We start from the raw sequence: 51,731 nt of genomic DNA, 5'->3' as shown, positions 1-51,731 counted from the left end.
TAGGTAGCTCCACAGGTGCAAGGTGCCAGGGCTAAATGCTGATTTGTCGCCTCCCTCTAGTGGCCGAAGCTGGACCAGCACACAGACCAACCCTTACAACTTTTTGTTTTTGAGTGCATCGTTGTTTCCTTATTTCTCACTAATCACACACACGTCTTTAAAACATGGAAAGGTAAAGTCATAAAGGTAAAGTGCAGTGTGGAAAACTCTTAGCAGCTCTCCCATGAGCCAACAACTGGTTTCTATAACAATTTAAAGTTGCAGAGGTACAAATACCACACAGTAAATATTATGTTTAAATGTTGTTTTGAAATATATTTTTCATTGTTTTTCTCCTGATCACATTAAATTAAAATGTACTGATCACATCCAGAGCACTGTTTACATTAGTGTGTGTTTACATGTGGTGAGGTTTCTCTTCTGTTGGTTGGGCCTTGTTTTTGAATCATGCTTTAGTTCTTTTAGTTTAATCGTTGATTTTATTTTAATATTTCATACACTAAGTTCACTTTTGATTTGTTGGTATTTTAATAATGAACGTGTATGAGATGTTTCCCATTAACAACATTACTTTTGTCTCATTTAATGTCCAGGTCATGACTCTGACCTCTAGTGGACAAACACATGCTCTACACTCCTTCAGTATATGAACATGAATGGTACCACTTCAGAATAAGGCGACATTTATAAATGCTTTAAAATCTGTTTATTAATGGATATTTATAAAGTTGTAAACACATTAAAGTTCATTTATAATATTTTATAACACATAAATAGTAAGGGTAACGGTGACCTGTTATTTGCCAAATAGTAAAACCATATCCATCTACACTGTTACACCTAGGATCTCGCAGAATACTGACCTCACTTCATCTTCTCCTTCAGTCGACAATAAACCTGTCAGCTTCAGCACGTTTGTTAATATGTTTAACAATACTTCCTCCTGAAGCTGAAATAATTGTATTCAGAGCGGAGGAGGAGGAGGAGGAGGAAAATGCTGAATGAAATAAAGGATTTTTTAATGATGAAGTCAAGCACTAAAGTCACTTCATGTTCTGTTTTATTTTATACTGTTATGCCACAAGATTAAAAAAACTCACAGGTGAAGTGAACAACACTGATGAAGCCCTGTTGGAGGGCTGGAGTATATCAGGTGGTGTGTTACTCACGTCATCTGCAAGTGGTTTTACTGTTGTGGCTGATGCATGTAGTGCTTCGGTGAAGTGACATTTCTCCATGTAGTTGTCACTGTTCTTTCTGTGTGCAGTGTGTGGATTGAGGACTGTGAGGCGGTGTCAGGTTACACTCGTCCACACACTTCTCAGTGTAGTAATGATCTCTAATGGATGTGTTGTAGTACCTAAGAGCGGCTGTAGGAGGCAGTAGAGTCTGAGGTATAGCGATAGCACTTTCCCTTGTTTGGTCTCATGTTGCTCCAACGCTTGACCCTGTATAATTCGCCTTGTTACACTGAGTCTCTAGTTTTTGTTTTGAACATAGTATGGGCATGTAACAACAATTAACTAAAAGATATGTCCCTAATGAGACAATAACAGAAGGACATTCTGCAGTTCAGCAGCCAATTATTGTCCTTGTGGGCGGAGTTTGGGTTCCAGAAGTGAGTGGACAGCCCCCTCTACTGGTCAGAGGTTAAACAGATTTATAGTGAGAGGAGAACAATGTGAAATGAATATTGTTCTACCTTTATTCAGAGAGTAGAATGATGAGATTGTGTGCTGTGATATTTATCATAAAACACTGTCTGAGGTTTATTACTGCATAATATTAGATGTGTCTACTGTAAAAGGTAAGCATTGTGTTTGAAGGGAGATACTGAATCAGTATAAAGCAGACCCCTTTATTATTGTTACAACAAATATTACTCTTAATTCCACAGATGTAAGTTTCATACGGATAAAACAACAATTGTGTTGATAAATAATACATTTAATTTGTGTGCTTTCCTTTTACAAATGGATTTAAATGTATGGGACTTGAATGAAATATTGCCAGTGCTTACCTTTCTAATATACTATATATATTATATATTGAGCATTTATCTGTCCACTGTCATAAACAGGTTGGCAAACTACTGACTGTAGACCACTGCTGGTCCACCATCGGACCACTCAGATTACTGTCCTGTGAACAGACTTTTATTCTGGAAACAAACTAATACAAATATTACCAACAAATCTGAGAGATATAATAATGAGTATAAGCCTGATATAAAATGATGCTGAAAATGTTGAATATGGCGTAGATTAAAATGATTTATGAATCTAATTTATAAAGAATATCAAAAGAATCTAATGAATGTATAATTGCTAAATTGGATTGTGAATGGAAAAGTTTTCAAATGTGGCATTTTGTCTAAAATTCTGTTTAATCACAGGTGGTCCGCCCAGAAAACTGTGTGCAAAACATCAGTGGACCTCCATCTTTGCCCTCATTGGACCAATCGTGGTCTGCCGTCCCCTATCAGGGGAGTAAATCAGACACAAAACACAATCACACTTCATATTTATCCAACTGTGGAATAAAATAAAGTCATTACTGGAGAAATATCATAAAATATAAAAATGCTATGAATACAAATGTTTCTTAATCTGGACCTCGTCAAAGAATTTTAACACTGAGAATGTTAAATAATTACCTTAACTGTGCTAATTTAACACTAATAGTGTTGATTTAACACTGGCGAATTTGCTGTGTAATTATTAAAAGCTCCAGGGGCCTGGAGGTGCTGCAAGGTGTATTCCCCGCCTAGCGCCCAATGATTCCAGGTAGGCTCTGGACCCACCGCGACCCTGAATTGGATAAGCGGTTACAGATAATGAATGAATGAATCATTAATCTGTAGTGACGACCCTGGTATTTATCATTGTTACAATACTGAAATTCTCAGTTTCATAACAATATTTGAAAATATCAAATCATATCTGAGACTTTCAGTAAGAAAGAAGAATCAGAGATCAGATATTTGCTTTTTATTGTTTTATAAAAGCCCTTTGAAGGACTGGTGCCCCCTCCAGGGTGTATTCCCGCCTTGCGCCCAATGATTCCATGTAGGCTCTGGACCCACCGTGACCCTGAACTGGATAAGCGGTTACAGATAATGAATGAATAATGAATGAATGTTTTATTAAACAAACACACATAATTAAAATATGTTTTGTGGCCAAGTTATGATACATGTATTAAAAAGTATTACATTCATTTATTTACACAACCAGAAAGTAGAAATACATTTGAAAAAGAAGACTAAAATCTCATGGCTTAGTCTGAGATCTGATCAGATCTGAGGTTAGTAAAAAACAGCTGTGTCCATATCTCAACTAAAGGTATAGACAAGTGGCAGAATGTCTTTAACTGACCAAGTTGTCCCCAAACTGATAAAAGCAAATGGTGCACTGAACATTTCATGGCTTCATTCAGGAGCTGAAACTCCTGGAGCCGAAATAACTGGCACATACACCGGTACTAGTCAATACTAGTCAATAATATGCTGTTGGAAACGAGTTACAAGAATAAATGATACTCTTTATAAACTCCTTTACTTTGTCTGAAGCAGTTATCTCACTCAGAGCTCAGACAGTGGTGAATAATCACCCATTAATTTTTATTTCACATGAATAATTATTAATGTAACTTAAAAGTATATTTCTTGCACAGATATGTATGCGTTTGTAATGATTTATTTGCACTGAACACATTAATGGTCTATTATAATACAGATTAAAGTAAATTAGCCATGTACTGTATATGAGAGCAGGTATAATTTGGGTGTTTTATCATTCTCAGCACTGCAGTGTCACTGATGTTCTGAGTGGATCAGACACAGAAGTTCTGCTGGGGTGTTTAAACACTGCAAATTCACAGACCTCTCCTATAGAAACACCTACTTAATTTAGTTAATCTAGTAGCTGTAAAGTCAGAGACCATTCATATGTTGCTGCACAGTGATAATGAAGAGTTTAAAACTCCAACAGAACTGCTGTTTCTGATCCACTCCCAGCACTGCAACATACACAAACACTTCCCCACCACTTCAGGGTCACAGCAGAGCTCAGACTGACCCAACACTGAAATAATATTTGTTCTCCGGTGGTTCTTTGAGTGTCTTGACTATCGAAGGGTGAAAGGAAGCTAACAAAGTATACAGAGCAACAGATGGTTTAATACAGTCTGTAAATGTACAACTACAGTGTGCACCTATATTAATGGAGCTATTAACAATAGGCAGAAACTGGTATGTAATTATATATATAATTACCTACCTGTTTGTCCACAGTCGTAAACATTAGCCCACATTAGTAAAAAAGAATCTATGTGTAGTGCATTAATACCCAATAAAACACTGGAATATGAGAATGTTTTTTCATGTGGGACTGCACATCTATGTAAAATATGGTTCATTATTGTTGGTTCATAAATGTTTTCATTGCTCTACAGCAGTAAAATAATCAACATATAAAGTGCTATCCTCATTATTTACCCCATATCTACAGCTCTGTCGTTTTACTGGCTTTTACAACATTGTGTGAGATTGTGAAACACTGCGTCTGGGGAGCAATGATGCAGTCAGTTCACTACAGAACAATCCCCCTGAGAGCTTCACTGTTGTTCTTGATTTCAGACTCAAACATCTGAGGAACATTCTTCTAGATTTGCACCATGTTTCCACACAAGCAAGAACAATAGAACACACTTGATTATAAATCCACTTCAACTGTCAGGTCACATCCTGCAGCGCCGTTCTTCACATACCAACCACGGCTGAAGTGAGCACAAGTGAACAAACAGCCACAACATCCATCAAATTGTGGCCGGAAAGAGCAGTTCCAGCACTGCAGGTCTGTTTTAGCTGCACTGGCTGGAACATGTTTAAGGTGCTGCTGTATGTGAGTATTACACACACTTAGAGAAAGGTGCGTTATCTGTCATTCATCAACAAGTGGGTAGATGATGTAGTGGCCACTGAAACTTACCACACAGTCACAGGCCCTGGCTGAGTTCTAAAGTATATTTCTTGCTCAAAGTGCATAATGCCTCTTTTAGATCTGGTGAGGACATGGCGCTTGGAAACAAAGAACAAACTCACTGTTGAAATGATGAAAATGGAGGCTGTCTAGGCATTAAAATGACATGAAAATTCAGAAACACTGATCCAAACGCTCACAGAATACAAAAAGTAATCTTATACACATCAATAACTCTACCTTTCCAAATACTTTAAACACCTTCTATTCTCATTATGAGACACCTGTCACAGAGGCAGTGGGCTCACACCTCTCCAGGTGATGAAGCAGTGTCTGTGACTGGGGCTGATGTGATTAGAGCCCTCCTGAAGTTGAATGAGAAGTTAAACATGTAAAAAAGACTGTTATAATCTTATTACAGCAGACTTGGGGTGAAAGTGAGTAGGAGGCATTACCACTCTCTGTGTACTCTTCTTATGCTCTTCAGTGATAAAGGCAAATCAGAACTTTAGACGGACAAATAACCACTGTCCTTCCACAAAAAATAGAAAAAGAAAAACTAAATGATGAAAACCTAAACACATTATAAGACTAAACTCAATAACAACAACTGCAAGACTTCTCAGACGAACCAGAGACATGAAAGACATTCAGCTGAAGTGTGATGTAATGGACACCTTGAGGCCACTAAGGAGGGGTCAGTTTGGGAGGGGATGCAGCACTAATCAGATAAGACCTTAGTGTACTTTCTGCATGTTCTATACTTAAATATATTTATTTTTCATGCAACAAAATGAAGCATTGACCAATCCAGTTTAAACTGAAACTGAAGGGTTAAAAGCCTCTTTAATAAATTTTAATTAATTTGCTCAGATTGGATTTGTCTATCTTGATGGTTCACAATCATAAATGTGAGTGACATGTATCTGTGTGCAATGTGAACAAATCTGACATTTAACACCAGAAAGACTGATATTTTGGGATCCTGAGGACTACCCCTCCTTCTTGCAGCCCATTAGTGGACTATTAGCTACACATTCTGTAAATGAGGCATAGCAGAGAAGCACTCTCCAAAGGACACGGGTTCTCAGAGAGAGAAAGAGAGATATACAGCTACATGCGCTTTTTTCACAAATTGTTAGTTTTTATATTCTTTTACATTTTGGATCTAGGTTCATTGGTTAATTTCTCTGTCCTACTTTGGTGCAGATCTTTCTTTTCTTATCGCACCACACATTTACACTTTTACACATACATATCAGAGATAGACAGATAGGTAAGGAGGGGCCGTTTGAAAGGGGATGTAGCACTCAGTGGACGAGTTCTCTTTGTACTTTCTGCATGTTCTTTGAATACTTACATTTGTTGCAAAATGAAGTATTTATCAATCCAGTTTAAACTTAAAACAAAGGGTTACTTGTTCTCTTGTTGCTAATGGTTTACAATTATAAATGTGAGTGACATGTATCTGTCTGCAATGTGAACCACTGTGAACAAGTCTGACCCTTAAATGGCTTAAATTGGTGCGTGTATTTGCTCTGTCCAAAATAGTGCAGATGTGTAGTGCAGGATGTAAGTGCTTATATAACCGCGTCTACACCAATGTCTTGCACAGCTGCATTAAACACATGAAATCCGATCTGTTTACATTCATGCATCTGATATGTATCCGATCTAACATATGAAAATCGGATTTGTCCACACAGTCCTGGACAAAAAGTCAGATTGGAGTCACTTCAGTCTAGAAATGTGAACTTAGCCTTAGTCCTGTGGCTAATATTCAGCATCCACTCTTCATCAGCTCTGAACAACGTGGTGTGACCTCACAGGTTACACACTGGATAAAATATTTTATGGGATACAGTGTCTAAATAATTATGGGGATGAGGCTGATTCCAGACCAGACCTCATCACATGAAGATTGCCCTTTTATTTTACTAAAGAATAGAGGATTGCTTTCAGTTAGGGCCTACATTTATTTTTTCCCACAAGAGGCTTTATCCAATTGAACTTGAGCATGAGTCTAATGTGTAAAATGGTAATTCATATATCGATGTAAAAGTGCTCTTTAGATTTCTTTTCCTGTATCTCTCTCTCTCTCTCTCTCTCTCTCTCTCTCTCTCTCTCTCTCTCTCTCTCTCTCTCTCTCTCTCTCTCTCTCTCTCTCTCTCTCTCTCTCTCTCCCTCTCTCTCTCTCTCTCTCTCTGTGTGTGTGTTTAAGAGCAGAGGAAGTGGTGTTGAACACAGTCCATTTCTCAGACTCATCTGGAGCAGTATGGAGTTCAGTCGTCTCTGTGTGATGCTCTGTGAGTAGTAAAAGTTAATATTTTCATTAGAGTGAGTGCTGCTGTATGAAGCTGTTCATTAAAAACATCTTTTCTGTGAATTTAGAGTCAGAGAGTTTCAGATGCAGGGTTTCTGGATCCTTTACAGCAGAGGAGAGAATTTAGCACAAGTGAAGACAGAATATAAATCACTCTATATTTTCAGCAACTCTTTGTGAACTATTCCACTTAAACGTTAGGGCTATGGTTAGAGTTTAAAGAAGAACAAAGAATAACAGGGGCTTTAGTGTCATTTAGTAGAAAAAAACTCTCAAATTTATTGTTTATAATAACACCATTCTCCAGCTACTGAGGCTCATTCCACAGAACAACAATGTTGTAAAATGATTGCTTGGTCTTTTTTAGGGAATAAACTAGAATTAAATTGTTACATTTACTTAGACTTTAGACAACATTAAGATCAAACTAATTAGAAACCCGTTCTGTAATAAAGCCGGCATAATTTCTCTAAGACAAGGACATGTCTCTGAATAAACAGCAGTGTTTAATGTCCACACATTGTACCTCCATAAAGACTTTACAAACACACAACACAAAGACTTTACTCCAATCGATACAGTAACAAACCAGAATGATATAATGTCAGTGTATGTTTGTTCAGTATCATATAAGACCACACTGTAACACAGACACGTAGAATGTGAGTAAAAGTAAACGTTGTGTCGGACACTGTAGAGGGAGTTTCTGACTTGTTTTATTGGGTAAATCTGTGTAAAACCAAACCAAGAGTTCAGGTCGTGATCCGACATGGTGTAAGGAGTGGTTTAAAGAGGTGAGAGAGCCGTAACCCCAAAGAATGCTATTGTTTTATGACAGTGGTTCTCTAACTGTGGGAGGAGTATCACTGGTGGCACGTGGAGCAGTAAGAGGTGGTACACCATCTGACCTCCAATAATTTACTACTTAATTAAGGAGTTTATTAATAACTGAAAATCGAATGTTTTCATGTTCTCATTCATTAATGTTTCACAATTTTTTTAATAATTAAGCTTTAATAAAATTCATTTGTGTTAAAATCAACGGCAACATGGGCCATGCTTACACCTGAAGATAAAAATGTTTCTTTGGACCGTTCTCAAAGTATTTAAAATTTACCAACTAATGAGAAAATAACAGAAAGGTCCAAAATACACTCTCCCTCTTCGGGGGAGGCATGTCCGTTACGAGAGAGTCGCAGACACCAGTCGAGTGAAGTTCAAAGCAAATCAAAGTATTTATTTACCAAAATACTGGATCCAGGAGAATTCACACATTGAGAACAGTCTAATACCCCTCCCAAGTGAAAATTCTGACCTCCCATCATCTGACTCAAAAAGTTATACCCATGATGACGTATAGCCTGGTGGTGAGGCGTTTCTGGCTGATTAGCGTATATTAATATGCATGATTTCACGTGTTAGTACTCAGCTCTTCACGTGCAATATTCAGGTGCCTGTTGTGACCCTGAAGACATTCATTATCTGGTCAGGCTTACAATGGGCCTCTCTTCTCAGCACTTTTTTTTCCCTAGAGACTAAAATTTAGGGAGTTAGAAATACACTTCAAGGCCACAAGAAGAAGCTACAGATCAGCGCCTCCATGCCCAACACTATGATGTCAGTGTGTTACAATTCTGGAGTGCACATCTGTTCAAGGTTAGACGTTAAGAATTAAAACTGTGTGTAAATATCAAGTTATCATGCCATATAGTGAAGTTAGCTTATAATATGTTTTGAGGAGTAATTATCATATGAGTTAGTAGTGCAGAATCAAGCAAAAATGTTTAACTACATGTGTAAGTAATTAATAATGTAAATACTGGTTAGTCATTCATATACATGCATATAGGGTACAGGATTTCACACCATGAGTATGCTAATTTAACTAATCATCATTTAAGGATATTTGTCAACAAACACAAAGTAATAAAATTGTTTTCTACAACACACCGTAGTTAATAATGTTTCTGAGGGAAATAACCTGCTTTTTTTCAGAGAGGGAATGCAGACCCCCAGTTTTTGTGAAATCCATGTAAAAAAAAGCCCAGTTTCAGCTGCTTACTGCACAATAGCATCTCTGTTCACACATGGGCTCACTCTGTCTATGTATTTGGGGGCTGCCAGCACACTTAAAATGTATGGTTCTACAAGGCCCTTTATTAAAAGAAATGGTTCTATGTAGAACCCTAAACACCTGAAGAATGTTTGGCACGATTAAAGGAGTTCTTCAGATTTATGCTGAATGTGTATATGGTTCTATATAACACCTTTTAGAGAAGGGTTTTATATGGCACCAAACGGGTTTTCTGTTGTTACGATGTCAAGTTTGTTACAATAAAAGAACCATTATTGGTGCCAAATAGAACCCTTCTGTAAAAGGTGCTCTTTAGAACCAGTTACAGCACATTCTCCATCAATCTGAAGAACTCCATAATCATGTAAAGAACCCTTTAATCATGCACAAGGTTCTTCAAATGTTGAGGGTTCTATCTAGAGGCGGCACGGTGTCTTTGTGGTTAGTGTGTCCTCCTCTCAGCGCTGGGGTCTAGGGTTCAAGCCCTTTCTAGGTGGTGTTTCCATGTTCTCCCTGTGTCTTGAGTGAATTGAACTAGCTTCTCTAATAACTGTCCTGGTGTGTGAGTGATTGAGTGTGTAAGTGAATAAATGTCTGTATATGTGTGAGTGAGTGCGTGTGTCACGCCCTCATCCTGTCGTGTCTGTTTTCCCTGCCATGTGCTCTCTCAGCACATGGCTCTGTTTTGTTATTGTCCATGTCTCCGCCCATGTCCCGCCTACTTGTCCGTATTCCTCGTTATCTGTTTCAGGTGTGTCTCGTTTGTATGTAGTATTTAAGTTCCCTTGTGTCATTTCCTGGTATCGATCATTCGTTTTGTTTCTTTCCCACTCCAAGTCATGTCGTTTCATTTCTCTAAGTCTTTATTTTTTCGCCTCCAGTGTTTCCGTGTCTTGTTCCTTAGTTCGGTCTGTCTGTCTCTGTCGTTTTCCTCGTTTCAGTTCCTTTGTCTTGTTGTTTCCATAGTTGACTGTCTTTGTTTTGTTGTATCTCTTGTTTAATTAAAAAGTACTGTGTTTTAGTGTTTGCGTCTGTCTCTGTCAGTCCGCCCTCCGCTAATCGTGACAGTGTGTATGCTCAGATGCAGAATAGCGCTCTGTCCTGGGTGAGTCCTTAGTGTCAGATGCAGTCCTCCAGGTCATTTCTGGTTGTGAGTATGCTGTGTACATCTGATTGCTGCTTGTCACCTGTGTGTGTGTGGACTGAATGTTAAATGGAAAACTGATCTCTGCAGGGTTTGACTGTAAAGCGTCCTTGGGCGCCTAGAAAGGCACTATATAAATGATAAAACGATAAATAAATAAATAAATAAATAAAGAACCCTTGTAGATCATCATTTTTAAGAGTGAGGACAAAGTCCAGATAAAGTCCAGTACACATTTTACTGACATTTGTGTTCACACATACTGCTCTTCAGGGTAAAATCTGATGTATTTCTGGATTACCGTGTTTGTGTGAAAGGGGCTTATGTCGCCATGAATATGGGGTCTTATTCTTTACACGTCAAAGAGCAAAAATGCAGGAAAACAAAAGGACAGTCCATATACAGCAAGCTCTAAGAACTGCCTGGCATTTTCAAAAGGAATAAACAACATAACAATTGTCCCCTTTTATTTCAAGAGGGCATTTTTATTTGTATTTTATATACATTTTATAATATTTTTCGAATTTTCTTTTTAAATACCGAGCCCAATAGGACATTGATTAGCCCAAAGGCTTCTTTAGGGGAGCTTCTAGAGCTGAGTGCCTGCTCTCCGCGTAGAGACCCCGGCTGGTTGCAGCTGATACACACTAGAATCTTACAGTAGTTCTACAATTAGTCTGAAGTTCATCTGCATATTTTGCTAGAATATTTCCCCACTGTTCTTCAATGATCAGGACCACCACAGAGCAGGGGGTATATCTGTATCAGATACAGGGGTTGGACAATGAAACTGAAACACCTGGTTTTAGACCACAATAATTTATTAGTATGGTGTAGGGCCTGCTTTTGCGGCCAATACAGCGTCATTTCATCTTGGGAATGACATATACAAGTCCTGCACAGTGGTTAGAGGGATTTTAAGCTATTCTTCTTGCAGGATAGTGGCCAGGTCACTATGTGATGCTGGTGGAGGAAAACGTTTCCTGACTCGCTCCTCCAAAACACCCCAAAGTGGCTCAATAATATTTAGATCTGGTGACTGTGCAGGCCATGGGAGATGTTCAACTTCACTTTCATGTTCATCCAACCAATCTTTCACCAGTCTTGCTGTGTGTATTGGTGCATTGTTAAACACTGAAGCCACTTCATTTCCACTCTTTATACACATGTTTCAGCACTCTGATAACCCTCTATTACTCTATCTTGTATAAAGCTTTTCTCCCTGAAACTATTACTCACCAAATTGAGAGATTCAAGTTTCATAACTATTCTGAAATGTTATTTAAAAATAACAGTTTTTCAGGCATACAATTCTACACATTCATTTGTTAATTTATTTCTTATATCACCCCTCAATAAAACAAGGAAATCCTCAGGATTAATCATGATTATCATAGAATGTTGTTGTGATTTAATTTTTTTAATTTAAATTCAATCTATTTTAAATTATGATCACAGCCACGACAATAACCCACAACCAGTGAAAAATGCTTAGTGAGAAGAAACTTTTCAGTAATTATTTACACCATTTGATTGACTTCTGACACTTCAAAAGCTTAACTTGGGGAATGTGTGTCAGACTGCAGTAGGTTCAGAAAACGATGCTGCTGTGGGAATATGATGATGATGATGATGATTAAACAGCACATTTTACAGAAAACCTGTGTTCCACTGTGACCCATGTTTCGTCAAACACTGTTCTCCACTAAACTGGTTCAAGATCAGAAAGGATATTTTAGTGAACTTCCAGTTAAACTAAAAGCAGGCCAGTGGCTTTAGCTGATGATTTTCAGACCTTTAAGGCCTCTGGAAACTTAATCTGAGTTTTCTTTTTAATGAAGTTAATCTGGCTCCTCGGGGCCCACAGTGTAAATGTAGAAAAAATGTATTTTCTGTGTTTTGCAGTTGCTCTTTTAGATACTTTTGCCTTGGTTTTCTGACTGCCTTTTGGTTTTTTGACACATTGATTTTTCCCTGTTTTAATTAACTCTTTAATGAGTTTCAAACTCATTGTTATACAGATTCAACCAATTATACACATTTCCCATTCTAAACAGTAATATTACATTGTCCAGATCTGAGGGAGGTACCCAGTCACTGGAAGAGGGTTCCGGCTCATTCTGGCCCATGTCCATCCTCACAGTGTGTTTGGAAACATGAACTGTGGAGAGGATCTGAGGAACTAAAGAGAAACAAAATCTTAACCATACTTCAGTGCAGTTTCATCACAGCAATATTAATGAACCCTCCTTAAATATGAACCCAATAAAACCTGCATTAAATAAAAAACTGTTGTGACCAACAAAAATCGCTCAATTTCTAGCAAAAGCAATGTGTCGCTCAAACTCTAGTCTGTGTCCAGACGAACAGAGAGACAGGGACACGTCCTGTCTTACGGAGGTGGACCCACATTTTGCTGAATCTTTGTTGACGTCAGTAAAAAGGAAAACAAAATCTGACCAAGATTGAGGGGTTGTGAAAGAGAGATATAAAAGCTCTGTCTGGATGCAGTAAGGGCCTGTGCTCAGAATAGAGCCTCACCCAGACCCTCGAACCATGGAACACTGTTATACCAATGTCCTCCTTCAGACTTTCCTCCGCTGTTGTTAAATGTGAGCAGTCGTGATGTATGAATGTCATTGTAGTGTAGTAAGGTACACCACAAATACATATACATATAATTTTATAATTTGTTTTATAGCCTTGACTTTATTCAAACTCCTCCAACCTCTGATATTTGACTTAATGAAATTAATTAAGATTTATAATTGGTTTAAGCAATTAAAACATTAATAATTAGTTTGAGAATGAATAATAATCATGCTAAATGAGTTCTTCAGGATTTTCAGAAATTCTAATGAACAAACTGTACACACTGTGATTTCAAATAATGAGAGTTTTATTAATAAAGAGAAGTATTTAATTAACATAGCACAACCTTGTAATCTCACTGTGTCCGGCAGGGGGAACTGATTCAAGCTTAAAGGTGAGCTAGGCGTTTTTAATTTGTGACTGAAGTTACTAGCTAAGGTTTAATTAATACAAAATTTATCAAGAACTTAATTCGGTTTCAGCTCTGGAAATGCATAAGTTTAGCTTACTTTTTCGTCGATTTTCACCACTCGTTTGGATGCAGAGGCTCTTTGAAGTCCTGGGAATGGAGGCGTCTCACTTAGTCTCGCGGTTCTTACCGCCGAAGTATCCAGGCTGGTTTAGCGTGGAGGTCTTTCTTCGTTGATTGAGTTGTCTCGGGCGTACCCGGAGTGTGATGACGCAGGCGGCAGGATCCTCTCTTCGGCCTTCGGTCCGGAGTGGGAGAGTCCAAAATATGGACGTTTTGGACGAGCGGTTCGCTAGTTATGGCAGCTCCAGAACTGAAACCGCTTCAATAAACTCACTTATTCTAAGACTTCTGGTGTATCGGCAGTGTTTCCTTACTCTGGCCACGAATAAGTTCACCTGCTTCGATCAGTTGTGAGATTAAACTTAGATTGGGTTATAAGACATAAACACGATTAAAAGAAAAGAAAGATATTCAAATTACTCGACGTATTAGTAAAACTTCATACTCTTCGCTAATTTCGAGACGTCTCTCGTAAGCTTTTTCTGAAGTCTGAGAGGTTTTTCTTTGTTTGTTGTCGGCGTGGAGACGAGAGCGTTTCTTTGTTGTTTCAAAGTTTCTCGGATCTCCTCGTGGTTGTTGTCGTCGGCGTCCTCTCTTTTTCAGTGGTCCGTTACTTCTGTAGAGTCCTCGCAACTCTTCAAAACTTCGAACTGGATGTGAGCAGTCGAGCTGCTATTTTCAAGGCTGGCGCGGTCACGCCCTAATGGGAGGCGTCCTCTTTCTGATTGGACGCGAGTTCAGTCTCACGTGACTCTCGCTAGGGGGAGAGAGTCGAAGGGAGTTTGAATCATTGATTCTCACATAAAGAATATGAATTTCTCATATCAAAATTCTTATACCCGCTATCAACATATAACAATGAGTACATTGGACTATTAACATCAGACAGTTACATAAGGTTTCATCTTTACGTCCCATTTATGATGCTATGCTGGGAAAGTATATTAGTTCGTTTAATCCTATTCAGAGGTAGGATTTCTCTTCATGATAGAAAACAGTCCACAATATACACATTTCATTAGGAGGTAGGCATTCATCTGAGGGTACAGAAAGTGACATCAATACATAGGTTTAATACACAAATAATCAGAGTTTGATTATTTTCCGCTATTGTTTTACAGCGACTCCGAGCGAGGCGTAGTTTCGCCAGTGTCCATTTAGTGTCGCTGTTGATCCATGCTTCGGTTGGTGATTCACGGGGGTTCACTCGAGGTCACTTTTGGTTTAAACATTTGTTGGCCCTGTTTAGTGGGCTCGAGATAAGGAGTAGACATTTAGGTGCCATTGTCATAAAAACGGGCCGTAAAAGCTCTCTTTTTTTGTTCTGTGTTCCTGTTAGTTAAAAGAGAGAAGGGGGGTGTTGGGGCCATGTGTTACTTAAAAGGGTTCTTTGATGCTCTTAGCTTATGAGTGTGCGTGTGTGTGGGGCTTTGCACTCCCGCGGGCACAGACAGTCCTCTGGAATGTGACTTGGTCGCAGAGGAAAGGTTCTATTCAGACTGGAGAAGTTTTAATTCAAAACTCTTCATTTCTTCATTTCAATCTGTCCAAATCTGGTCTGTACTCCACTACATCATCGTTGGGGCTGAAGTTGGGTACAGTGCCTATAAACTCTGGAGCTTCTGTTCGCTAATGCTAGAGAGAGATGGCCTAATGTAAACATTGTATTCACCGTTCTTTTCCCCAGTGTTGGCCAGTCATTATTTCATTATATTTTCTGCACCTATTTTATTTTATTTTATTTTATTTATTTATTTTTTACAGTTTTTCAACACTTTTTTGTGTGTATATTGAGTACCACTTTAGAGTAAGACAACACTTTTCAAGGTTTGTATGGTTGAAAATCTGTTTATCAATGTTATAAATTATGTGGCAAATACATTAAAAGTAATTAATAATCATTTATAAGACATAGGAAGGGCAACAATGACCTGCTGTTTGCCAAATAGTGAACCCACATCCATCTCCAAGGTTAAATCTCAGACCTCTGGACACTTACCTTACGTTGTCTTCTCCATCAGTCGACATTAACCCTGTCAGCTCCAGCACATATTTCTTAACAAATTTAACCAATTATTATGTTATTAACAAATAAGTTTATAAATAAATGTAATACACCTTGATTAATGTATTATCTACCAACAGAGTGCATTTTTAGACATTAAGATGAGAATTAGAAATGGCTATTAATGCCAATGCTTAACACCATTTCACAAGGAAAAATTTTTCAGGTGCCCCCCCCCCCCCCACTTCAAGAAATGGTCAACCTTCTCTAACAGTTACTGAAAAATCAGCCCAGGGTTTAAAGGGTTAAAATGCATATGGATCCCTCTCAAGTTTCTGGGGCCTCATTGTTACACAGCTCCTTTCCCTGCACTGGGGAGAGTCTCACAACAGTCAGAAGCACAGATTCCCACTGTCTCTTTGCATTAAAGGCATAAAATGCCAGTGCAGCATAATGAATAGAAAAGGATTAAAATCTGTTAGCCACATTAGCATTTTCACCATAGGATCTATTGGAATACCGTTAGCACATCAGTCTCTAATGTGTTTCTCTGCTCTTATGTCTGAATCTGATTGAGTTATTTATACACAGATCATACACAAGCTTCAGTAATCATCTTATTTCTTTCGTGTGTGTTTTGATGTGTAAGAGACTAAAGACACAAGCCAGATTTTCCTTTGTCTCTGTTTCATTCATTTTGCCTTGTTTACAAGGTAAATAATCTGATCATGCTCTCCCTGTGATCTGAATGAGACTAGAAGTGTACACAGAAACAATAAAACAATTGAGATATCACAGATTTTATTTAAGTTGTGTGTTTGAGTAATGAGTAGGTCCCCAATATGACCGCTACATCAGCTGTAACCCTTGGATAGAATATAAAGACCACATCCACACTTCTCAGACAGGTCTGATGAGAGTGCTCTGGAGACTTTGGAGGAGTGTGTATGCTGAATCCTTCACATAACACCCACATTTATTATTTTAAAAAAATAATATATCAAGATGTGTTCCCAGGGCCTTTAAACACTATTTATTGATATTTTATGTTTTTTGCTACATCTACAATGATTTTATTTTCCACTTGATTCATGTGCTCATAAATAGTGTATTTTTACTTAATGATAATAGCACCAGCTCTTTCAGATTGATTCTTCCTGTGTTACCTGCTGATGTTTCACACTAATACGTCATGTCCTCTGTTTCTCTCTCTGCTGCAGTGCTGGTTCTGCTCTTCCACCGCGGACAAACTCAAGGTGAATCATTACATGCATATACTGAACTGTCTCATTATCATTCACATACACAGAGTATTACAGAGTATTCTTCACATTGTAATAGCCATATGAAGACACAGAAGTCTGGGGATTTTGGTTCAGAAAGTTTGTTTTTTTCTTCAGTAAATCATTAGTTGGGAAATGTAATGTGGACCCAGCGCTGTGGTAAAGTTTTGAGGGAGTGTTATCTACAATATGAATATGTTTTAATTCTATGACTAAATAATCAACAAGTGTGTATACCCCACCCAGACTGACTGTAACTCAGTATCACTGTAAGCCAGTGCAGTGATTTAAATGGAGGGTTTATATAAGAATATGTTGCAATATAAACCCTATAATCATTTCTTGTAACATGATTTAAATCTACATTTGATGTGTACATTCTACATGTTGGATGTACAGCAGCAGCAGACACTGTGGTCAGAAACAGAACCTCAAACAGCTTTATTCTTGCACAATGATCAGAAATAGTACAGTAATAACCCCTGCTATTGAAATATCTCTAGTGCAAAACTGCTAGAAATATCACCAAAAATGTAATATAAAAAAGACAGGAATTATTATAACGCTTATTTTGAGTTGTGAAATCTGAGAGCTCATAGTTCAAACCTAAAATGATTCATCTTCAGCTGTGTGAATGTGGGAAAATGAACAGTCACTGTGTTATCACTGAGTTATCTGCAAAATAAATTTGAACATATTTTTGAGTTTTTTGGGCTGTGGCTAAATTTATTTTAAAGTGGATGAAGACTGTGGCAGTTTGGCAGCCATTGGATCAGAAATGTTGCATCAAACATCTTAATTTTGACTTTTTCTATGATCTTTGTGTTTGTCGAGATCATGCAGAAGTTTGGATTCACACATAGAAAGCTGTGTTATTAATTCAGTGTCAGCGGACACACCATGAGGAAATGTGATCAAAAAATAAACAATAACAACAAATAAGAGCTTCAGTTTCTCAGAGTTAACGTCTGTGACCTCATTTCAACAAGATCAGATTTTTGATGGATTTTTCACACTAGAGAATCAGAAACTTCCAATTTGCTCTTGGTCATGAACGCAACACAGTGTATAAATAAGATTTCAAAAGATCTAGATTGGTGGCACGGTGGTGCAGCAGGTAGTGTCACAGTCACACAGCTCCAGGGATCTGGAGGTTGTGTGCTCAGGTCCTGCTCCAGGTGACTGTCTGTGAGGAGTTTGCTCTCCCTGTGTCCGTGTGGGTTTCCTCGGGGGGGCTCTGGTTTCCTGGTTTACATCACACAATATAACTTCAACAAAATGTTATGTGAAATCATCCTGTCCAGTTAGGAAACAACAATGATTTACATTTACATTTATGCATTTGGCAGATGCTTTTATCCAAAGAAAGAAAGACTTTCAGTGCAAAAGATACTCTCGGAAGAGCTGGGTTTTCAAGGAATTCTTGAATGCGGAGAGGGTTCCTGTTGCTCTGATAGTGTTTGGAAGCTCGTTCCACCAGCGTGGTACCAGAGATGAGAATAGCCTCAACTGACCTGTACGGGTGGTTGGTCGTGTTAGTTGGTGCTCCTTTAAGGAACAGAGAGGGTGGGCGCTAACATATGTGTTTAAGAGTCTATTGAGGTAGATGGGAGCAGAACCAGTCAATACTCTGAAGGCCATCATTAGTGATTTAAGAAGTCAGCAAATGCGTCAGCAGTGAGGTTGGTTGCAAGGGGTGGAGGTGGAGGGTTCAGCAGAGACTTGAAGGTTGAAAACAGCTTCTGGGTGTCAGTAGCGTTGTTGATTTTGTCTTGGTGATTGTGAATCAATTTCACCTGCTGTTGTGCAAATGGAACAGACAACAGATAGAAATGAGAGACAATTAGTAAGACAGTGCAGGTGGTGACCATGGACCAGTTCTCTGTTCTTGTCTTTTCTGGCTGATATTTTGGTCACTTTTGCACTTTATCAGTGCTCTCACCCCTAGAGGAAGCATGAGGCGGTGTCTACAACCCACAGAAGTTGCTCAGGTAGTGCAGCTCATCCAGGATGGCATGTCAATGCGAGCTGTGGCAAGAAGGTTTGCTGTGTCAGTTAGCACAGTGTCCAGAGCATGGAGGAGATATGGAGGAGGAAACAGGCCAGGACACCAGGAGATGTGGAGGGGGCTGTAGGAGGGCAACAACCCAGCAGCAGGACCACAACCTCCTCCTTTGTGCAAGGAGAAACAGGAGGAGCAGTGCAAGAGCCCTGTAATATAACCTCCAGCAGGCCACTAATATCCATGTTTCTCCGCAAACTGTCAGAAACAGACTCCATAAAGATGGTATGAGGGCCCGACATCCATAAGTGGGGTTTGTGCTTACAGCCCAACTCCGTGCAGGGCGATTGCTAGATTCACCATTGGTGCCCTGTGCCCTTCATGGATGAGAGCAGGTTCACACTGAGCACATGTGACAGACATGACAGAGTTTGGATACACCATGGAGAACGTTCTGCTGCCTGCAACATCCTCCAGCATGATCGGTTTTGCAGTAGGTCAGTAATGGTGTGGGGAGGCATTTTTTTTGGAGGGCCTCCATGTGCTAGCCAGAGGTACCCTGACTGCCATTAGGTACTGGGTTGAGATCCTCAGACCCATTGTGAGACCATAAGCTGGTGCAGTGGGCCTTGGGTTCCTTCTGATGCATGACAATGCTAAGCCTCATGTGGCTGAAGTGTGTCAGCAGTTCCTGCATGATGAAGGCACTGATGCTATGGACTGGCCTGCCCCTTCCCCAGAACTGAATCCAATCTAGCACATCTGGGACCTCATGTCTCGTTCCATCCACCGACAGTTGCACCACAGACTGTTCAGGAGTTGACTGATGCTTTAATCCAGGTCTGGAAGGAGGTCCCTCAGGGAAACATCCATCGCCTCATCAGGAGCATGCCCAGACGTTATAGGGAGGTCATACGGCACGTGGAGGCCACACACACTACTGAGCCTCATTTGAACTTCTTTTAAGGAATTTCCACTGAGGTTGGATCAACCTGTAATTTGATTTCCATTTTTTATTTTGAGTATGATTCCAAATCCAGACCCCGATAGGATGATAATTTTGATTTACATTGATCATTTTTATGTTATTTTGTTCTCAATGCATTCCACTATGTGATGAATAAAAATTTTCAACTGGAATATTTAATTCATTGAGATGTTATTTTAGTATTCCTTTTATTAGTAGCAATGTTTTTTTTATTTTATAATGATTTTAATAGTCAAGTAAATCTATTAATCTTTCTTATTGGCCCTAATCAGAAAACACATGACGTGAGTTAGTAATTTGAAGGCACAGCTTCACTGCTTTATTCTGGGAACTGTAGTTTTGATTATTAACAGAGTGTGTTTGAAGACAGGTAACAAGATTTGAAAGAGTGACAGATGCATAGATTCATCATAGCAGCCATCAGCCAGTGTTTAAGAAAGAGTTTATAAACACAGTCAATGAATGAAGGCTGCAAGGGACAGCAGCCAAAAACTATGTCACCAAGTTGATCAGGGTCAGCTCTGTGTTGTTAAACTTCCTCAACATCGATTACACTTTTTTACATTTTAGCAAAAAATAACTGTTTATGCCCAAGATGTAAATGATTGATTTTTAAAAATATTTCTATTGGAGATTTTTCTCCTCCAGTTACAATACTTTTATAATTTTAATAAATTATTTATTTGTATGTAGCATTTTTCTACAAAAAGTTACTGAAGCCTGCACTAATCAACTGATTGCTCTATTTTCAGTTTTGTTGGTGTTGCATTTAACTTATTAGTAGTTCAGGGATGGCTCTGCACATGTTGAACGCAACGCACAATATATGAACGCTAATATTATTAGACTATGAACACTAACAAACTGCTTAGTCTGAGTTTACAGCAGGTGAAAAAAATATTGAGCACGTCACCAGTTTTTTAAGTAAATATATTTCTAAAGGTGCTGTTGCCGTGAAATTCTCACCAGATGTCCGTAAAAACCCGTCCAATCCACACATGCAAAGAAATCAAACCATAAATGTCCATAAATTGTGCAATATTGAGAAATGACCCAGGGACAAGTATTGAACACATGGAGAAAGAGAGGTGCAAAGAGCCAAACTGCCCTGAATGACAGTTCTAACCTTACCTTACTTTAATAACCCATCAAAGAGAAATTTAGCAGTTAGTTACCAGAAACTGTCTTACAAATCATCATTTTGACAAGCACAATTAATTACCCAGTGCCATGTGTTTTAAAAACTCAATATAATGTTTGTGAGTGTAAAAATGATAAACCATATTTGTTATAATGATTTGCACATATTCATCCATCTTGTATGTTCATTCATTCATTATCTGTAAACTCTTGCCCAGTTCATGGTCGCGATGCGTCCGGAATCATGTGGTGCAAGGCAGGAACACATCCTGCAGGGGGCGCCAGTCCATCACAGGGCAACACACACTCACACATTCACTCACACCTACGAACTCCTTTGAGTCGCCAATCCACCTTCTAACATGTGTTTTTGGAAGGTGGGAGGAAACCAGAGCACCTGGAGGAAACCCACGCGGACACAGGGAGAACACACCAAACTCCTCACAGACAGTCACCCAGAGGAAACCCACGCAGACACAAGGAGAACACACCAAACTCCTCACAGACAGTATCATTTAGGACAAATGCATGGTACTGCAGTTTTTAATTAATGCAGCAAAAATGCCCTGTGTTCTTCTATGTTTTTGTTGACATCATCATTAGATACGTACTCACATATTAAAGTAATCTCATAGTAAATTTACATGTGCAGCCAACATATTAATTTTTACAGTTTTAGTAGAATTGTACTGTTAAAGCAAAGCCCCTCATAGTATGATTTCTTGTAAAAAGCAACCGCGTCAACTTCTGCGCAGAGATACAGGGTTTTGTTCCTACTGTGACGATACATTACAATACATTACACAAGGTACTTGTGATCTTTGAACAGAGGAAGCAACAGCTGCAGTGAAAGTCCTGGCAGCTGAGAGTGGAGTTTTCAGAGACAGATTCTCTCTGATGTTTCATAGAAACTGTCATCCTTAGAAACTGAATCCTTTAAAATTGATAACTCTGTTAATACATTTTTATTAATAGTGAATTAAATGTATCCCAGACAAAACCAGAATAAAATCATCACTTGATTAGTACAGGCTTGGGGTTGTGATTTTGAGCCCCACCTCAGGTCACTGTCTGTGAGGTGTTTAGTGTGTTCTCCCTGTGTCTGTGTGGGCTTCCTCCAGGTGCTCTGCTTTCCTCCCACAGTCCAGAAACACATGTTGGTAGATTGAATGTGTGAGTGTGTGTTGCCCTGTGATGGACTGGGCACAAGGTTGGAACAAACCCTGGACAGTTTAGGATTGCGGTTACAAACAATAAATTAATGAACGAAGGAATGAATGAATCAATAAATTATTTAATAACACAAGATTCAGTATGTGTCTTTTTTAAACAAATAAGTACAATTATGTAATTAATTATAATTATTAAAATGGTTGTATACTGGAGGAGAAAAATCAGCTGTTTTGTTAAAAATATGGAACACACTACAGAGAAAAACTAAGTATCACATGTTACTATATTTATGTTAAAACAAACACATGTCCAATGTTTTACATCTGACAAATAACTAGTTACTTTCCACTAAAATATAATAATAATTATATTATTATTATTAATAATGTTATGTTTGATCAGGGGACAAAGTTTGAAGAAAACTGTACATTGTAATTCATCATTTCATATCAACAGAATATAAACCCAAACTGAAAGTGCAGCCTCAGGACGCAGTCTTTACCGGAGACACAGTTACTCTGAGCTGTGAGCCGCCAGATTACACTGGATGGGAGTTTTACTGGTATAAAAACTCTCAGAATTTACAACCTCTTCTGATTCCTGAAAATAGACACAACAACAGAGTCAGTGTAACAGTGTCTACTCCAGGAGAAACAAAGTTCCAGTGTGGAGTGCGCCGGCCAGGTGACAGTCGTTCTTACTCCAGTGACACCGTCCAGGTTACAGTCAGAGGTATGTATTGACTGCTACTGATTTCTTTTTTACTAAACACCTGAGTTCAGAACTGTGTGTGGTATAAGGACGACATCATCCTCAGTGAATCTCCACAGTGGAAATCTCTGAAATGAATCTGTATGAAGTGTGTGATGTCTGTATTACATTGTTTATGTTATGGTTTATTAATTTAGAAGTACGTTATAAATATCAAAAATCTATTCTTTGCCTCTGTTATAGAATCAGACCCTTTCAGAACCATAGCTCACAGCAGAAAAATTGATTGTTTTCAGGAATTTAGATGAAAGCTTGTTTATCTGATGGAGACAGTTTTGGTGGTTTATTAGTAGTTCAGTAGTTTATATAAGCTTTTCGGTAATACTTTACCATACGGGTGCACAAATAAGCATATATTAATATGTCATGAATGATCTCCTCATAGTATATTAATACATACATTAATGCTTAATATATAAGGAAAGAACAAAGAATATACATTAATGACCACATTACTCATACATAAATCGCCATTAGCAAGGGTAAACATTAAGTATCAACATCTTGTTAATTCAATCTCTTAATTAACACTATGACTTGCCTTATTAATTAACACCTTTGTGGGTTAATTTAATTATTTAATTAATTATTGTGGCCAATAAAAACCCTAAAGTCAAGTGACTTTATATAAGTAATTACAAAACTCGTAATAAACTCATAATAATCACTTAATCACTGCTTATGTCCCTGCCTATAATTTTGCCTACATCAATGCACAAAGATATGTAACACACAGTATCCATATAGATCCAATATGTAAAGGGTGTTAATTAATAAGGCAAGTCATAGTGTTAATTAAGAGATTGAATTAACAAGATGTTGATACTTAATGTTTACCCTTGCTAATGGCGATTTATGTATGAGTAATGTGGTCATTAATGTATATTCTTTGTTTGTTCCTGATATATTAAGCATTAATGTATGTATTAATATACTATGAGGAGATCATTCATGACATATTAATATATGCTTATTTGTGCACCCGTAATGTAAAGTGTTACCAGCTTTTCTATTATTATTTAAATGTTTCACTATTTTCCACAGTTTCATTACAGCTGCTTCATGAGCAAAATATACACTGATCCACTGAAGTAAAGCTTAGTATGAGTTTATCCACAGCCACAAAGTGGAAGATAAACTACATTCAGGGTCTTCTGTAGTTGAAGTGATGCATAAAACAGATGAAGATTAATGTTGTAAATGAGCTCATATTTTCATTCATAGAACACAGTCTAAATCAGCTCATGTTTCTTTACATTTTGTAAATTACAGTAATAAAAGAATGCTCAGAATAATAAAGGTAGTGACACATGCGTCTGAGAGTGTAGTGACTTTGAGAGCGGTGTGTAAAACTTACAATTGTTTTTTGACAAATTTTCTATAAAGATATAAAGGTCCAGTTTTATAAATAAAACAAACCTAAATGGCTCTGTCTCCCCTTTAAATAACTGGATAAACCTTTACACACAATGAATGAATGTTTGTTCTGACACTGTGTGAATAAATAAAACAACATTCGGTGTCCTCTGTAGACGAGCTGCTCTGTAAAACAGATCAATATTTATGTTTAATTGTAAATTTCAGTAAGAAAATGTTTATACGTAAAGTAATTACTGATCTTTTATCTTTTATTTAGTACATGCTGAGGTCATGTATGTTTAATTCATCTGATGATATCAATATTTTTAGCAATTTATTGTGGTGTTATGGTCTTTCCAGCTGAGTTTATCATCAGTGAAATGTAGTCCAGTGGACAGGGGACATACTGGTGTTAGACTGTTCACTGATGGTAGGGTATTAAGTCCATTTTTGTTTCTTGGAGCAAAGAGCCTCTAAGAGCTTTTCTCAATGTTCACCGTTTATTGATTTTAAAGCAGATATTGACATTAGTTAATTGTGTACTAATAGATAATACAGGTTCTGGTAATGACTTGGCCATTATCCTATTTGAATTCGGTGGATGGACTACAATGATTTCCATTAGATATGTGTTCATTAATTAAGAATCATAAACAATAATGTTTCATGTGATTTGTGGGTGACATTTTGGATTATAACAATTCTTTTAAGAAGAATTTCTCTCACAGCAAAAGTGCATTTTGTTTTTCCAGATTCAGTCACAAATGGAAAAATACAAAAAATGGAGATACACTGTTTTTTTCTGTTGTGATAAACATTTAAAACGTGTTTGTGATCTTTAAACAGAGCGATTAACACCTACAGTGAGGGTCAAACCAGCTCAGAGTGTTTACATCAGAGAGAGAGTCACTCTGACATGTGACATACGAAGTGGAGATGACTGGAAGTATGAGTGGAAAAAGAAAGATGGTGCTTTGCACAGTTCTCAGAGGCAGGGCAAGGAATATACAATCCCTTCTGTTGATACGTCTGATGAAGGTGATTATACCTGTAAAAGAAAAGGATCTTCAGACCGAATATACACACACACCAGCGCCCCTTTAACACTGACTGTATCAGGTGAGTGTGACTCCATTGTTACATTATTTCTGTTCTAAGAGATATTAGTTTATGAATACATTATAAATATTTAAATTCATTATTTTCTTCTGTTATAGCTTCAGGAGTTTTTTCAGGAGATTATTGAGCTGTTTTCCACTCCTCCAAAGTTCAATTTTACATGTTATTTCCATTCTCTGCTTCTCAAAGATCCAAATAAATCCAATCACATTCAGTGATGTTGAGGTCTGGACTCTGGGGGTGGATTTATTATTGTCATTTACACGTCCTTCCAGACCCATAGCTCACAGGAGGAGAATGGATGTTTTCAGGAGTGTAGATGAAAGCTTTAAGTGTTGTTTGTCTGAAAGAGACAGTTTTGAAGGTTTATCAGGTCCAGCACATTTTAGACATTTTTCTTTTATTATTTAAATGTGTTTGACTCTTTCACAGAACTGTAGCTCGTCTCACAACAGCTGCTTCTTGAGCAAAAAATAAACTGGTCCTCTGAAGTAAAGCTTAGTCTGAGATTATCCTCAGCCACAAAGTGGAAGATAAAACAACATTGAGGGTCTTCTGTAGTTGAGCTGATACATAAAACAGATGAAGAATGATGTTTAAATGCTGTAAACCTAACTAAGAACATTAAAAAATATATATATATTAAGTAATTATTGGCCTTTTATATTTTATTTATTAATCACAATGCATTAGAATATCGGAGCACAGAAGGAAAATATACAATAAACAACAAAATAGTGCAACTACAAAAAAGCTCAAAGGACTTGTTCTAGGCACTTTCCCACTTTAGTGAAACTTACATCAGATAAACTCTGTTTAGACAAAGAGAAGAAATAGAAGCAGAAGAAATACAGAATAAAATTGGAGTACTAAAGATATGGTTGGTGTAGCGTTGGTTCAGAACACAGTTTGTTTTATGTGTGGAAAGAAATTAAATATATATTTTTTTGAAGAAGATGAAGTTCTTTTGAATAGATAGTGTGGCATGGTGGCACAGTCACACAGCTCCAGGGACCTGGAGGTTGTGGGTTCGAGTCCCACTCCAGGTGACTGTGAGGAGTTTGGTGTGTTCTCCCCATGTCTGCAGGGGTTTCCTCCCACGGTCCAAAAATACACATTGATAGGTGGATTGACTACTCAAAAGTGTCCATAGGTGTGAGTGTGTGAGTGAATGTATGAGTGTGTGTCGCCCTGCGAAGGACTGGTGCCCCCTGCAGGGTGTGTCTCTGCCTTGCGCCCAGTGACTCCAGGTACGCTCCAGACCCTCCGCAGTCCTGAACTGGATAAGCGCTTTTAGACAATTAATTGAATAGATGGATGGATGGATGAATGGATGAATAGATGGACAGATAAATTGTAAATCAGTTGTTACTGAAGTGCAGTAAACAGAAAATATGAGAACACAGTTACAAACACAGTGACAGATGCACAGATGAAGTAGTAGATAAAAAATAAAATGAAATATCACAGTAAAATGTATTGCAATAAGTTAATAACATGCTCAGGGAGTCTGTGAGGTTCCGAGCACAGTAATAAAGTCCCAACACAATGGAGAGGAGTGTAATCGCTGTTGGAAGAAACAATCTCGTGTTCTGTTCATTACTAAAGCGATGCTGAATGAGTTGCTGAAGGTGTTCCTCTGTGTGACCAGTAGATCATGGAGGGGGTATGAGGTGTTTATCCAGAATGAGCTTGTTCAGAGTTCTCCTTCCCACCACCACCTCAAAGCCATCAACAGAGCAGCCCAAGACCGAGCCAGCCTTCCTGATCAGCTTGTTGAGTTTGCCTCCCAGCAGACAGCAGCAAAGAAGACTGCACTTGCAACAACTATCTGATAGAACATTGCCAACATGTCTCTGCACACGTTAAAGGATCTGAGGTCCTCAAAAAACAGTCTGCTCTTCCCCTTCCTTTACACAGCCTCTGTGTTGTCTCTCCAGTCCAGTTTGTTGTAGAGGAGGACACCCAGGTGTTTGTATGTGTCAAACACTCAACCTCCTGACACATGATGATAACAGGTCTGATTGTGGTCCCCTTCTTCCTGAAGCCCACCACCATCTCCTAGGTGTAAAAGTAAATTCAGGAGAAAGAATCATATTTCTACATTCAGCAGATGTTAACTTAAATTATTTTACCCCAAGTAACTCCAAGCAGATGCAGTCTCACAGCTCCAGGGTCCTGAGGTTGTGGGTTCAGTTCCCACCTCAGGGTCACTGATCCACTGAAATAAAGCTTAGTCTGAGTTTATCCACAGCCATAGAGTGAAAGATAAAACAACATTCAGGGTCCTCTGTAGAGGAGCTGGTGCATAAAGAAGCTTTCCACAAATAGACCACAACCTAAATTAGCTCATGTTTTTCCACACTTTGTAAATTACAGTATTAAAGAGAGTGCTCAGAATAATAAAGGTAGCGACATGTGTCTGAGAGTGTGTAGTGATTCTGAGACTCTGAGAGCGGTGTGTAGAATTCTCAGTTGTTTTGTCAGTTTTTGTATAAAGATGGTTGTTTCCCTAAACATTAATCCAACATGAAAGTCCAGTTTTATAAATAACACAACTAAATGGCTCTGTCTCCCCTTTAAACAACTGGATAAACGTTTACAGACAATGAATAAACCATTGTTCTGATACTGTGTGAATAAATAAGACAACATTCAGGGTCCTCTGTAGACGAGCTGCTCCGTGAAACAGATGAATATTTATGTTTAATTGTTTTAAACTTAACTAAGAAAATTGTCACAAGTTTATGCTTTAAGTATTTGTTGATCTTTTATCTGTTATTTATTAAGCACAATACATTAGAATATTGGAGCATAGAAGGAAATTATACAATAAACAACAAAATAGTGCAGAGAAACTACAAAAAAACTCAAAGGTTTTGTACTAGGCTCTTTCCTACTTCAGTGAAACTCATATTAGATAAAGTGTGTGTTTAGATAAAGAGAAGAAATAGAACAATAGGAGAAGATATATAGTAAAAACAGGACTTCAAAGAGATGGTTGGTGTAGCATTGATTCAAGAAACAGATGTGTGACAAGAAATGTATTTTTTTTTTTCAGACCGTTACTAGTTCTCAGGTGTTGAACATTTCCAGATACAAGCTCCTCTGTGTGAAACTGGGAATGTCTTAATGAGGTTCTGTAGAAGGCAGGATGTAGGTGGTCAGAGGCTCTAGGAGAGAACTGATGGATTTCAGAGTTCTATTGAAGTATGTTTTGGAAACAGTCAGGAAGCAGGTTTTACTTGAATAAGAAAATAAACTGACAGCTTTGAATGAGGTTAATGTGAGATACATTTAGAAACTTTAAGTTAAAAACAGAGGGTGAGAACAAGTGTAATATGAAGAGGAGGAGATCATTCTGACACATCACTGTTGTAGAATGTGTGACCTGTGAGATTACTTTAGAAAGTGCCAGTCCAGATAATGTTACAGTGTGACAGATGTGGATAGATCACTGTATAATACAGAGTGAGAAGTACATGCTGAGGTCATGTATGTTTAATTATTCTGATGAGACTAATATTTTAAATATTTTTTTCATGATGTTATGGTCTTTCCAGCTGAGTTTATCATCAATAAGTACAGTTTAGTCAGTAGTTTGTCATTTTTCATGTGATTTGTGGGTGAACTTTGTTTAAGTGTTGTTTATCTGATGGAGACAGTTTTGATGGTTTATCAGGTTCAGTAGATTATATAAGCTCTTCTTTTACTTTGTAAATGTTTCTCTCATTTTCACAGCACTGCAGCTCGTCTAATAACAGCTGCCTCATGAACAAAAAATACACTGATCCACTGAAATAAAGCTCAGTCTAAGTTTATCCTCAGCCACAAAGTGGGAGATCTAAGATCAAAAAGGGTCTTCTGTAGACGAGCCGATGCTTAAAAAAGATGAAGATTGATGTTTAACTGTTGTAACATTTGTAAATTACAGCATTTTTAAAATAACAAATTAATTCCATTAACTGAACTTTGTCCTTTATCAACAAAAATACCTAAACCTACAATCACTTCAAGCTCTAAAGGAGCTGCACTGACAGGAAACACAGTGACTCTGTACTGTACACTGGGTCAGTCTGATGGATGGACGTTCTACTGGTTCAAACGCGTACACATCCCTCAGATCACAACCAGCTCCTACACCATCGACTCAGTTAGTGTCTCTGAAAGAGGTCAGTACTGGTGCAGAGCTCAGAGAGGAAGCCCACACTACTACACAGACTACTACACAGACAGTGATGGATTCTACTTATCCATCACTGGTGAGTAAGAGACTTTCACTAAGTGATGATATTTATTGTCATTAGGACAGAACATGTAATGATTTATATTTACATCACATAGGTTTCTCCTAGATTTAAAGATTTACTGCAGCAGCTCTGATATAATTTATTTGACTGTTAAGTGTAAGTAATTTTCAGTTGTTTTTGTTTGACTTTAAATAAAGCTTCTTGTGTTTCCTTAAGCTTTAATCCAACAGGAAAGTCTAATTTTATAAATAAACTAAAACTAATGGCTCTGCCTCTCACCGTAAACAAAACATTTACTACAGTTTCTCTCTTAAATATAAAGGTGGAAAATTGGGCTTTAAAGAGAAGTTCAACAGTTGGCCAGTTTATGATTCACATTTAATACCAGCTCTACATGATTATAAATACAAACAATTATTTTACGTGGCATCACTGCCCTCTGTAAAATTGTGTCAAATGGACTGAATTTAATACTTTTCAAAATTATGTCACTCATTTGACCTTGGTAAACAGGACTTCTGCAGATATTTACAGGTTCACCGCTTATTTATGGAAAAATGTTAAAGCCACTGATCCAAATTTCTATTTACGCATCTGAGGGCGAAGGGAATAAAGGGGTTATTGTCAAACTGTACAAATGTATTTGTTTAATGAATAAAAATTCTACTAATTACATAAGATATTGCTGCAGGTGGAGATTTCAGAGGACATGTGGTCACAAGTATGGGAAACCCAGTGTTCGTATAATAAGTCATAGACCTGGAGGGACTTCTGTTGGAAGAGTCTAATCAGATTTGTTATTACTTCCAAACTTAATTCAGGTTAACCAGATCTCACTTTCCCTGTTGGAGGGAGTGCGGGGCAATAGCTGTAGATCATGCCCATACAGTTTGGAGCTGTCCAACAATTCAGCACTTTTGGGGATGAGAAGGGGAGATTCTATCTATCTATTGTTACACTTATATAGCACATTTCTAGACACCCAAGGACGCTTTACAATCCACACTGCTCAGAACACTCAATCCACACACACTGGCGAGAAGCGGCAGCCAAACGCGCACAGCATACTCTCGACCAGGAACGACCGTCCACCTGGAGGACTGCATCGGGCACTAGGATTTCACCAAGGACAGAGTGCCAATCGATATCTGGGCGCACACACATTCACTCACACATACAGACATTCATTCACTCACACACCAGGACAGTTATTAGACAGAAGCCAATTCATTCATCAAGAGATTAGTTTCCAATATGATGGGTCTTAATGTGGAGGTGTCATTCAGGTGTTGTTCTGTGTATCTTGGAACAGCCCCTGAAGGTCTATCTCTCAAGAGTAGATCTTTTAATTTCAAAATTGTTATTTATATACATTCTATGGAAATGCTGACCTATTCCATACATCTTCCATACAAAAGAGACAGGGGGAATGAATGTGAAGAAATGGGACTTTTACTCAAGTTTCACTCAAGAAAATGGTTTTTATGCTTGATGTGCCTGTCACCCTCAGACTTAAACTTGACCTCATGAGTCTGTTCTTTTTTAGGTCTTTATAGCAGTGTTGTCACTGTACTTTTTTAGTTGTTTACTTCTTGTTTTAGGATTTGATGTATACTTGGAAGAAAAATAAAATAAAATATGTTTAAGATAATATAATCAGTTAAATCATGTATTATTACAACTTTATAGCACAACATTTAACACTAATTACAACTTTTGTTTTTTTTAATACAGTGAGTCCTAAACCTGTGTTGTTCATAGCGCCCGATCAACATGTGTTTTAAGGAGACTCTGTTGCTCTGACATGTGTCGTACAGGCAGGAGGAGACACTGAGTGGAATTACATCTGGTTTAAAGATAATAATGAACTAAAGCAGTTCAGTAGATCACAGGAGATTACAGTCCGCTCTGTTACAGAGTCTAACAGCGGTAAATACACCTGCAGAGGGGAGAGGAAAAGTGACTCTCAGAAGTCAGAGATCAGTGCTGCTGTTACACTGACTGTGTCTGGTGAGTCTGTGGGTTTGAGGTGTATTTTTTTTCTAATTATGATGTATGTAATAACAGTGTAAATATATTTATTTATTTGGAAAATGCATTAACATCATTTGCAGGAAGCAGACTTAAACATGATATTTTATCTTGTCATGTTGCTCAGGCCACAGTGTTGTGTTGTTAAAAAGTAATAAGTAACTTTTAATAAAAAGTAACTTTAAATAAAATGTGTGTAAGTTTTCTGTAGAACTCTGTCTCCAGTCTGTTCATCATCAACACCAATGAAATTCTCCCTGACTAAAGAGCTCCCAAAGCTTTGTATTTCTAGCTTTTCAGAATGCTATTGATAATTATAAGTTTGGCCATTTTTGGTTTGTTTCTTTAGAAATTCTTTCACAGAAAAATCACAGCAGATATTTTCAGATACAGTCAGAAATTGAGAAGCATCAAAAATGGAGATAGAAAATTTTGTGACAATAAACATTTGTGATCTTTGAACAGTGAGACCAAGGCCTACAGTGAAGGTCCAGCCAAATCAGAGTGTGTTCATCAGAGAGAGAGTCACTCTGACATGTGACATACAAAGTGGAGGTGACTGGAGTTATGTGTGGTACAAGAATAAAAGTCCTCTTCCCAGTTCTCAGAAGGAATACATCATCAGTTCTGTTGCTCAGTCTCATGGTGGTGTTTATACCTGTAAAGGAACACGAGCATCAGGCCGAATATACACACACACCAGTGACTCTGTTCCACTGACTGTATCAGGTGAGTGTGTCACCTTTATTACATTATTTCTATTATAAGTGTTATTAATTTAGAAATTCACTATAAATCTATTCATGTTTCTGTTATAGCTGAAGGAGATTATTGTGGATTCAGTGATGAGGGGAGGGGGCTGATTCTTAAATGTACACTTCCTTTCAGACCCATAGTTCACAGCAGAAGAATGGATTTTTAACACTTCCAGTAAAACTGTATTCATAATGCATTATATACAGTATCTTATAATGACTGTTATACTCTTGTGTAATGATCATAAACAGAAGTGTGTGACTTCAAAAAGGCAGGTGTAATAATGTAATATAATCTCCATTTATAAGAACATTGTACACAATGTAGCAGCAGGGCCTCTCATGTTCGTAGCTTTAGGGGTTGTTTTGGGGTTATGTGTCATTGTGTGTTATGTGAGTGGGGGATGTAGTTTTGTGTGTGTGTGTGTCTGGTGTATGACAGTTGACCGGGGCATGCTCATACCTTGTAAGGTGCTATGAATGTAGGTATTTATATTTAATAAGTAATTATACAGTGATTATATATGCCATATAGCACATTATAAATGCAGGATTTATAGGTAAGGTAAGGTTTTACCTGATTTAATTAAGGAGTGTAGATAAAGTATTAAGTGTTGTTTATCTGATGGGGACAGTTTTGGTGGTTTATCGGGTACAACACATTTTAAGAAGTTTAGATTTTATTATTTAAATATTTACTCTGACTGTGAGCTGCCACATTTGAGTGGATGGGAGATTTACTGGAGGGAAGATTAACTGAGAGGACAGTGAGCTTATATTCACACACAGAAAACAGTCTAAATGTTCTCATGTTTATATACACTTTGTAAACTACAGTGTTTAAAAAATGCTAAAAATAATAAAGGTAGCAACATTTGCATCATTTGTAATGCTTCTGAGACTCACTACAGTGTGTAAAGTCTGCTATGTGTTTTACTCTTAAACTTTAAACCAACGAGAGAGAGTAATTTCCAAATAAAAAGACATTAATTCAAATATCACACTATTTTTTGTTATAGCAGTAAAAGCTCCACCTACACTCACTTCAAGCCCTAAAAGACATGTACTGACAGGAAAGACAGTGACTCTGTACTGTACACTGGGTCAGTCTGCTGGATGGATGTTCTACTGGGTTATACCCCCACAGAGCTCTGAGATCAGAACCAGCTCCTCCATCTACACCATCAGCTCAGTTAATGACTCTAATGGAGGTCAGTACAGGTGCAGAGCTGGCAGAGGAGACCCAGTCTACTACACACACTACAGTGATGCACTCTGGGTAAATGTCACTGGTGAGTAAGAGACTTTCACTAAGTGATGATATTTATTGCTATTAGGACTGAACATGTAATGATTTATATTTACATCACTACACACACAAATAGTCAACATTATTCAGAATTCATAACACATCTTCCTTCCACAGCGTCACATATTTATCTGTGAAGTTCAGGGAGTGGGGTGATATATGTTTGTGAGATGAAACAAATGAACATATTTAAGAAACAGACAGACACAATACAGAAAGAAAAACATCTGGGAACTGGTACTGTGCAATATGCTTTTAGTAAAACCAGGGATGTGAAATAACAAGGAAGAAAGAATAAATAATATTTCATATTGACTCAAGAATTTACTCTTTTTTTTATTTATTTAACTGTAACATATAACAAAATTTCAGTTGTTTTTAGTCAGCTTTTCAGTCAATCTAATTGTCTTTTCCTAAACATTAATTAATATGTTCATAAAAAACATAATCTGCTTCCCACCAAAAACAAAGTATTCATTTACCGTATTTTCCGCACTATAAGGCGCACCTAAAAAACTCAAATTATCTCAAAAGCCGACAGTGCGCCTTATAATCCGGTGCGCCTTATATATGGACCAATATTGAGCCAGGTCTCGCAACTACGGTAAGCAGCCGCCTACTTCATTTTCTTCCGCGCGCGGTGCATGCTGGATATATACCGGTATATATTTCATTTCCATTTGTTTTTTATGTAAAGACCCCAAAATGGCTCCTATTAAGAGACACGCATATGACGCAGAGTTTAAACTCAAGGCGATCAGTCACGCAGAAGAACACGGGAATAGAGGAATAACTTAGTAAAGTGAGCTTTACGTGTTTATTTTGTGTGTTGTGTGATTTTAACGTTTGAGCAACGTTGAGTTATTGATATATTGTTATCGCTTTGCACTATTTCGAGTGTTACTATATTGTGATTATTATTATTATTGAATCGAGGAAAAGTTACCTCCCCCCACTATGTGGGGTATATTAACATTGCACTACATGTTTTACCTTAAACTACGCTGGGTTGTAATCTATTAATAAAGTTGAACTGACCTATCTGACTGTTTTGTTGACATTCCCTTTAGCGCAGCTCCATCTAATTGATGCATAACGTAACCCCCAGCCTCTACTGTAGCGTCTATTGTATGCGCCTTATAATCCGGTGCGCCTTATATATGGACAAAGTTTTAAAATAGGTCATTCAATGAAGGTGCGCCTTATAATCCGGTGCGCCTTATAGTGCGGAAAATACACTGAAGTCAAGCCAGCCCCCACTTGGAAAAGCTTGGTCAAGCCAGCCCCCACTTAGATTTGGTGGAACGTCGTATTCTGAACATTACGGTAATAGCGTGCAGAGGAACAAATTTCCAGATAAAAGCCAAGAGTCAATGACAGGAAATGTATGTAATAAATAAATAATTTTCTAAACAAATAATAAATGGATAAACAACAAATATTTGCTATTTTGTGGAAATGATGAAGATTTTAGGACATGACTCTCAAGTCACTCTGATGTGCCATTTAAAAAAAAGGCCCTTTGTGTAGTCCTATGTCTGTAAATTTAATTTCTAAATTTATATAATTATTAAAAGAAAACCTTTAGTTTGCACAGAACAATTTCACTTCATAATCATAGTACCACATCTGATTATGTCACTCACTGAATATCAAGTCATTCTGATGTGTCATTTCAAAATAAAAGCCCTTTGAATTGTCACATTTCTGTAAATTTATTTTCCGAATTTAAATAATTTTTAAAAGTGAACTATTAGTTTGCACAGAACAATTTCACTTCATAATCATAGTACCACATCTGATTATGTCACTCACTTAATATGAAGTCATTCTGATGTGTCATTTCAAAATAAAAGCCCTTTGAATTGTCACATTTCTGTAAATTTATTTCCAAATTTACATAATTATTAAAAGTGAACTATTAGTTTGCACAGAACAATTTCACTTCATAATCATAGTACCACATCTGATTATGTCACTCACTGAATATCAAGTCATTCTGATGTGTCATTTCAAAATAAAAGCCCTTTGAATTGTCACATTTCTGTAAATTTATTTCGAAATTTAAATAATTATTAAAAAGAAACCTTTAGTTTGCACAGAACAATTTCACTTCATAATCATAGTACAACACCTGATTATGTCACTCACTTAATATCAAGTCATTCTGATGTGTCATTTCAAAATAAAAGCCCTTTGAATTGTCACATTTCTGTAAATTTATTTCCAAATTTACATAATTATTAAAAGTGAACTATTAGTTTGCACATAACAATTTCACTTCATAATCATAGTACAACACCTGATTATGTCACTCACTTAATATGAAGTCATTCTGATGTGTCATTTCAAAATAAAAGCCCTTTGAATTGTCCCATTTCTGTGAATTTAATTTCAAATTTACATAATTATTAAAAGAAAACCTTTAGTTTGCACAGATTAATTTCACTTCATAATCATAGTACCACATCTGATTATGTCACTCACTTAATATGAAGTCATTCTGATGTGTCATTTCAAAATAAAAGCCCTTTGAATTGTCCCATTTCTGTAAATTTATTTCCAAATTTACATAATTATTAAAAGTGAACTATTAGTTTGCACAAAACAATTTCACTTCATAATCATAGTACAACACCTGATTATGTCACTCACTTAATATGAAGTCATTCTGATGTGTCATTTCAAAATAAAAGCCCTTTGAATTGTCCCATTTCTGTAAATTTAATTTCAAATTTACATAATTATTAAAAAGAAACCTTTAGTTTGCACATAACAATTTCACTTCATAATCATAGTACAACACCTGATTATGTCACTCACTTAATATGAAGTCATTTTGATGTGTCATTTCAAAATAAAAGCCCTTTGAATTGTCCCATTTCTGTGAATTTAATTTCAAATTTACATAATTATTAAAAGAAAACCTTTAGTTTGCACAGATTAATTTCACTTCATAATCATAGTACCACATCTGATTATGTCACTCACTTAATATGAAGTCATTCTGATGTGTCATTTCAAAATAAAAGCCCTTTGAATTGTCCCATTTCTGTAAATTTATTTCCAAATTTACATAATTATTAAAAGTGAACTATTAGTTTGCACAAAACAATTTCACTTCATAATCATAGTACCACATCTGATTATGTCACTCACTGAATATCAAGTCATTCTGATGTGTCATTTCAAAATAAAAGCCCTTTGAATTGTCACATTTCTGTAAATTTAATTAAAAGTTTACATAATTATTAAAAGGAAACCTTTAGTTTGCACAGAATAATTTCACTTCATAATCATAGTACCACACCTGATTATGTCACTCATTAAATATTAAGTCATTCTGATGTGTCATTTCAAAATAAAGGCCCTTTGAATTGTCCTATGTCTGTAAATTTATTTTCAAATTTACATAATTATTAAAAGTGAACTATTAGTTTGCACAGAATATTTTCACTTCATAATCATAGTAGTCATGTTCCTATTTTACCTTAGTGAAATGATTGTACACTATTAAAAATAAAGCTGCTGTCAGAGGTTCACTGTCACGCCCTCGTCCTGTCATGCCCGTTTTCCTCGCAGTCGCCTTTAGTTTCCCAGTCGTGTTGTTTCTTCCTTTTTCATAGTCATGTGGTGTTGTTTCTCTCCCACTTCAGTTCAGGTTGTTTTTGTTTCCTAGTCGTTTCATTTTGTTTCCAAAGTCATGTCGGTTTGTGTAATTCTCATTTGTAGTCATGTCATTTCGTTTTTCTCCCCAAGCCTTGTCATTTCTTTCCTCTAAGTATCATTGTTTTGCCTCCAGTGTATCCATGTCTTGTTTCTTAGTTCGGTCTGTCTCTGTCGTTTTCCTCATTTCATTTCATATGTCTAGTTGTTTCTGTAGTTGCCAATCTTTGTTTTGTTATATCTTTTGTTTCATTAACATTACTGTGTTTTAGCAAGTGTGTCCGCCTCCGTCAGTCCGCCCCGCTAATCATAACAGAATGACCAATCACTATAAGGATGCAGCTAACACAGACAATCCTTTTGCGAGGTGTGCTATTCGCCGGACGCCATTCCGTATAGGCCCGTAAGGGTATGTTTTAAAGGCGGCTTCGGAATGGAGTAGCCGGCTCCAGCTCATGCCCCCTGCCTCTGTGGACATCGTCGCAGGGCCTCCTGTCTCCGTGGACGTCGTCGCAGGGCCCCCTGCCTCCGTGGACGTCGTCGCAGGGCCCCCTGCCTCCGTGGACATCGTCGCAGGGCCTCCTGTCTCCGTGGACGTCGTCGCAGGGCCCCCTGCCTCCGTGGATGTCGTCGCAGGGCCCTCTGCTTCCAAGGACGTCGCTGCACTCCCTCCTGATCTCCAGGAGAAGCTTACAAGCCTCTTGGCACGTCTGGAGGTCTCCATCCCCCAGTTGTTTTGATTCCCATGTCTGTTCCTGTTCGTGTTCAATCCCGGTAAACGTCCTGGTCCCTGTTCCCCTGCCAAGTCTTATCCAGTCCCCTGTTAATCCAGTCCAGTCCACATTTCAGTCTAATGTCTTATCACCTGTCTTTTCTCCTGTCTTGTCTCCAGTCCAGTCTCCATTTCAACCCTTTGTCCTGTCTCAAGTCCAGTCTCCTGTCCATTCCCAACACCCAGTCCCGTCACCTGTCCTGCCTCATGTCCAGTCCCCATATCCATCCAGTGTTCAATCAAATGTCCTGTCCCCTGTTCAGTCACTTGTCTTGTCTCCCTTCCAGTCTACTGTCCTGTCACCTGCTCCTGTCCAATCTTCTGTCTCTGGTTCTGTCCTGTCCTCAGTTATGTCCCCTGTCTCGTCACCAGTCTCTGCTCCTGTCCAGTCCCATTACCCAGTTCTTCCATATGTTCTGTCTCCATTCCAGTCTCCTGTCCTGTCACCTGCCCATGTCCAGTCTTCTGTCCCTAAACCTGTTCAGTCACCTGCTTCTGTCCCGACTCCAGTTCCTAGTCTCGTCCAATCCCTGTTCCCATCCATTGTCCTATCCATGTCAAGCACCCTGTCCAGTTTCCTGCTCCGGTCCAGTCTCATGTGTCCACTCCCGTCCTGTCTAGTCCTTTCCAGTCTCAAGTCCTGTCTCCTTTTCCCTTTTTTCAGTCACCCGTTCAGTCCCGTCTGCTCTCCAGTTTTGTCTCCAGTCCGTCCCCCTCTTCATTCCAGTATTTCATCACCTGTCTCTAGTTCTGTCTTGTCCCGTTTCTGTCCTCTGTCTTGTCCCAAGTCTCTTCTCCTGTAGCCCCCCTTTGTCAGCCTCCTGTCCTGTCCCGTGTCCAGAGACAGGAGCGGCTGGTGCCGCCTTCACAGAGACAGGAACTGCGGGTGCAGCCTTCACGGAGACAGGAGCGGCGGGTGCCGCCATCACAGAGACAGGAGCTGCGGGTGCTGCCTTCACGGAGACAGGAGCGGCGGGTGCCGCCTTCACGGAGACAGGAGCGGCGGGTGCCGCCTTCATGGAGACCTCCAGACGTGCCAAGAGGCTTGTAAGCTTCTCCTGGAGATCAGGAGGGAGTGCAGCGACGTCCTTGGAAGCAGAGGGCCCTGCGACGACGTCCACGGAGGCAGGGGGCCCTGCGACGACGTCCACGGAGGCAGGGGGCCCTGCGACGACGTCCACGGAGACAGGAGGCCCTGCGACGATGTCCACAGAGGCAGGGGGCATGAGCTGGAGCCGGCTACTCCATTCCGAAGCCGCCTTTAAAACATACCCTTACGGGCCTATACGGAATGGCGTCCGGCGAATAGCACACCTCGCAAAAGGATTGTCTGTGTTAGCTGCATCCTTATAGTGATTGGTCATTCTGTTATGATTAGCGGGGCGGACTGACGGAGGCGGACACACTTGCTAAAACACAGTAATGTTAATGAAACAAAAGATATAACAAAACAAAGATTGGCAACTACAGAAACAACTAGACATATGAAATGAAACGAGGAAAACGACAGAGACAGACTGAACTAAGAAACAAGACATGGATACACTGGAGGCAAAACAATGATACTTAGAGGAAAGAAATGACAAGGCTTGGGGAGAAAAACGAAATGACATGACTACAAATGAGAATTACACAAACCGACATGACTTTGGAAACAAAATGAAACGACTAGGAAACAAAAACAACCTGAACTGAAGTGGGAGAGAAACAACACCACATGACTATGAAAAAGGAAGAAACAACACGACTGGGAAACTAAAGGCGACTGCGAGGAAAACGGGCATGACAGGACGAGGGCGTGACAGTGAACCTCTGACAGCAGCTTTATTTTTAATAGTGTACAATTATTTCACTAAGGTAAAATAGGAACATGACTACTATGATTATGAAGTGAAAATATTCTGTGCAAACTAATAGTTCACTTTTAATAATTATGTAAATTTGAAAATAAATTTACAGACATAGGACAATTCAAAGGGCCTTTATTTTGAAATGACACATCAGAATGACTTAATATTTAATGAGTGACATAATCAGGTGTGGTACTATGATTATGAAGTGAAATTGTTCTGTGCAAACTAAAGGTTTGTTTTTAAAAATTATTTAAATTCGGAAAATAAATTTACAGAAATGTGACAATTCAAAGGGCTTTTATTTTGAAATGACACATCAGAATGACTTGATATTCAGTGAGTGACATAATCAGATGTGGTACTATGATTATGAAGTGAAATTGTTCTGTGCAAACTAATAGTTCACTTTTAATAATTATGTAAATTTGGAAATAAATTTACAGAAATGGGACAATTCAAAGGGCTTTTATTTTGAAATGACACATCAGAATGACTTCATATTAAGTGAGTGACATAATCAGGTGTTGTACTATGATTATGAAGTGAAATTGTTATGTGCAAACTAAAGGTTTCTTTTTAAAAATTATTTAAATTCGGAAAATAAATTTACAGAAATGTGACAATTCAAAGGGCTTTTATTTTGAAATGACACATCAGAATGACTTCATATTAAGTGAGTGACATAATCAGGTGTTGTACTATGATTATGAAGTGAAATTGTTATGTGCAAACTAAAGGTTTCTTTTTAATAATTATGTAAATTTGAAATTAAATTTACAGAAATGGGACAATTCAAAGGGCTTTTATTTTGAAATGACACATCAGAATGACTTCATATTAAGTGAGTGACATAATCAGGTGTTGTACTATGATTATGAAGTGAAATTGTTCTGTGCAAACTAAAGGTTTTCTTTTAATAATTATATAAATTTAGAAATTAAATTTACAGACATAGGACTACACAAAGGGCCTTTTTTTTAAATGGCACATCAGAGTGACTTGAGAGTCATGTCCTAAAATCTTCATCATTTCCACAAAATAGCAAATATTTGTTGTTTATCCATTTATTATTTGTTTAGAAAATTATTTATTTATTACATACATTTCCTGTCATTGACTTTTGGCTTTTATCTGGAAATTTGTTCCTCTGCACGCTATTACCGTAATGTTCAGAATACGACGTTCCACCAAATCTAAGTGGGGGCTGGCTTGACCAAGCTTTTCCAAGTGGGGGCTGGCTTGACTTCAGTGAAAATACGGTAGCTTTTAACTTGAGGAACAGAATTTATAAAAACCTATATTTTCACTCATCAATGTACATGTAAATAATAGGGTTCTGTGTAAAAAGCCAGTTGTGTTTCCACTAAAAACCTCTCATTGGTTAATTCTGTGGAGAGCTGTGCTCATTTTTGAAGAATTGTTTGTTCAAGACTAAAACTATTTGGGGTGCATAAATCCAGGAAGATTTTTAAACTGATGTTATGAAACGTTTAATGAAAAATTTACTCTTAACATATTCACTAGTAAATATTTCAGTTCTGATTAACTAATGTTTCAGTAAATATCATTCATTATTATAAGGTAAATTCATAATATAAGCTCTCTGTTTTCAGAGCGTCCTACAGCTGTGGTGTCCAGTATAAAGCCTGATGTACATGTGTTTAAAGGAGAGAGTGTCACTCTGAGATGTGACATAGAGGCAGGAGGAGACACTGAGTGGAATTACATCTGGTTTAAAGATAATAATGAACTAAAGCAGTTCAGTAGATCACAGGAGATTACAGTCCGCTCTGTTACAGAGTCTAACAGCGGTAAATACACCTGCAGAGGGGAGAGGAAAAGTGACTCTCAGAAGTCAGAGATCAGTGATGCTGTTACACTGACTGTGTCTGGTGAGTCTGTGGGTTTGAGGTGTGTTTTCTTGTTAATTATACTGTATGTAATAATCTTCTCCCTCTGTATAAACGTGTTTGTGTCTGTTCTATTCTCCATGTCGTCTGTGTCAGGTGAAGCCCAGGCAGTATTGAATGTGTCTCCACAGAGGTGGCTGACTGAAAGAGACTCAGTGACTCTAAGCTGTGAGGTTAATATCTCCTCTAAAGGCTGGACGTTCAGCTGGTACAGAGCTGTTCCCTACAGACAAGGTTTAACCCAGATTACAGATGTTCATGGTAAAGTGGTGTATTCTGTAGAGCTCCTGTCAGACAGCAGAAGAGGAGCTGGAGGCTCCTACACTCTCAGTCCTGCTGCTCTGTATCACACAGGAGTTTATGTGTGTGGAGCAGAGAGAGGAGAACCAGCCTTTCACACACAGTACAGCAGTCCACAGCCGCTATGGATCACTGGTGAGGAACTAGAGCCAGTGAAGAATATACAGTCAGAACAGTCTCACTACACTTCTGTTGATTTTTACAGTGAAAATGAGTTTATGTCCTCTACAGGAAACAGACTTTAATACGACACTGAGTCTAAACACATTGCTCAGGACACAGTTTATATTGTAAATTTCTGCAAATATAGAATTAATAATTAACTGTGCATTAAAATGTGTGTATGTGTGTTCTTTGTAGAGGCAGTGTGTTTATTTTCACTTAGATTTAAAAAGAGCTGCTCACACTCTTTGCCTGTGTCTACTGTGAAGGGACACAAGCTCTCAGACATATTTGTTTTTCTCATTTCATTTACCTCCAGTGAATATATCCACTTCACATACACACAAATAATGTCTTTGACTTTGTACTTATAAATATGCTCAGAGAAATCCTGCATGTGTCCAACTGCTCCATAACAGAAGAGCTGAAGAACTGAGGCTCAGAGCTCTGTCCAGTGCCTTAGAGCTCAATACTATTCTGTTCATATTTATTAATACAAAGTCAAAATACTTGATCTGTGTTTGAATCTGAAGGAGACATATGCACTGGAAGTGTGAAATATCATTTAAACACAAGTGTATCTTCCTCCTCAGTGTGTTTTATTCATTAAACCAGTTCTTTCTGTGGACAGTGTGTTTCTGAAGCATTATGTTAGTATTCAGCAACGTGATACACATCCGTCTTCTGTGTATTTTCAGGTAACTCTCCTCCAGTGTCTCTGATCATCAGTCCCAGCAGAACTCAACACTTCAGCACTGACTCTCTCTCACTGAGCTGTGAGGGACACAGAGACTCTGCTGGATGGAGAGTGAGACGATACACACACAGTGGGAATGTGTCCAACTGTTCTTCAGTTCCAGGGTTTACCTGCAATATCAGCTCCCTCTCCACATCAGACACTGGAGTTTACTGGTGTCAGTCTGAATCTGGAGAGAGCAGTGATCCTGTCAACATCACAGTGCACAGTGAGTCTCCACTATTCTCATCAATAATAGGGGCTCAATACAGAGGAGTGATGAGAAATATAAAAGATAGTAATTATTTAATAACATTTCAAATGCAGTTAAGCTCTTTCCCACAGTAACACTTTATTTACTCCTGTTTCTATCCTGCAGGTGGTGCTGTGATTCTGGCGAGTTCTGTCCACTCTGTGTCTGAGGGATATTCTCTGACTCTCCGCTGTTTATATCGCTCCACAAACTCCTCACTCCTCCCAACTGATTTCTATAAAAATGGAGTACTTCTCCAGAAGCAGACGACAGGAGAGATGACCATCCATAAAATCTCAAAGTCTCATGAAGGTCTCAGTCAGAGGTCTGCTGCTTTATTTATATTTTCACTGAACAGTTAACTCTGACCTATTTTACAATTATTTTATTGTATGTGTGTGTGATTCATTGTCTGGTTCAGGATCTCCATCCTCAGTTCTCAGAGTGCTCAGTAGTCTCATGGCAGTGACTCCTTATTTGATAACCTCCATTGTGCTGGGGGTGAAATGCCACAGAGCCTGAGGTAAGAACTCGGATTTGAAATAGTTTCTCAGTTTAAACTGTGATACTTAAACTGTATCATAACATCTGATCAAAGACTAATGTGCAGTGTATTATTGTGTATTTCACAGTTAAACCTGATGAGGTGAACAGAACCTACGCAGTGATAGAAGCTGAAGAATCTGGATGATATTTGTAGTACAGTATTTTACATTATAATATTAATCATGTACTTTTCAGATCAGAAAAAAAGGCTTTCATTTGCACCTCAGCATTCAGCAGCTTCATTTCTGCTCTGTCAGTGAGAGCAGTTGTATTAATGCAGCAGCTGTGGACTCTTACATCAGCTTGTGATAAAGCTCACCCCTTCACCGCAAAGTGAAATGGTGGGAGGTGTTCTCTATGGGTAGAGTCCTGAGAGGCCTGAGAGGATATAAGGTTGACTCGAAATAACACCGAGAGGTTCGACTTTATTGGTTCCCTTCCACCTTTATTTACACACCAGACTTTATATTACTATATACAATATATATACACGCGCGCTCCTTATGAACAAAAAAATATTAACAAAACAAAATTCTCTATTAGCAGAGACAAAAAGGATAAAGACAACCAAATCAATTGAGTCTTATTATGCACTTAGGTTATGCTTCTCTCGCTACGGTCTAGCAGAGTCCTCCCTCTTTTCCCCTTATGTGGTATATATATAGGTAGCCCCGTCCCTTAGAATATACCATTCCCTTAAGAGGTAAAAGTTATTGTATCTTGGATACACAAGTTTCATAAACAATAAAAATAACAATGAACTAACAACTTTACCAAGATTCAATTACGGCCATGGCATGTTTAACATTCATTCATAATATCAATATTTATTAGTTAATATATTTTCCCTCTTCTAGATGCTAGTTCTCCCTTCCCTCTGTGGAGAATGGATTCAACCAGGTAAGTAAAACTCAGCATCAAGAGATAGTACTCTTTTCCCTCTCACATGACCCGTATGCAGGTGAGTAAGTACAGGTAAGTATACATATAATGGTTTCTCTTGGTGATGTGTCACAGGTACTGTACATCATCACACACCCCCCTCCTTAAGCTCAACGCCTTCTCAGCGGCGGGACAGGTAGTCAGCTGTTACATTTTGGGAACCTTTTCTATACCTTATAGCAAAACGATAGGGCTGTAATGACAAGTACCATCGTGTGATTCTAGCATTAGAGTCTTTCATTCTCTGGATCCACTGCAAAGCTTTGTGGTCTGTCTCTAGAACAAAGTCATGTCCAAGCAAATAATACTTTAAAGAGTCAAGCGCCCATTTGATAGCGAGAGCCTCCTTCTCGATGGTAGAGTAGTTAGTCTCATGTGGAAACAGTTTCCTGCTTATATACAGGATAGGTTTTCTCTCATCGTCCTCCCCCTGTAATAAGACAGCACCCAACCCTGTACCTGATGCATCAGTCTGCACAATAAAAGGTTTCGAAAAGTCAGGGCTGGCTAAAATTGGTTCCTGGCATAATGCATTTTTGAGGTCTCACAGGTCTCTGTCCATTTAACCCTTTGAGGCATGTCCTTCTTGGTTAAATCCGTCAGTGCTGCTGCTTTAGTCGAAAAATTAGGGATGAACCTGCGGTACCATCCCACAAGACCTAAAAATGAATGTACCCTCCTCTTTGTATTAGGCTGGGGTGTTGCCCTCACAGCCTCTACTTTGTCCACTTGAGGTCTTATTTGACCCCCGCCCAGGATGTAACCTAGATATGAGACCTCCTCACGAGCGAGATGACATTTGCTTGGGTTTGCTGTCAGACCTGCATCTGCGATCTTCCTCAGGACAATGCCTAGATGTTGTAGATGTTCTTCCCATGATGAACTGTAGATCACCACATCATCTATATAAGCTGCCGCGAAGTCCTCTGTACCTCTGAGAATGTCGTCCATTAACCTCTGGAAGTTGCAGCTGCACCATGTAATCCGAATGGCATTGTACGGAAATGGTATAGTCCTGATGGTGTTCTAAATGCAGTCAGTTCTTTAGTGGACTGGCTGAGTGGAACTTGCCAATATCCCTTGCATAAATCCACCGTGGACAGAACTTTAGCCTTCCCTAGCCTCTCTATTAGGTCATCTGCTCTTGGCATGGGATATGGGTCAAAAGCGGACACTGCGTTTAGCTTTGAAAAGTCAATGCAAAACCGTAAGCCTCCGTCTTTCTTGGGGACCAAGACGACAGGGCTGCACCATTCGCTCTTCGACGGTTCTATTACTCCCATTTTGATCATTGCTTCAACTTCTTTTTTCAACTCTGGGACACGTCGTGCTGGAACTCTGCAGTTGAACTGTCTAATCGGCTCATCTTTGATGAGTCTGATGTTATGCTGGGTCACGTCTGTTAATCCTGGTTCATCTGAGAAAAACTTAGGTGGGACCACATGCAGTAGTTCTTTTTGTTGCTGTGATGTTAAGTGGGGCACCTTTGGAAGAACGAAACCTTCGTTTCTTGTGGGGAAATACTGTTCGGCCACCTCGTCTTCATCATGAACGGCCCTTATGCATAGCTGCTCCGAACTCTTATTCTCAGGCTCCTTCCAGGGTCTCAACATGTTAATGTGGAAGCTCTGAAATTTCTTCTGTCTGTCAGGCAGGTGGAGTTCATATGTAGTTTCTCCGACTTGTCTTTGCACTTTATATGGCCCCTGCCATTTGGCTAAAAGCCCAGTGTCACTGGTGGGTAGTAGAATAAGTACTTTCTGCCCGACTTGCAGAACTCTCTTCCTTGCCACTTTATCATACCAGTGTTTTTGCTGTTCTTGAGCTTTCTCCATGTTTTCATGGACAGTACTTGTCAATTGACTCAACTTGTCTCTGATCTTCAAGACATACGTTAAAATGTTCAGTTTCTGTTCACTCTTCTCACCTTCCCAAGCTTCTTTCAGGACATCCATCGGACCTCTCACCTGTCTTCCGTAAAGGAGTTCAAATGGGGAAAATCCGGTGGAAGCTTGAGGTACTTCACGATACGCGAACAGCACATAGGGTAACCACATGTCCCAGTCTGTACCGTTGTTGTTCGTCACCTTCTGTAAAGCTTGTTTCAGAGTCTTATTGAAACGTTCCGTCAACCCATCAGTTTGATGGTGATATAGTGTGGTGTGAATACTTTTAATGCCTAATAGATCGTACACTTGCTTTATCTGTTTTGAAGTGAAGTTTGTGCCCCTGTCTGTCAATATCTCCTTCGGGATCCCTACTCTTGAAATAAGTTGTATCAGAGCATTGACAATTTGATGAGTTTTAATGTTTTTGAGGGCAAAAGCCTTTGGATATTTTGTCGCATAGTCGCATATTACTAAAATGTAACGGTTGCCGTTTTTTGTTCTAGGTAACGGCCCTACTACGTCCATTGCTATGCGAGAGAATGGTATGTCTATTATAGGCATGCTCACCATAGGCACTTTGTCTGACTTTTTTAGAGTTGCAGTGAGTTGACATTCCGGGCAATTATTGCAGTATTTAATCACATCGGCATACTGACCTGGCCAGTAAAATCTGTATGCTATGCGGCTGAATGTTTTAGCTTGCCCGAAGTGGCCTGCCCAGGGATCTGAATGTCCCATTTTAAGCACTTTCTCCCTAAGGCTTACCGGGAGTACTAGTTGCTCACCTTTATCAGTGATTCTATATAGCTTGTTATCTTTAATCGCTAAGTGGCAACCTTTATCAGTGTTGTCACTATATTGTTTGCTTTTTTCAAATAGTGGTTTTAAAGTTTCATCTAAATTTTGGAGTCGTTCAAAGTTAATGGGTAGACTAATGTTATCTGTATCTGGCAGTTCTATTTTCTCCAGACATTTGGTTCCCATAACTTTTGCTTTCCTTACATCTCTCCTTGTCTTTTTTTTAGTTTCTGCAGCATATGGCAATTCCTTAAATAGTTCTGTGGTTTCCTTGGCTAATTTTTTTTTGCTTTGCCTGGTCACTACCATAGCCTCTGCCATTTTTACATTTTTATAGTTCAATAAATCAATCAAAATAGGGATGTCTCTGCCTAGTATGATGGGATATGGAGCGTTTTGTACCACGCCTACGCGTACCAGGTAGGTTTGCCCTTTGATTGATATATTAACCTCAGTTGTAGGATAAATCTGCTCATCACCATTTATGCATCTGACCTTTAACGTACCTGTAAGGCTATATTGAGAGTTTTCAAGACATGCTTGTGTGACTAAAGTTTGGCTTGCCCCTGTATCTAATAAAGCCCTAAACTGTTTGCCATTCAATTTAACTGTTACTGTGGTTTCATCACTACATTCCTGTGTACTAAAGGGATTTTCTTTTCTAGGGATGTAACACAGTTGGTTAGAGCTAGTGGGAGGATATTGACATTCAGAGCTTTTGTGTCCTGTTTGGTTACAGCTAAAACATCTTATTTTTGGTTTTTCAGCTGAGCTTTTAATGGACTTATGCCACTGCATTTTAAAGGCTGGCTTTGAACATTCAACACCACTACCATAGTCACGTCTCTCAAACTTACTGGTCTGCTGTTTGGTGAAGGTTGACTTTCCGAGCTGGAACTCTCCCTCAGCTTGCCGTGCCGCGATGAAAGCTTCTGCCATTTCAACCGCTTGCTCCGCAGAAGTCGGGCTGCGTTCCAATATCCAGCTCTTCAAGTCTGGATTGATTACGCTCAGGAACTGTTCCAGAATGATGGTTTGTCCGATGTCCTCTTTGGTCTTGTCTTTTGGACGTATCCATCTCTCATAAAGTCCCGTGAGCCGCGTGAATAGTTCCCTTGGCGTCTCGTTCTTTAATACGTGCCCTTTACGGAAACGCTGTCTGTATGTCTCCGGGTTAATCTCAAACTTCCTGAGAACAGCCTCTTTCACTGCTTCAAATCATTTATGTTTTCAACGCTCATGGCGACGTAAGCTGCTCTTGCCTTTCCTTCCAGCAAGGGGACCAGATGAAAAGCCCAATCCGTTTTCTGCCATCTAGCCGCTAGCGCTAACCGCTCAAACATTATGAAGTAATGTTCGATGTCATCCTCGTCTTTAAGTTGTGGGAGCATTGGCCACGCTACCTGTGTTGTCCTTAATTGATCTCCCATCGCGTCGTGTGCACTTACTGCCGGAGTCGCGGGTCTGTATATTCTTGTGTGCGATGCTGTTGTGGAATGCTCCGTTTCCCGGTCTTGTTGTACTCCACTTTGGCCCCTCCGTACTTCTTCCTGTAGAAGGCCTAACTGGTGTTGCAGGGAACGCCACCTCTGCTCTTGCTTCGTCGCTTCTCTCCGCAGTTCTTCATCTCTCTGTTGTTGAGAACTGAAAAAGCTTTCGAGCATCTGCTGTAAGTTGGTGATCTCCGATGTATTCCCTTTGTCGGTGGTTGACTCGCATTCCTCTTCTTCGCTCTGTGTCTGGGTGACTGGTGGTTTCTTGGGAGCCATCTTCTCCTAGTGGTAATTAATGGAGTTGCACGACGCTCCTCTGCTTTTCAGTGTCGTACCTTTCTCTCGTTTCTTGTCGTGGACTATATGTGGTTGCTGTCATCAGGTTCGTAGTCACTGCCACCATTTGTGATAAAGCTCACCCCTTCACCATCGCAAAGTGAAATGGTGGGAGGTGTTCTCTATGGGTAGAGTCGGGCGAGAGGCCTGAGAGGATATAAGGTTGACTCGAAATAACACCGAGAGGTTCGACTTTTTTGGTTCCCTTCCACCTTTATTTACACATCAGATTTTATATTACTATTTACAATATATATATACACGCGCGCTCCTTGTGAACAAAAAAAATTAACAAAACAAAATTCTCTATTAGCAGAGACAAAAAGGATAAAGACAACCAAATCAATTGAGTCTTATTATGCACTTAGGTTATGCTTCTCTCGCTACGGTCTAGCAGAGTCCTCCCTCTTTTCCCCTTATGTGGTATATATATATAGGTAGCCCCGTCCCTTAGAATATACCATTCCCTTAAGAGGTAAAAGTTATTGTATCTTGGATACACAAGTTTCATAAACAATAAAAATAACAATGAACTAACAACTTTACCAAGATTCAATTACGGCCAAGGCATGTTTAACATTCATTCATAATATCAATATTTATTAGTTAATATATTTTCCCTCTTCTAGATGCTAGTTCTCCCTTCCCTCTGTGGAGAATGGATTCAACCAGGTAAGTAAAACTCAGCATCAAGATATAGTACTCTTTTCCCTCTCACATGACCCGTATGCAGGTGAGTAAGTACAGGTAAGTATACATATAATGGTTTCTCTTGGTGATGTGTCACAGGTACTGTACATCATCACACAGCTCCACACCGAGTCATCCACCGTTTTGTCTAATGATTCTACTTCACATTATAAATCAGTTATTGTGCTGACACCTAGTGTCCTGGAGGTGTCAGAGGTTCTGTATCAAACCTATTTTATTATGAGCCATAAACACTTTCATTCAGGGACTTAAAAGAATCTTTAATGTGAGTTTCAATTTATAGGAAACTAAAACTTTTCTCATAAATATTATTAATGTAAATGTAAATCTTCACCAAGGCTGTTTAATCTTAATAAAATAAATTGAGCAGACCATTTTTAAAATAATTAATATATTCTCAATACATTTTAAGTTCTACTTTAGAAGACACTGTGAATATTTGCTTGTTTTTTTTGTAACAAACATTACACATTTATAAAAAATGTTTTCACAATTTTGAGTTTTGCAATGAGCAGAAATGAGCTTTAACCTTTAACCAAAGTCTCTAGGGGCTGCTGCCTTTACAAACAAACCAACAAACAAATAAATAAATATTAGAATATCCATCCATCTTCAGGTAGAAAAGGTAAACTTATTTGTGAACAACTATTAACTCAGGTCTCTGTAAAATATTGTCATAATGTTGGGAACGAACACAAATATCAATTCAGTCTGCCCTAAATACTGCAGGGTTTAATGCATGAACATTTTAAAGTTTTTCAGCAGGCTCCTTTACCTTCATCAATAATCAGCTTTCCTCTGCTAGCATAATGCTACATTCTGAAATCATAATAAGGAGCACAGGGGCCGGGAGACATTTGTGGATCCTTTGTGTCTGTATTTAATCAGATGAGACCTTTTTGTGTCAGACATTTATTAAGCCAACTGTCATCAGGAAGGTCAGTGCCTGTCAGTAGCCATTTTGAACAATGGCTAAGCAGAATCTCTCCATGTATTTTGTAAATACTGTATTACCAGTTTAAAATAACTGTATTGTTTTAATTACAAAAGGATTTGAAGTGAAAGACTCTTATTGGTCTAAGAGTCTAAAAATAGTCTCGTTCTCATTACATTATCATATGTCCAGTCAAAATGTCATAGTATTCATTGCTCGTTTAGGACTCATATTTGTCTAATAATTTGTTATTTTTATTGTTAATCTATACTATATTATCTAATTAGATTTGTATGTAATTCATCTGTGATGTGTTGAGGCAGAATGAAATGTACACGGTGCTAACATTAGTTATATCTGAAAGCAGAGCTGCAGTTCCCAATGTTTCAGCTCTGACCTGAGCGCCGCTGGAAAACAACCCCCTGTAGGAGGGACTGTGACTCCACTGGCTGCAGCACTGAATGAAGGCCAAGAGACACTCGGGCTGGTAAAACAAAATGGTGTCAGAAGGACAAACAGTGCTTGGGGATGACGGCTTCCACAGGAGCCCTTACAGTCAAGAGCACAGCTGCACACAAAATATTCATTCATTTATCGT

The 51,731-nt window shown here is 38.5% G+C and overlaps 2 protein-coding genes across 2 annotated transcripts; both read left to right on the top strand.

The window, feature by feature from the left end:
* The first annotated feature begins 19,358 nt into the window (after positions 1-19,358).
* LOC136666270 (Fc receptor-like protein 5) lies at positions 19,359-29,757 on the top strand. The gene is made up of 4 exons (XM_066644367.1): positions 19,359-19,434; positions 22,695-22,970; positions 25,215-25,487; positions 29,477-29,757. The coding sequence occupies exons 1-4, from the start codon at positions 19,359-19,361 to the stop codon at positions 29,755-29,757; spliced, it is 906 nt and encodes a 301-aa protein (XP_066500464.1).
* A 689-nt stretch (positions 29,758-30,446) lies between these two features.
* On the top strand, positions 30,447-44,251 carry LOC136666267 (leukocyte immunoglobulin-like receptor subfamily A member 3). The gene is made up of 10 exons (XM_066644365.1): positions 30,447-30,458; positions 31,555-31,747; positions 32,234-32,497; positions 33,543-33,815; positions 41,737-42,015; positions 42,130-42,468; positions 43,194-43,460; positions 43,611-43,809; positions 43,906-44,007; positions 44,117-44,251. Exons 1-9 carry the CDS (start codon positions 30,447-30,449, stop codon positions 43,937-43,939), a joined length of 1,860 nt encoding a protein of 619 aa, XP_066500462.1. The 3' UTR covers positions 43,940-44,007; positions 44,117-44,251.
* Positions 44,252-51,731: the final 7,480 nt, after the last annotated feature.

This window comes from Hoplias malabaricus, chromosome 14 (assembly GCF_029633855.1).
Source record: "Hoplias malabaricus isolate fHopMal1 chromosome 14, fHopMal1.hap1, whole genome shotgun sequence".
Taxonomy (NCBI): domain Eukaryota; kingdom Metazoa; phylum Chordata; class Actinopteri; order Characiformes; family Erythrinidae; genus Hoplias; species Hoplias malabaricus.
Note: the sequence above shows the minus strand (reverse complement) of the source record. Positions and strands in the feature narration are given on the sequence as shown.

Coding starts and splice junctions, on each gene's coding strand:
- LOC136666270 (XM_066644367.1), top strand. CDS start 19,359: ATGACAGAGTTTGGATACACCATGGAGAACGTTCTGCTGCCTGCAACA. Junction 19,435..22,694: donor CATGATCGGTTTTGCAGTAG/GTCAGTAATGGT, acceptor TCATATCAACAG/AATATAAACCCAAACTGAAA. Junction 22,971..25,214: donor CGTCCAGGTTACAGTCAGAG/GTATGTATTGAC, acceptor ATCTTTAAACAG/AGCGATTAACACCTACAGTG.
- LOC136666267 (XM_066644365.1), top strand. Junction 43,461..43,610: donor TGTCAACATCACAGTGCACA/GTGAGTCTCCAC, acceptor TCTATCCTGCAG/GTGGTGCTGTGATTCTGGCG. Junction 43,810..43,905: donor CATGAAGGTCTCAGTCAGAG/GTCTGCTGCTTT, acceptor TGTCTGGTTCAG/GATCTCCATCCTCAGTTCTC.